A 60,679-nucleotide genomic window follows, 5' to 3' on the forward strand; every position below is an offset into this window, starting at 1 on the left:
GCTATAGCAGTACTATATTATATAATCTAATACTTATAATTATTTAAATATATATATAATATATATATAAAGCTATAGTTAGTATTTAGCTTACTTAGGGACATAAAATATAGAAAAAGAGTAGTATTATTTAGCTTTTTATATATGCAATATTTATATTAGTAATAGGTATAATTAGCTTTTAAAGTCTCTATTAAAATTAGCGGATAACTTATTTTTAAAAATATTATAAAAATAGTAAATATATAAGTAGAGAAGCTAAGGGTTAAAATATATATTCTAATTATAAGTTTTAGTAAAAAAACTTTATATAAGCTATTCTATAGCACTTATTATATTTAAGCTAGCTAATAGCCTAAACTAGCTACTTTATTAATATTATAAACTAAATATAAATTAAGAGACTAAAAATAGGGACTAATTTCTAAAACTTTTTATTATAAACAATAATAAAGCTAATTTATCTAATTATAAAAATAAATTTTAAGTATATAATAAGCTTTCTAATAAACCTTTAATAGCTTTTTTATCTTATAAAAAGGATCCCTTCCTTATAATTACTAAGTACTATCTTTATATCTATAATAAAAATATTAGCTTAAGCTAATCTATTTATAACTTTAAATCTTTTATCTATATAATCCTATTATTTTTATATAATTACTATAAAAGTTTTATATAACTTATATTATAAATACTATTAGATTATTTTAATTATTTTTAACTTTCTTTTAAAACTTTTTATTTTTAGATTATTTTTATAGCAAGTCTATATATACTTAAATAATTAGGTACATAAGTTAAAAAATAGTATATAAGTAAAGGATATAAGGGTTAAAAGAGAATAGGTATATTTAAAGGAAAAATAGACTTTATAAAAGTTTAGAAATATATTTAATATAATTTAAAAAGAGCTTAGGGATAAAGGCAATAGTATTATAAAGATATAGGATAAGGATAAACCTTTTATAATGCTAGGAAAAAAGTTAAATAAAATAAATAATAGATATAAAACTAAAATAAGTAAATAAAGAGGTAAAAAGAAAGTACTACTAGCTATAGTAAGTAATAATAGAAAATTAACTAAATAGGTTTCTTATTATAATAATATTTTTTTTAATTATAAATTATTATTATTTTTTTAAATTAACTATTAATATTATTAATCTAGGCAAAGCTAAGTCTAGTTAGCATTATAATAAGTATTTAAATACTTACCTATCTAGCTACACTAAAACCCTTAGAATCCTTAAAGATTAAAGTAACTCTAAAGTTCTTATATTTTATATATTAGCTATATTTAATATATATATTAAATTAATATAAAAAAGGAAAAAGATTATTAATAAATAACTATAAATAAAAGATATATAGTTTATAATACTATATTAAATAAGGTTTAACTATAGCAATAGACTAATATTATTAGATTTAATATTAATATTTTTTAAATAATTATTAAATTAATTAAAGTCTTACTTATTTCCGCTTATTAAAAGTTTAAAAATAAATATTTATTTTTACTTAAAATATAATTATTAAAATGCAAAGAAATATTCTTATAGGCAGCTAATTAATAGATAGTTAATATTATATATGCTAAGCTATAGAGGTTATATAGAGGCTTTATTATATAATAAACTAGTATATTAGTTTATAAGCTTAATAATAATCTAATTTATATACTTAAAGGCTTATTAGAATATGCTTAATTAAAGCTTTAAAATATATATTTAATTATATTAATTAGAGCTTTAGTTATTAAAATATAGTCTAGTCTATAACTTTTTTATAGCAGCTAATTAGCAAATAGTTAATAATATATAAGCTAAATTTTTATTATATAGAGGCCTTACTATATAATAAATTAGTATATTAGTTTATAAGCTTAATAGTAATCTAATTTATATACTTAAAAGCTTATTAGAATATACTTAATTAGGGCTTTAAAATGTATATTTAATTATATTAATTAGAGCTTTAGTAGTTAGGATATAGTGTAATTTATACTCCCCTACTAGCAGCTAATTAGGTATTAGTTAATATTATATATACTAAGCCTACCTATTTTACCTATAAAACTACTACCTAATCTTAACCCTAAGCTATATATAATAAACTATAATTATAAATTAGATTCTAGCTTTATTTAATAGTAATAAATATAATAAAGTCTCTATAATTTAATTTTTATATATTTTAAATTAAATAATATATATTAATAAAACTATAGCTAAGTAATTACTAAGAAGAAAAAGAAAATCTCTTTTAAATTATGTTTTATATAAATAATAATAATAATAAAACTAAGAATAACTTTATTAATATTATAATATTATAGAAGAAATATAATTAAAGAATAATAGGTAATAAAAAAAATAGAAATATCTTAATTATATTTACTATTTTATAATATATATATTTTACTTTATATAAATTTAAAGTATTAATATATTAATATTAAATAAAGCTTATAATTTTATTATAGTATTACCCTACCCTCTATAGCTTTTATATTATAATTATATTATTTTTAAAGTAATTTAAAAAAAAATTTTAAGTTAACTTTTTATATTTTTTTATAAAATATCTTTCTATAATAATAAACTAATATTATTACCCTTTAAACTAACTATTTATTAAATATAAAATTTATAATAATAAAACTATAAAGATAATAAATAATACTTCTTTTAAATAGAAATAAAGTATTAAAAAATACTTTTCTTTATTAATAATAGCTATAAAAAAATACTTAATAACTTAAAACTAATATTAAAAGCAAGACTATTAATAAGGGCAAAAAGCTTTAAATATAAACTATAAGCTAACCTAGATAAAAAAATAATTTTAAATAACTTAATATAATTACTATAGAAGGAAATTATAAAGTAATTAGCCTTTATTAATAGTAATTAACTTAAAAACAATATTAATAAAATACTTAGTACTTTAGAAGCTTAAAAGGTAAGTTATTTTAAGATATTTAATAAATATATAAATAACTAATAATTTAATTAAATTTTTAATAAATTTAATAAAGTCAAAACTAAGTTAATATTAAAGATTTATAATCTTATTATAAGTTATTATACTTTTTCTTTATTAAGTAATTTTATTAAAGAAGGTATAAATAAATTAATTACTAAAAAAAGCTAAATAATTATTTATAATATAATAATTATAAGCTTTTTTATATAAAATCTATTATATATTCCCCCCTTTTTTTAAAAAAAAATAAATTAATTAATTAATAATATTAATATTTAATAGCTAAGGACTAAAAAAACTAAGTATAGGTTTCTAAGCCTTATTATAGTTAAAGCCTTTAAGAATTTATATTTTATAGAATTAAGATATATCCTAGGCTTTATATCTATAATAAAATATATATTTAATTTAATTTAACTTCCTTTAATATAGTTTATTTATATAATACTATATATAATAATAAAAAATTATAAGTTAAGTACTAAGAAAGTTATTTTTTTCTAAAAGTTAAATATATCTAGTAGGCTTAAAGCTTAATACTAATTTCCTAATACTAATTAGCTTAATTTAAAGATATATAATAATATTTATTAAAGTTAAAAGAAATATAATCCTTTATAATAATTATTTATTTAAAATATTTTATAATAAAAGATTATAAACTCTATAAGTAAAAATAATAAAGTAGAATTTAATAAAAAGATTATATATAATACTTTAAATAAATTAAATATAGACTTTATAAATAATAAAAGCTTATTAAACTCTAGGCCTAAAGTAGATAACCTTAATATTTTATAACTTATATTAAATAATAAATATTATAAATAAGTAAATTATATAATTATAAAATAACTTTATTAATAATATAAAGATAGTAGAAATAAGGAAATATTAATTAATACTAAGTAAAAAATAATATAAATTATATATATAATAAGCCTTTTATAATCTTTATATAATTATACTTTTAAAGATAATAAATACTAAAATAATAATAATAGTAATATATTTTTAATTTATATATAATATATATAATAGTAGTATATAATTAATAAATATCTAACTTGAGTTAAATTCTATAGAAATAGATAAAGCTTTATAAATGCTTAGTTAAGAATCTTTAAAATATTCTATACTTAATTATATTATAAGTCTAAATATAAAGAATTATAATAAAGTTAATTTTAGAAAAGTATATAAAGTATTAGCTATAATAAAAGTAATAATAAGTAAACTAAAGTAAATAATATAATTATAAATAATTTAAATATAATATATTTTATTTATTATATTAATAATAAAAATAAATACTTAAAGCTAGACTTAATATAAATAAAGTTTAAAAAGAAGTATAATATAAAGTTAGATAAATAAATATAATACTAAAGATAAAAAGTAAAAATAATTATAAATAACTTAAATAGTTTTAAAATATTTTTAAAATAAGTATTTAAATAGTAAAAAAAACTAAATAAAACTTAAATAAATATAAATAATATTATAATAATTCTTAATAATGTAAATACTATAAGTATATAAATATAGATTAAAATTAAATTAATAATAATAAGTAAAAAGAATAGTTATAAAAGCTTATAAAAGCGCCTTTAGTAATATTATAGTAAATAGTATATAGATAAGATATAAGTAATATAGTTATATAACTTAATAATATTATTAATTTATTATTAATTTAATATAAATATATAATATATAATAGATTATATTAGTTTTTATATAAATATTATAAACTATACTTTTTATAATAAATATATAATAAAGTTTAATTACTTATAATATAATATAAAAATATAGCCTATAGTATAATATAAAATATTTAGCTATTTTTAACTCTATTATAGAAAGTATTTAAAAAGACTTAATTTTAAACTTAAAACCTTTTATAGATAAAAATATTAATTAATAAATATTTTACTTATAAAACTAGGATATAACTAACTATATTATAAAATTATTTAATAAAATTAAAAACTATTAATATTTTAGTTTAAATTTTTTAAAAATATAGTTTTTATAATTAATAATAAAGTTACTTAGCTATTTTATTAAAAAACTAGAATATAAGAATAAAATATATAATTATTAAATTTTTAATAACTATTAAAAAATTTAACTTTTTAATTAATATAAAGCTTTACTTATATTTTAGACTACTTATAACTAATATAAAAATATATTTTAATAGAAAAAAAAGATATTATTATAATTTAAATTATATTCTTTTTAGTTTTATAGAAATAATAATATTAAAGGCTTAGTAAGTATTATAAACTACTCTTATATAAAGATAAATATATATAGACTAGAAAGTTAATATATAATAATATTTATTAAGTATATAAGTAAGGTTTTTACCTAAGATAAAACTAGTTCTCTATCTTAGTTTTTCTTATTATTTCTAAGCCTTAGGAGCTAGTTTTTACCTCTAAGTAAACTCTTAACATTTTAGTAATCTTATAGCCTTTATATTAAATATCTAGGTATCTTAACTTAAGGCTATTATTAAGTAGGTTTTTCTCTACTTTAAAGCTATTAGTTTTAAAATAAAAGCTTTTAGTATATTTCTCTAGCGCGACAACCTTAAGAGCCTTATTAGCGTCTAGAAGCGCAAAGTACCTAGTGACATCGTACTTATATAAGAAAGTAATATTTTTATTGTATTAAGGCTGCTATGCACATTTAGTGGTATCGACTTTTGAGAAGGCGCTTGCTCCCACTTAAGTAGATGACGCGTCGTCGCTAGCAACGCCGAAAAACCAATGTCTAGCGTCGTTGAAGTTGGGATCTTCGATGCCGCGGTCGCAAAATCTATGTCCGTTGAAAAGAGCATAGCGTTTATTCGAATTGTCATTATATTAGATGTCTAAGTTTATGATAAAGAGTTTGCTACTCATTTGAAGGTCTGGCTTACTAGGGCGCCATTGTTTCCTATCATTAGACCAGCCTCCGCGCTGTTTCCGATAGTATAAGTATACTTTATCTATGATCTTGTCATTTAGCTTGTCGCTCAAGTCGTTCAATTGTTGCCTTTACGCCCTAATCAGAGGGGCTTTGTAACCTAGAATAATACCAAAGCTCTGGCCGTTCAAGCTCTGGCCGTTATATCAGTCGGTTGTCGCGTTGAAAAATCTTGAATACGTGAGCTTATATAAATGGTAGCGATAATCCCTCTTCATCTTCTCAAAAGCGCTGTTCCAGATCTTGAACAAATACTTCAAAAATTTATCGCTTTCAATCTCAGCCAAAGTCTCGCTTATTTGGGTTTGACAGTCTGACCTAAGGGGGCCTGCAGGTTTGACTAAGCATGCTTTGGCTAGTTTGGCAAATCCGATGTCGTTTCCAGTTGGACCGCGTAGGATTCATCATTTTGATAGAGCATTCACCATCGCCAAGCTTAGTCCACGGACCACTAGCGCCTGGATATGCTGTATCACCAGTTGGTAAGCCTCTAACGCGATGAATTCACTAACATAGACATAGAGCGATGGAGACTCCCGTAGTACAAGGCCGATATGTTACGCAGGATATCTGTACGACTTGAAAGATTGACCTTATAAACATAGACTAGGGCAGTCTCCACCTTGGAATGTCGGACAAACTAGATGTTGCCATTCTCATGTGGTACCCATACCATAATTTCAATTAATGTCAATGTCAGGCTATTAGATCCAACTATCGGCAACGAGTACGTGGCACCCCATCAATGTACAGGCGAACATAAGACCTGACTCTTCGTCCGCAAAGTTGTGCAAAGTCGAACATCAATGCTATACGACGCAATATTCTCCGCAGTCACAGATGTCAAAAGTCATCAAAGCCTATGGACGCCTCGGTTACGGTAAGGAGTAGCTGGAGGTTACATAAGGTTCCATGTGACATTTCAGCATTGGTGGTCGCTTCTTCAACAGTAGCTTGCATATAACGTGCTACAGCTCCTGTACAACATCGAAGAGTATCGCATGGACAGTGCTACTCAAAACAAAGCTTGTACCGCATTCTAAGCCATCTTGTACAACATTTACAGATGCTATAAAAGCCTCTACGTCTCTTTCGTCTTTTATCTTTCTTCACAAACAAAAATCATTTCAAGATCAACCAAGCCCTCAAAGCACGCTTGCAATCACTCAAGGTAGGTAAGCCACTATCTGCTTCAAAACACATATCTGCCAACTCTCCACCTCTGTTGTGCCTCTGTCTTTCAATTTCTTGAAGCTGAAAGTTCTGCAGAAGCCCGATTCAACACTACAAGACCTGAATCCTCACCACACACAAGCTACGGAAATTTTGCAACCAAAGTCACCATGTGTCAACCCGCAAACACTAAATATCTGAAATGCGGCTGCGAGTACTTCCACGCCAACATCTGTGCCAATCATCGAGCAAGGCAAGGTTGTCGTGGATGGCACTTCTACCGCGTCAACGAGCAAGTTCCATCCACAAGAGAACTCTGATATTAGGGCTGACTCCGTCATAGATACACTGTCAACGAGTACTGTTATCAGCACGGTGGTACCGGATGTTGAAACCTGAGAGAGAGACTGATGTGCGAGCCATGAAATGACTGATCATACTCATGGTGGTGGAATAGCGTGGTCGACAAAGATGGAGCCTAACATTCTTTTATGCAAATTTCTTATGTACAAGCATGCACGATGGCATCCATTGATTGACACCATCAAAGAGGAGCGTGTACGAAATGGAAGGAGTCTGACATTAATTTGATAGCCACATTCTGAATACAGATCTTAAGGCTAAACCTATCCCTCATATTGTTTTACCATCGCGCGTATTCAATCGAGTGTCTTAGAGCTCAAGTCCTAGGAGATGTTGGACAGCGGTGGCGGGAGCCAACGAAAGTATACCCCGGCCATGACCCCATCGTACAAGAAAGAGCACTTCCCTACTTTATGACGCTTTGAATAGCAGATACTGACCATGCTAGGCACGATGCGCTTAATGCCCTCCAAAGCCGCGTCTGCTGGTCAAAGAGGAGGGCTGTTGTTGGGAGGGTGGGGGTGGTTGTTGTGCGTTTTTGCTGGCCAGCCCGTTCTTCCCTCGCCATGCCCATTTCCACCCACATCCATCAACCTTTCGTTTCTCCCTACTCCAACCTACAGATACCCTCTCAACCCAACACCCTGCTGGCGAACTCTCAGACAGCATACGACCCCCCACACAGGACTCCCACCTAACCCACTCGCATATAACCTACATCCGTACGAGTCGGCCACATCATTACGACCAGGACAATTGATGATTTGCAGCTTTCCGCAGCATCTTGTAAAGCGGCTATACCAACAAAGATATAACAGAAGAACTCCTGCCGCCTGGAATCTCCGACATTAGCAGCCCAAGTCGATATTCTCTTCCCGCTTCTCTCGACCAACGCTCCTCATTTTCTTAGAACCGAGCAGCATCCAGAGATATTGCCATTAATATGCCCCTACGCCGGGGACGAGCTAAGTATTGGTTTCTCCACAAATCGGATCGAAAATATTCTACCTGAGCGTAAGTAACGCACCCAGGAACACTGAAAAGGAAAAAAGTACCATCAGCCCGATAGTGTTCTCCTCCTCCACTGATATGAAAGTTTGATGAGATAAAAATGGTAGACTTGGGCGGTATGAGCTCCGTTAAACAGCATTTATCGGCCATTCGAGTGTTCTTGATATTGGATCGACGGGATCCCCTGTCAATCCGCGTATACAGGATAGGTTCTCCAGCCTTGAGTATCTAAAGCCTTTAAAAGTAAGGTCTGCACCCCTCAGCCTTCGAAGTTTTCCCAATGGGGCAACGGATCCTTATGCAAATCATTCATATTCTCAACATCTAGCCTCAGCTCTCTTCTCTCGCTCGAGTGAAGGGCGCTCGAATCGAGGTCAGGCCAGCATTCTCGGCGCTTTCTACCTCTAGAATGGATGGTGAGCAGACTATTGGGGAGAATGCTCAAGTCTTGCTTTTTTGTGGATGTAAGCACATCGCTGCCTTCGCTTCATCCCATCCTCTAGGATACTAATGGAAGGATATTGGAGCTGGGGGCCTGATGTTTGCAATAGCAGTGAATGGAGTAGAGACGGGTAGCTGCATAAAGTAACTCATACCATGGTATGGGTTATTTTCTGCGCTATGTCCAGCTTTAGTATTAGGCCGTGGTCATCGGATAAGTGTTGGGGTTGCTAACCACAGCGTTCAAGGGCTATATCAAAATCGATAGACAGGATAATAGTTGGGATATTGTTAAACAAAAGTGTCAGTATCAATCGTCTCTCTACGGGACAGAGGACGATATGATCAGCCCACGGGTGACAGCACTGTATCCCTGTCACAATAAGTGTAGTGCAAACATCGATGCGAGACGGCTCCTCTCACTAACACGATGCATAGTATAGATACAAGTCCTCACCAAACAAAACTCTACTTTGCTGACCTCCAACCGCCTCAACAAGTCCTTGCCTCCTCTACTATATACTTCTTGCTTTTCTATCTCAATATATAAAAAATCACCTACACCCAGGTTATCTAATACGGAGAAATAATAATAATAAATTATAACAATCTCATTATAATATAATAGTTACTCCTCCTTCTTAACCACCCCCGCTCACATACCTAGTCAACCTCCACACTAACCTCCAAAGAATTCCAGGCCCCCTAATTATCAGCTAACACCACGCTCCACACCTGCGATCCTGCGCATTAGAGGAGATGTCCGGATAGTCAAGAGTACCGATCAGGAAGAAGAAACACCAGCCTCGAAAATTGCAACATCTTCATCAAACCTATACCCATACCTCCGCCCCTCGCGCCTTCAATTCATCTCCAGTCCCACCCCACTCGCGAGCACAGAGAAGAAAGCAGAATACCTCTCCCCGTTTCCCTGCCTACCAACACCGCGCGTGATGCAGCTATTGCATCTCGAATCCGGGCCGCCGTCCAAAGTTATCCCTTCAACCCCACTGACGGCCCAACGCTTCTGGCTTTGTCGCTCGGAACGAACGGACGCGGCCCAGACCGCTCGACATGGATCGCGTCGGCCCTTGCAATGCCTGGCTTGAGTTACCAGCTCTCTCATCGTACGCCACCAGACATTAATCTTAAATAGTTGCCAAATCCAGCCAAAATTTGAACTAAGGTAAGCGAGCCTTTCCCTGGTAGAACTAGCTGATTCTCCTTCAGGAAAGCATGAGCGCCACCATAACACCTTTCGCAAAGTCGGCAGATGTACAAAGATCCTGCCGTCATCTCCAAACAAGCTTGTTCCCATTATTGCCTCGCGCGAGACGGCAGTGTCAGGACCCTTCAGATGGACTGCTAAACAAGGCGCTGAGACTGCTTGAAGCACACTAACGCAAGTCTTTGGAGCTACTGTCCGGCCCCCCACCACTGGTATCACCCTCCACGTTTGTCTAGAAATCTACTATCAATTCTCTCAACCCTTTCGGTTCTAGCGGGTCCGAGGGTTAATTTCCCGATAGGGCGACTCGCGAGCGTCGTCAGAGTCGATCATATGTTTGCTAATCTCCCGGAGGCTATCCCATCTTGAACAGAAGTTTACCCTAGATACTTTAATCACCAGCCACATGGTAACCCATGATGATCTGTGCTATTGTTACATTCCTGAAATGGAATTGTACGGGAGCCATGGCGTTTTCTGCAACCACTATTGCTTCCAGCTTCGCATCAAGGCAAGCCTGCGTGTGGAAGTCGACTAGATTGGAAAATCTGGATGTTTTGGCCGCCCGCAAGCAATTATGATCGACTTGAACTATCATATGGCCAAACTCTAGACATTTAACATAACCAAAACGGAAATCAGCTCGCTTGAGAAATGACGAGGCGCACTTAGACTGATGATTTGGAAGCAGACCTGTTGATTGTCGGGCTTTGAACGTCGAGAGGGTTAGGCGTGTGGGCTACTATGGGATAAAAGAGGTAAACCTGTAGAGATGGCGGCAAAAACATTGTCTATTTAAACAACGAACGCCCTCGTGGGGAGTTGACGCAATTGCAGCACACAGCATTACACTCCTTTCATTGAAGTCACTATCGTTAATAGCATTCCTACTCAGGGGCTCTCTACCCCCCAACCCCCGTAAATACTTGAATAACCCAACAGCTTCCGCAAGACAATGGCCAGCTCTTCAGCATGGAAGGATCAACTGAAGTCCGTGGAAGGTACATATCATGTGTTGTACAAGCTCTTGAACCCTGGCGATATTGCTCTTCCTGCTACTGATGGACTGGATTCGACTGCTATACACCAATTCTTCAACAATTACTGCAGAGGTGACGATGACTATTACAAAATTGCCCCTAAGCAGTCTCAGCTGCTTGGGGTACCCTATCCAACGTACATTTCCAGCGTTTTCATACACCAAGCGGTTGCTGCGAACGGAAGCTACGAATGGCACAAGCACAGGAATCGACCTTACAATGATTATCGCTTGAAGGGTGAGTACAAGCACGTCACTCAGCCTGAAGTTTCGACTTTGGAATGGGGGAGACTTTAAGGAGCTATTCATACACGACATAAGATACAACGGTTCGAACAAGGGAGTGCTGAAAGGTGGTTATATCATGCCTGGCAGGGCTCTTGGCGGTGCATGTAAACTGTATGAGCTTCCAACAAATCTCACCACATTCTTGCACTCTAAAACCTGGTCGGACCTTTTCGAAGCTTCGACATCCATCTGGAAAGGCGATAACGACATTACTGCAATGCGCGCTTATTACCCTGCTCCTGGTGAGATGACTCTAATCATTCGTCCATATGGCGCTGGGCCCACTGTGAAAGAGGATGTCTCTTTGTGGACAAGGAATGGAGTACCATTTGACCGAGTTCGGGCTGCTTTTGAGCAGATTCAAGATAGCTCGGCCGTCAAGTATGTATTCGACTTCTCCGTAGAAGACACTGAATACTACCATGTATGTAAGCTTTGGAAGTTCAAGCTCTATCTTTGTTTGAAGCCTCGATATTTGCTAACTAAACGACATCAAGCTCGCTGACAATCCCTTTCATCACTATTCAACATGGATTTCCGCAGAACATCTGAAACAATATCTTGGTAAACATAGGGACTGGGACTATCCCGTTGAAGATTAGCAGACTGAAGGGCTCATTCAAGAGCTCAGCGAACAGCTACAGCCTTCAGAGAATGCTGAGCTTTATCAAGACCGACTAGTCTATAGGGAGCACGGGATGGCCGGTACTACCTTACCTAACAGTTCCAAAGGTAACTTAAATCCGTCTCAAGAAGCCAAACTCACTTACGATCAACATTGCTGTTTCATTCCACTCCAAGCCGAGAAGATGATCGCAGCTGTTGGAAAGAGAAAGGGTACCGTCAGCCAGACTTCAGTCATGAATAAGATCTCTGCCCCGAAGGTGAGCTATCTCCTTTCGATTAAATCCATTTCGTCTCAGTACTGAATGAATGATTGCAGCTTGCGAAAGAAGTATTCAAGTGGGATCCCGCGAAACGCATGGGGGCTCCACATATTGCAGAGGTACGTTCACACGCGATCCCAATTCATATGCACCAATCTTACAGGTTTCTGTCCGCGCAGTGGCTTCGTTTGTCTGCCTTCGCGTATGGTGGAGTCGTGAGCGAAGAAGAGACAGAGGCCTGGAACTCAAGCCAAATCCAATTGAACATGGTGTTTGGCTCCTCTGAAACCAATTCCGTTATGTTGAGGTAAATTAAGCGTTCCTTATATCCCCGTGTTGAAGTGGCTACATGTTACTTACTTGAGACACCTAGAGTCGAGAAAGCCTGGCAGGAGTTCTACAAATTCGAGCATGAATTGCGGGCACTCTACAGAGCTGCTGACAAAGATGCGTCATTTTCACCTGTGACAGGTGAGTTGCTTGTGCTGATAAATCGTGATCTTGAGATCTTGAGCTTTCACGAAGACAATGGAGCCTGGACCTAGAAAAGCACCCCTTTCAATGGGAACGAGCATCTCGAATGGTGTTTCGAAAAATGTCCTTGCCTCTGTTTTACCATGGGGTATATAATTGGATTATATTCGAAGTCGGGACTCTTGGGTTGGGAAAAGCCTATCTTCGACGTAGATTTCTACCCATTTACCCGCCTCTTCTTCACGAAAGGCGAGAGTCAGGTTGACCTGAAGCTTTTGAAAGACGTCTTTGAGGATAAGAAGAAAGAGCTCGAACAACATCTATCGCTGCACCAACAAGAGCCACCAAATGCCCCTGTGTCGGATGCACCTCTGTTTGTATCACAGTCCATCAGCATGGAAGTTATTGACGAGAATCCGAACATTCTTCAGAATGGTCATGATCAGTGGCAGGATGGCATTCTGGAAGAAAATGAGGCGGCTATGCAAGAAGAGCCTTCCGGACCACTCGAAGTCAACTTTGATTCCAGACTGCACACCGAGGCCATTGAAGATGCTCCCTTTGTATTGCGCTCACCAATGGTTGACTCCAAGCTTGAAGATGAACAGCCTGCTTTTCCTGAAGTCGAAGAGGTCAATGGTGATACATCAGGGCCAAAACCCTCCGCTGAGACTTCTCTTCTGGGGACTCAACCTCCACAAGCCAATGGGTCTACTTTTCTGGACCTCAACAATCTAGCGAATGCGACCCTTGAAGATCTTGAGGTCAATCTCATCAAATCAGATGAATTCAACCGTGTTCAAGCTCTCGATGACGTCTTTGACCCCAAGGCATTCGGCCTTCGTAACACATTGACCAGCTCAGGGAACACTGATAATGAAACGGACCAGGCAACGAATGAGAGCGGTCTCCCTATGATGAATAGAGAACAAAATTTGGAAGTCATGGACAATGAGGCAAAGACGATTCATGAGCCAAAGGCTCCGGGCTCGCAATCACGTCAAACCGAACCTCAGCCTGTCAGCTCAAGCGAGTTCCAGAATGAACAAAGTACAGAGCTGAATGGTACGGGACTTAATGACCCAGTCTTGATTATCGGCGGCGTGATTGTTGAAAATCCAAAATTGGTCACAGCAACGGATACTGGCACGTTCGCTGATATACCTGCCTTGATCCAATCAGTCGCTATTCCTGCAACCAGCGAAGCCTTACTACTTGCGCCTCTGACAGATACCCTGGAAGGAGCGAAGCCCTTTGAGCCACCCACGCTCTTGTTGTCAGCGGTGGAAAGATCAGACGTCCAGGTTCCTGGACATTCTTCGACCAGTCTTGATGAGATCAAAGCCTCAGCGATCCAGACTTCATCACGGGTCGGCACTGCAGCTTTGTCGACGTATGAGTTGTCCGTCGACGTCAAACAATTGTTTGGCATTAACGGGCTTTCAGCGCAGCTGTATACCCTGCAGTCCAGCGATCCCACTCTGCCCGTCTTCGAGAGAGTCAAGCCTAATATCACCCAACCACCTTTGAACCCCATCATTGCCCTCTTTCCTTACATGCAAGACAAGGTGATGACGGTAATCCCAATTCAGAACTTTGAGCTTATTTACTCCGAAGATCGACACGATTTCTTGCATGCTCCAGGTTTGAGGATACAGGCGGATATTCTGTTTGAGGGCGCTCTGCAGCCCGTTGCGGATTCTCTGCAGTATCTATTCGGTGAGAAGAATGTTGCACCTAAGAGTCTTCACGTGACTGCTCACCTAGCTTCGGAGCGCAATTGGTCGGTCATGCCAGTAGTCACCACACTTTGCCTGCAGGGCTCTTTTCAGAATATTTCCTTTAGAATTGGTGAAATCTTGAAATTCACGTCAATCGGCGTTGAGGTCTCTGCTACTAAAGTGTCAACTATTGGCTCTGAGAATCGCTGGCGATTCGGGTATGGCTTCTTTGGTTCCCTCCAGATACGCGGATTGAATGGGGGCGACTTGCCAACTCTCGTTGACTACCGTTTGAGGAAGACTGGGGATCTCTATCGAATGTCAATGCGGCTTTCCAGCGACGAATGGCAGAGTGTCTTCGGTATTGAAGCTCTGACAGTAAGCCATACTCTAGTCCATGTCGACTCCAATGACGGAATTGGAGCTGGTATGAAACTGACGTGCTGCAGGTTCGTCAAGTTCAATTTGAAACCTCTTTCTCAAGCAAAGCTTTCAAAGAATCACTGAGCATCCGGATTTCGGCTTTCATGACGCTTAGGAAGGCACAAGTGTTTCTTACCGGACAATACTCAAAAGGTAAACCTTCCATATTACTTGAAAATACGTCTGACTGATTTGTACAGCGGAGAGCTTTCTACAGGCAGAAATCGGCAATTTTTCATGGGCCGAAGTTCGTGAATTATACGCGGAACTGACAGGGCAATCTGTCCCGGCGGATACTGGGGGCAATGACCTTCATTTCGAAAACTTGTATCTGCGTATCTCTAATAAGGGAATCGGCCTTGGCGGTAGCGTTACTTTCAATGGGCATAGTAGTGCATATGCTTTCATCTCGCTCGATACCAACGGGCTCCAAATCAGTGGTGGTATCAAGGACTTCATCATCCCCGACGCAGATATACATATCAAAGAAGCTGGTCTCGATATCTTCGTTGCATCCAGCTCTCAAGGTACGCCAAGCGCAAAAGCAACGAGGTCTTCCAAATTCTCCATCCACGAATGGTCCTTTTCGGTAAGACTGCCAGCTTCGCAGCGACCTTGGGCAAAAGTGGTGTGCGCTTTCTTGGTAAGGTCAATGCCTTCAAAATTGGGCCTCTGGAAGTGAAGTCAGCAAAAGGTGCACCAGACGCTTCCATGGAAATTGTGATGACATCTGATGAGCAGAAGTTCTTTGTAGATGGCATGATCAAGCTTTTAGCATTCGAGGCGAAGATATATCTTAACATTTCACTTCAGCCATCGGTCGCCTTCGACATCGACATTGATATACGCTTTGCAGAGGTTTTCAAGTTCATTTTGAAAGCCAAGGCTCAAAATTCGGACCTTAAGGACCTGTCTAAAGCTGATCTCGATCTCCGAGCGGAATTATCGGGTGATGTTTTCGGCGCGATATGTGACGCCGTCATTGGTGTTCTTGGAAAGATCGAAGAACTTGGAGACGAAGGGTTTCAAGCTGTCGACCAGCAATTGCAATCTGAGATCGGCCAAATGAATCAGCAATTGGAAGGAATGGCGCAAGAGGTTGAGGAGGCCAGGATCAACACCAACACTGAGCGCGCTCGTCGCGATCGACTATTCAAAACCGAGGAGTTGAAGCGACAGAATGCTCAGAAGGAACTTCAAACTCTAAAGGACAACGTGACAGAAGCAAAAGACAAGCAAGCTGCGGATTTCGTAGCAGCGAAGGAGAAATTAAGGCAAGCAGAAACGCATCGAGAAACGATGGTCCAGAACAAGAGGGTTGAGTATGATGATAAGCTACGCAACGCCCAGAACGAGCAATCAAGAGTACAACGGGAGCATGGAGCGCTGGAACAGCAAATGCGGGATAAATATGGCCCTATTCGCATTATGCAAGTCAATCGAGACGGGCAAGTGAGTAAATTGACGGTTCAGCAAGGTGGGTCTTTTCGACATTTTGCCTTTTCTGTACGTCGCTAATGCCAGGTGTACTCAGTCATCGTGAATCAGATAAGACGAGAGTTCGATCAGCTTGAAAATGAATTCAACAGAGCTAATGTCTTCAAGAAAGCAGCATTGGTAAGACATGTCCTCCAATCTATGAGGGCATTATTCCTAACAGACGAATGACAGGTCTTTCCCCTCGGCATTAAGAAGACGCAACTTGAAGGAGCTAACTTCCTCCTAGAGCAGCTTGGAAACGCATGGAATTTCACCAACTCAAAGCTGAACGATGCAGGGTTCAAGTCGCTTGATGAAGCACTCGTTCGCGGAGCTGGTACTCTAGGAAATATCAACACTGGTCTCCAAAATCTGCAAACACAAGGTATCTCCGGATTCATTCGCGCAATACAACAAGACGAAGACCAGAAGGTGGCAGACAGATTAAGGGAGCTTCGTGTCCACGAGAACGGCCTGCAAAAACACATCGACGCGATCAAACAAGCGCAGAGCCTGCTCGACAGTCGACGTCCAGATCTGGAATCTATCATCGCTCGTGCTGACGAAGCCATCTTGCGCACGAAAGAAGACCAGGAGCTTTCAGCTCGCCAAGTCCAATACGATAACAAAGTAGCCAACGAAGCAAGAGTCAAGCAAGAAGTCGAGCAGCTCCGCGCCAACCTGACTCTATTGCACAAAGACTTCAAAGGCGCCATGAAAGACATGAAAGATGTGGTGGAGAAGATCAAGAATGCCGCCTTCCGCATCACTAGGATTGCTGTGCAAGTCAATGCGCGAGACCTCGCGGACGGGAAACCTATGAAGTTCGAGATTGAGGGGAAAGTTGGCGGAGGCAGTGTTGGGCCGTTCACGATTGAGTGGGCGCCTTTTGAGACGCCGGCAGATCTTTATCGGAGGATTGCTAGGAAGGCGATCTCGCTTTGAGAGTGTTTGGTTGAGGGGGGCAGGTAGCGTCTATTCTGGAAGTCGGTGCGTCCTCGTAGGTTTGTGTTCTAAGACGCTTGTTCGATATGTCTTTTGGTGGTAGATGTTTCTCCTTGAGTATAATGATTTATGCTGCGCCAAAATTGCCGTAGTCTGCCTTAATCTTTGCTCGCGGCGAAACCAGTCGCGTATTGACGAGCTGTTATTTTTTTATGACCCCAATACCTCTGAGTACTAGCAATGAAGGAGGAGTGTAATTTCGCTGCAAGCGTTAGGCGAAAATGACGACTCGATAGGAGAGGCAAAATTAATACTGCAAAAGAAATAACGTATGCCTTAGTATAGGTTTTTCTATGTAGGGACCCGTTCCTGCTTCCTTTACGAGATAGACGCTGCTCCTTCCTACGTACTCTTGTAGACAGCGCTCCCTAATTGTATTATTTCCCACCCGCTATTTACTCCTCTCCAGAAGAGGCAGAACTTGAGAACTTGGACTTTCAATATAACATTGGAAAGTGCTTTAAAGTCGACCCTAATGCTAGAAGTGTCGCGTTGGAGTTGTTGGAGTGCATTCAGAGTAAACATGCATGTGACTCGGAAAGTATAGAACTCAATGTCTGGTTCAGCAAGATGGCTTGTTCCGCAACATTGTCTTCCTTGCCCACAGCTTCGGGAGAGTTATTTTATTCAGGAGCTTAGGCTTTGAGAGTCGTATGTTAGAAGTCCTGCTGGTAGACCTGCCCTCCTGCTTGCGAGGTTCCATGCGAAATATCCTTTTATCACCATTGAAGGGTCTCCTATAAGCTCTAGACCACAACACCGTAGATCCATTACCCAACGAGGAGATTACTTTAGGATGTTCTACTACACGGGCGAAGCCGATCAGTTGGGGTTCCTAGCGGCAGAAATCACTTCGCTTGACTTTTTTGGACTGTCCACTCGCCAACTTGCGATGAATACCTCCATATAGTGGGCGCTTTGGATTGATTTTTCATTGCGGGCACAAAGGCAGAACTATCCCATCGGTCAAATGGTTGACCGGAAATGATATATACAGATCCTGGATTGAGACCCTCTGTAAAACAGTCTTATATCTGAAGTCTAGTGACAAATTTGATCAGACCATATTCCCCCAGCTTTTGGCCGACCCTTTGAAAAGAGAAAAAGGGATAGAGGTCTTTGTCGTCGCGAGTTTCTATTCTGGCAAGTAAAATGAGAGCCTGAAGGACGCATACGACATTCACATCATCCTGCTCCTTTCAAGTCTGGGTATGTACGTTAGTAGTGGCTAAATACGATTCGTGCATAAGTTTTCGTCTACTGACATGGTACCGTCGCGCTTGCTTTCTTCAAAACATTGCTCGAGAATGCTAACGAAAGTGCGGAAAATTCAGGGTGTTTCCACAGTGTGTCAACTCTTTTCCCTCCTCCAAATACTGTGAATGAGAGTTTGAGAAAATGCAGGTACGTCATGTCGAGAGCACCTAAAGCGAGTGATCACCAAGTTCGGTGTTAACCTACTCGCGCTGCCATGAACCCGACATCTGTGCTCGTACCTAGGCTCGGTGCCAACTTGGCGCCGTCCTGCGCGACTCCCAGTGCTGTTGAAAAGCCACCTGTGTGGTCAGATGCATCTTTTCAAGACCGATATGCAGGACACGCAGCGGCCATTCAAAATTCGTCCCAGAACGGGTGTTGTGGAGAAGCGATTGCGTAGCCTCTATGCACAATGATCAAGCGACGTCGCTTTTTACTCCACTCAATGAACGGATTGCGAGATCCAAGCTATGTTCCTACCGACATGCTCCTATCAATCACAGCAAAGTCATTGCGTTGTCCGAAAGTAGACATGGATGTATGCATACCCCGCCTGCAGGGTGTCCGGAATGTCAACGTTCCGGTCGGCGACGAAAACCCGACTGGACTCGAGCGCGATACAAGAAGTCGTTTGTTCCTGGCCCTTGCGTCTCATCATCTTGGCATCTTAGATCTAAAGGCTTGTTTCAACGTCAAACAAATTCATCTCCAATCTATTCACAACATCGCCCAGACCGTCATTTCCAAGTACCGCCATTTCCACCATTGCCAACCAACAATGAAATTCTCCTCAGCCTCTATTGTCCTTTGCATGCTCAGTGCCGCGATGGCTTTTCCTTGGGTATGATACCAAAGACGCCTAGAGACCTTGATACTGATGCGCTTCCTCCCAGAATCATGCCAAGCGCGAGGCCGACGCCGACCCTCAAGGGATACCAACTGCGATTCCGACCGCGATTCCGACCGCCCTGCCGACCTTCATTCCGACTGCCCTCCCGACAGGTCTTCCATTCTCGCTCCCCACAGCGCTCCCAACCTTTTCTTTCTAGATACGTCTTTGCTCTGCTAGATGTTGAGGGGCGTGTTTGCGGGCCAAGTAGGAGACGTGGCTCGGTGAATGAGTCAATGCGGTACATGCGATGTTGATCCCACCGCTGGGCTGTCAGAAGACTGCGTTAAGTCGATCTGTTGAATAGAAATTGGAAGATTTCACGATCATTCATATAGCATGGCTTGGGCCATCTCATAGATCAACTCTATGCTAGCGCTTAATCTTGGTAGTAATCGAACAAAAAGCTCTGTCACACTCGCTAGTCCAATATCTGGACTTTCTGCTGAGATTGTTGGTTGGGGCAATCCGAGACCCATCGTACTTACCTCCGAGCCGTTCAAAATTATATTTATGCTTTTCTGGATTGCTTTGGTACTTATGATGGCAATGCAGAAGCGAAGTGCTTACCTAGGACACCCAGTATGGAACTCAGATATTGCTCACGTTTTGGAAATCTGAATAGCACCGCACCCTTCACGACAACATCCGATCTTTTGGCCTACAAAAGGCTGCAACGCTAGGTTTGAGATCCAAGGCTGAGGAATAGAGGAGAAGTACGCTCAAAAGAAGGTGGTCTGGGCCAATCCTCCTAAGTAACACTGTTGCCATGACATGCCATCGCCTCAAGTGATCCCGAAGAGCAGATACGCTGCAAACAAAGAATTTCGGGAACGCAGCATCAAAGGCTGTCCTGCTAGAGAGAGAAGTAAAATACAGCTTCACCATATCATCTCGATCAGCGAGCAGGCAAGATTATCACCTTCTTACACACAGCTGACTCACTGACTAAACGTGGTCAGTAGTTTTTCTCTCCAGCCATACCGCACCCTGGCTGCTTAGCCTTTTGACCCTTTCTACTCGTCCCTGACGAGAATGCCTACCCAGCTATACCTCACTTAGCGCTCTGTCTCGCCAAAGATCTCACACTATCCACCACATCCTTAAAATTCTGCTTATTCTCCTCCGTCGGCATCACTTCACCCTCAACTCCCTCAGTTTCCTCCGCATTATCCCACTGCACCTTGAAGGTCGTTAAGGTAAGGCGCGTATCCAAGCCATACACGTCTTTGTCAGGGTTGCTAGGGAACCCGGAGAGTTGGGTTGTCAGGTCGAGGAGCTCGGTTGTGTCGTCGCTGGGGGAGGAAAATTAGCGGAGAAGGGGGGTAGCGAGAGGATGGGGAAGTGATGACGAGGCAGGGCGGGTTTACGCTTGGATTGAGCCAGTCTTAACCTCGATGTTCTGCAAGTCTTTGCCCAGGTGGCGCGTGACTTTGACGTTGGAGGGACGATTGGGCTCGCCGATAAATTCGATCTTCTGAGTCGTTGAGGTCTCGCCTGACAGAATTCAGCTATGGGCAGAAAGGATGGGGGGATGATGGGGGTACCGAAAGGCTGGGTCAGAACGATGGAGAACTCGCCAGAAGGCGGTGGGGCCATGATGCGAGGCATGGTGTAAAGGGTTGGATTGTCGTCAGGAAGATGATATGCTAATTTGGCAAGCGTCGGTGCGTGGAATTAGGTGAGTGGGTGGTCAAGAGTTGTACGAAGGGGCGGAAAGGGTTTTTACTCATGATGTCATGTAGTCGAAATGGATGACGTAGTGGACAGAAACATTGAAAATGACCTCGATTTTGCACGATATTCTGACTTTAGCCAAATAATTTATCGTGGTTCGTCAAAATCGTCAAAAGCAGTAAACCGGCCTCCTGATTGCTGATGCTCTGAAGCATCACTCGGTTTTGATATGCTATCTTCAAGCCTTCCAGGCTCCAGCTCGAATAGTCTAAGTAAGCAAAGCCATTTCCTTCTTTGTTTCAGGTAGAATGAGCGATCGTTCTTGCACGGGCCATGTGTGAACATGCTTCAAGCAAACTTGAAAATGCATTTAAAAAACGTCCGTCTATGAAATCATCCTCTTTCAATCAGCCCTCTCAGTGCCGAACTTGCCCGAAACAACCTTAGGGTTGTTACGTTCATTGTTCTCCATCACAGCTTATTATAGATAATTCCTCAAAGAATTCTCGAAGTCTTTGCGCCATTGGTCAAGGGGCGAACTGCCATGATTGACGTCGTCGATGTCTATAAGTTTGAGGGCCGCATCTTTCTGTCCCTGAGCCCTGCCTACAGCTTCAATCCAGAGGAAGGCATCACGATAGATCTAGATAAGGCACGACATATTATTAGTTCAGTTCCTGGTTGAATCTTGGGGGGGCTAAAGTGCGCCCGTCATGGAGAAGAGGGATTGTGATCACTTACACTCCTAGCTACGTCTTTTGCACTGTAGTACTTCCCATTTTCTCTTACCATACAGGAAATTCGCAGTCGTCGTAAGTTGGTCGCCTGGCTTAGGATGGTGAAGGCGGGATGATTCATTGCCTTGGTGGCAGCGCTCCAGCCCCAGCCGCAGATTTCCACCTCGGAGATGAGAGCTCGATTCTCTGCTCCGACAATGGCAAGGAAGCCATGTAAGGCCATGGTGTCTTCCACAGAAAATACGTTTCCACCATACAGTATTGCTCGGGCTTCCTCATAAGTGGCTTTGTTCAGAAGTAGCATGTTAGGTAGGATATGATTCTCTGGTGCAGCGTAACGGGCTGGTTCAGGCCTGGTTCTACCCCAAAACCAAGTCCTACCACCTTTTGCGCGTCTTATGCCGTTTCCACTCTCGTCTCGTCCAATTACGGCCCGCTTGACCGTTCGTCGATACGCCTTGTCGGTAGAAATGAGACCAATTCCGTCTGGATCGGTCAACGTCAACTGGTAGATGCGATTACGAAGCTCTGGTGGTAGTTTGGCAAACGGGAAAATCTGAGATTTCGACACTAGACGGTCCTTGACTCCTGCATGGTCCACTTTGGGCTTCTTTCGTGACGTGTAACCTTCGTCTTCCGACTCGACGAAATAATCGTTATCTCCGTGCTCTAGTTCATCGCTACTCTCGTAGTATTTGACATGCTCTCGCTTACGCTTTGATGCGCGGATGGGCTGTTGAGAAGATACCATCATGCGAGATGAGTTGATTTAAGGGTCGATGAAGATGATTGAAAGAGTGGAGAAGGAAGGATTCACAAGGCGAAAGCTCTCCAGAGCCAGATGTGTCAAGACATTATTCACGACACTAGAAGGATGGTATATCATATACTAATAGACACTGAAGATGAATGAAGTGTCGCAATCCTACACGTCGATAGTAGGATGAAGTGTCGAAAGGTGAGGCAAGAACACAGTGCCAAGATATTGCATTACGTAAGCAGCCCCCACTTCCGCCCCCTTAGAGGAAAGAACGCCACAAGGCTGCTTCTCCCTATAACTTCGCGTCCCCTATTCACCTAGTCAATCGATAGTTGCCCACAAGGACGAATTGCTCGCATTCTTCAAAGAAGTTTCTAAGTTTTAGCAACCTGGATATTCTAATTATAGTGGTTAAAGCGAAAGTGTTCAAAGTAGGTCTATCAATAATGTTGGGAGCCTTCATCCCCTAGCAGGCTTAATATAGTTGGCTTAAATATATGCATTATGGTATTTTCTTTAAGAGGTGCTCCCTAGAATTATGGATAAATCACTTCTCGCGTAGTAAAGTTATCATAATGAAGGAAATGCTAAATCTCAAAGCGTCGTTTAGCAATCCACCTGCCCTATAGATAAGCAAGATTCAAACATCATCGATGAGCCTTCTTCCAACATTAAAGTACTTTGAAAACGTGTCTACCACTGCTGGCATCATATGATTTACAAGGTATGTCGCCTTCATTCGCACTTCCTTCAAGCAATCGCGTCTATCAACTCGCGCTTATCGGTCATAGATACACCAATTCTTCTGTAATCCCCATCGCGCAGATGTTCCAACAGGAGGCACTTAAGGAAGGTCCAATGATCTCCATACGGTGCTCTAGCTAGCATGCAATACAAACTCGTAGTTTCATTTTCAACCTCGAAATCTGGCTGGTCGACATCTAGATGTACAAGGGGCCCCAGTCGGTCTTGTGGGTCCTTCCCTTCAGGTACCATATCCTTGCCATCGACCATCACGATCCATGTCTTCTTCAGAACATCATTGCGTCTGAGTCTGAGTGCTTTCAGTGACCCTTTCAGCACAATATGACCGCCAGAAACAAGCCCTGTTGTGTCAGCGGATGCGTATTGAATCGAGACATCCTCGACCGAGAAAAGGATACCTCTATCCTCGGGCGTGCCAACATTGATGACTCCATCAAACAGAGGCCCAGGAAAAGCTGGGAGCTCGATATCGCGCAGGTCGACAAGACAGTTGAAAATTGGCTTGACGGTGATGATCCAGATTCCATAGAAGCTCGCTTCACAGGAAGCGCCGCCACATTCCAACCACGTACTCATCTTGCAGTATCACTCGCATCCGCTTTGCGATTCCGGAGATTGCAACCAGTTTGTCCTTCTCCATCGTGAGCTGACAATTACTGTAGATCTCTACGATACGGGGCCAAAGTTGGTGCGCAAAGAATCTAGCCTGGCCCAAGTTCCCGTAGGCGTCGTCCTTCGGTTGCTGGGTCCAAGCACTTGAGTCCGACTTTTGCCTGTTTTTGAAGTATTGGTGGAAGACCATTGGGATATGCTTCTGCAGCGGCCAACTCGGCGCACTCCCAGATGACTTGGTCACGACAGAAATGCAGGACTCTTCGTGCCAGCAGTCGTTCTTGAACTACCCAACCTCTGTAGTGAAGGGGTGACAAAGACAGCTGGTTCTCCCAGTAATGAAAATCCCATACCGCATATGTTACGGTGGAATCTGATGAAGAATCTAGCCAGCCGAAGCACAGATCCACACAGAAATGGGTGAGAAGGTCAGGCCTATGATGGTGATAGAGGCCTTGAGAACTGTCTTCTGCGCCAGTTGCGGAGATGTTGCAGAAGGCATTCTCATAGACCTTTTCCATCTGCGCTGCCTCCCTGATCCAGTCAGATAGGTCTTCCTCATCTTGTATTTTGCAAAGCGAATCAATCCAAAGGTAGCGAACGGGGAGATGCTTCCGAATGGCGTCAATGACATTGACGAAGGTCTTTGGCAAAGCTGAGATTTCAAACCCATTTTTTAGCTGAGGAAGGTTATCATTTGTAAGTCGAAATATGTTCGCGTGCCCCCAGCGATGGCTCAATGTTACATACTCCGTGCCTGATACTTCTGATAATCCTGAAGCGGTCTCGATCAGCCTGACGGACTCTAAAGCACCTGAATTGGGTTGTAGATCCACGAGTCTTGTAGGAAGGTATCTTGATCGACGTATATTCTTGCAGTGCTCATGTTCATTGTCGCAACGAGCGAGTCACTGTTTCGCGAGGTCCCATGACTCTTCGGAATCAGTCGTAGCAGCGATTGGCCGTTTGGAGACGATTTTTCCAGCATCTGAAATCGTATATCAATGCATAGTCAGTACGATGTTGCCAGGTAATATCATTGTGCAAGCTGCACGATACCTATGTAAAGAAACAATGACTCACCCCTGAGTGGTTGGAAGATCATCCATTGGAGGAAAGATCTACCCTTATCTTTCATAGCCTGCGTCAACATATTCGAGTCAAAGTCGACGTAGAGAATATAACATTCCAACATCCCCAGGGACTCGGCCACCGACTTTGATAGTGATTCGGCTTTCTGAAATATCGCATGTGTCACGTAATCTCTGGGTGCCTGACGCCGTAGGTCGTTTCTCTCATCTTCAGTCATGTGACCCACAAGAGCGCAACAGCCTCGACATTCATCCTTCAAGGCTGAGTCCAGACTATCAATAGTCTCATGATGCATATAGAAGGCTGTAGACCCGTCATCAACAGATGTCAGCGGCTCCACTATGTGACGAAGAATATCATCGCAGCGCTTGCAGAACATCGTCACTGTTTGCTGTCTCATACATTGACGAATATGCGTCGTCATAGAAGAGTAAGATCGCAGTAGTCTAATACAAGATAATTGAAGTTGTTGATTGAGAAGGAAGGAGGGAAAACGAAGACAGAAGTAAAGGCAACAAGGCTGAAAGGCGGGCAGCATAAGTGAATTTCCCCAACTGCCTGGACCTTCCATGGGCATGCATCATTACCCATACCCGCCACCCTCAATATTGTCCAGATTCATCTTAATGCGCTGCCACGTATAGTTCTGTTACAATCCTGCGCGTAGCACACAGCCAGATTGGACAATGTCCTCCATCCGAGTTCGCACAACATTCTAAGACCTCTGTGGTGACGTCTGAAATCACGATTAGGGTAATGGCGACGAGTAGAACAGGCATTTGGCGAGGACTTTAAGCCTTCTACGAAGAAAAAGGGGGAGCCTTGCCTAGTAGAGACCAGCATTGACGATGAACTACGGCTACTTCTGAGCACAGTATTAAGAGTGTCCCGCTACAGATACGACAAGACATTGATGGAAGCCGCAGCCGTCTCGGCATTCCATCAACAAGTCGCTGCTCATAACTACAGCACATGGTAAGACTGAAACCGAGAAAATTTGCCGTCATACTACGATATCTCCTCCTCGCCATGCTTTTCCCCAATCTTCACCCTCACGCCATTAGCCCCCCTAACAGGCAGCGGAACGAAATATTCTCTGGCCATGAAAATATCCTTCTCTTCCGTCTCATACAATCTCATTACTTTACCGGCACTACTCCGGAACAGACTCGCAAGGCCGATGTATAATTCTGCATGCGCGAGAAATTGGCCCAGACAGTTCCGGGGGCCTTTGGAGAACGGTACGAGGAAGCGAGAGAGCGGTGATTGGCGGGTCTTCTCCTCCTGTTCTCCTCCTTTCTCGGCTTGAGCGGAAGAGTCCTTGGGCACTGGGACTTTGGGATCGCCCAACCAGCGGTCGGGTTGGAAATTGTTGGGGTCAGGGAAGATGCGGGGGTCGTAGTGCTGGTTGTAGATGTTCATGCCGATGGGAGTGTTCGCTGGGATGGTGTAGATGCCGTAGGTTATGGGTGTTGGTTGAACGTGGGAGAGTCGCTGTGCTACGCCTATTGAAGCGCGAAGAGCTATCATGGTGGTGTCAGCTGAGATATCATCTAAATACTAGAACGACTCGGTAATCCGAGGGACCTACTTTCTTGTATCACCGCGGTCAAATACGGAAGTCTTTCGAGTTCACTCAGAGTAGGGGCCCTTGAGTGATCTGGAAACGAATCTTGGAGTTCCTTTTCTAGTCGCGATTTGATCGTGGGGTTTCGTAAAATCTCGAAGCATGCGTGAGACAGTGAAGTGGATATAGTGCCAATGGCAGCAACGCAGATAGCGGTGGCTTCTTGCTGCATCCGCGTGATCGATTTCTCTTCTGGTGGTAGAAGATCGGATTCCAGGATATCATGGAAGACTGTGCGGTTCTCTGACTTACTGTGTTGGTCCTTAGCGTCAGCACAGTGCGCACCTGTAATGGAGTAGAGTTCTTGAAAGAGCGATGGATACTGATTCTCCAGTCGGCAGAGTTAGGTATGACGTACTTGAGAGTCTCGTTCTTGCCTTTTTTCATCCTGACAATCTGAGCGACTATCCCCTATTGAGCATCAGCAAATTTGATGAACTTTAGGAAACAGTCATCTCTTTGAATCATACGTTCTGAAAGTCGAATATTGCCTTCATACTTGGATTCAAAACTGCGACCCACGACTCCGGAATCGATTGCATGAACTTGAGGAATTGAGGATAGTGTCCGGTAACATGGACAGTTTGCGCCAACTCCCGGTTTGATTCGAGAAAGGGATTCTTCTCATCCAGCGAGTCCAAGAAGTTGTAGCTCCACGCAAACGTATAAGCGAAGATGTTCTCGGCAGCAAATGAGGCCCACATGTCCGTTAGGGACAGCACCTTGTCTTTATCTTCATAGTCCTTTCGCAAATGGTTCAATAGTGTCGTCATGCGATCTTGAATCTGTGGGACTAGCTCATTGATGGATTTCTTTGAGAAATATGGGTTGATAGCCATGCGGCGTTTGTGATGGAGCTCATGTTGGGCAGTACCGTGAGTTGACAGCGGGATTCCGAAACGATCATTCCATTTGGTAAGCTTGTTGTACGGTGCGCTTGGAGAGTAGAGGGTATCAAAGAAGAAAGGATCTGAAATATGGACCTCGGAAGGCGAGATGCGGATAATGGGGCCTGTCAAGGCACGATCGTCAGTTCAGTACATCTTCACAGTGTTTTCAAAGGCGGACCATATTCCTCGTGCCATCGCTTTATCTGTTCAGAGAATTGGCCGTCTTGGATGATGTCGTAGTAAAGCTCCACCCACGAAGTCGCGGCAGCAAGTTTCGAGCCTGGAATCTGCGCGATTGGGCTAAAGCAGAGCCTGTATATAACAAGGAGAGAACTGTATACCAACAGGCCGATAGCCCCGTAGGCTAGAGAATTGAGTATCGAGATCATGTTGTACCATCAGCTGCTATCGGATTCAGAATGAAGAGATGAATCAACGCTTTGCGAGCTATTTTACCTCTAGATGTGGGGTGACAAAGAGGCTAATGCACGCCATGAATCTTTGCTTCTTGGCCTGCAGCTCACCGCCGTTAAGCGAGAAGTCTGGCCCACGGTCCACCGAGTTTCTCCGATGTCGGCGTTTCTTCCCCGCTGACGGCGTGCTTTTCATTTCAATCTGTGCAAGACTCACAAACATTCATGATAGATCATGTTGAAGGTGATGTCTGGCCTGACAATTCTGTTTTGGAACAGCTCGCAAACTGTCACACATTGCAGCACTATGCCACAGTCTGCCGTGGTGTCTAGCCTTAGGCCCGAAAGCGCCCAGGAATAAGAAGCCTGTGAGCGCTACTAGGGTAGCCTCGAAAACCTTTCCCATGTACACAATATAATCCTGGGATACCCCTGCAGACTTGCGGCAGATACGGAGGAGGCTCGAACGGACGTCTTCGAACACTTCGTTCAAGCAGAACGATATGGATAGTCTAATCTGCGTATGGTGCGTATAGGAATGAAAGCCTCAAGGGGCAGGTCTGGGTGGCTCAAATTGTTCATAACCTGGCGGATTGTGATGAAGTCCACCATCAAAAGGCAGGACATTTCGTACTGAGTTGACGGGTACGATACACAATGCAGTTCAACATGATCCTCGCTAGCTGGTACAACGATCTCTCGGTGAGCCTACATGGAGGTCATAATCGGGCGCCATTTCTTGCATTTTCCATGAGAATAGACTCCAGGGACCTCTCGCGTCAATCGTCCATCCAGGTCGTCTGAGGCCGCGCGTTGCCAAGATCGCAAGTTGCATATATCTCGCAAGACAAAACCATTGCCACTGTAGCTCACGTTAGCACTGATACTGATGGTTCACCTTGCTAGCCTACATTTGAGACTCGGAGACCGTCGTCTTCAAGTGTAACGAGTGCAAGACGAAGAACTTCTCTGCGTGACATCTCTGCGTCTTCCCTGACCACTCTGCGCCCATAGCGCTCCCTCCCTTATCTTTACTGAAAGATCTACTCTGATTATGCAGCTACAAGACCCAGGCTCAATCTAGCGTAGTCGGTATTACGTCTAATGTATCATGCTATCCTTTGTCAAAGGTTCGTGGTACGATGCGTCGCTCTGCCTTACGGATGATGTTGACTGAAGGTTGCGTCAACTGAATATGCTGTGCCTCACCCTGTGGAGCTGTAGCAGAATCATCGACTGTGACAGACAGGTTTCATATTTCTTGGCATGTGATGCTCGCAAGCGAAGGTGAGGAAGTAGCGTCTGCTTTGCCTCACGGGTACGTCCCACCAAATTCATTGCCTCACATCTTGTACCACGCGAGCCATACCCTCAACGCGCGTTCCAACGATCATAGCACCGCCAAATGCCATTACTTAGAGTATGGCCGCCAAGACAGCCTCTGAGGCCCCTGCGTCAGAGGCAAAGATCAACTTTTAGACGGTAGCAGCCTCAGTGAGGCACACCTCAGAGAAATAGTAAGGCAGACTTGCGAGTGGCTTCGAAGGCATGGTCTCATAGTTGCTAGTATGATCTGCGTGATCACATAAAACTCATCGTGTATCTCAAACGATTTGATTCTACCAAAATTACTTGGTTTTCGTTCAACGACAAAAATGGACCAGGAATTCTCGAGCTAATATCTATTTCCTTATCCTCGAGAAACAACATGCACTTCAGTCTGAACCTTCAAGTACTGTGTATTTTGTTACCACTATTATTTCGCACAGTAACCACTGCGCCAACACAAATTGCAGAGCCGCCTCCTGCACTTGTCAAGCGCGAAAGGCTACCTGATTACGCGGAGGAACGCACACGACTTATAGACTTGCCTACCAGGAACAGCCCCTCTGAGAGAAAAGACAGCGCAGTCCACAATGACGGTGGTCATGACAGAAAAGCGATGGGTGGATCACCATGCGAAGGGAATGATTGGGTACAACTACTTCGACTTGATTTTCTGCGACAAGTTCGAGAGAACCTTCTGTGGCAGACACAGCCTAGAGAAGGGTATCAGCGGGGAAGATTTCGAGGGTACGGTCGATTTTGTGGATGGGCCGTACGAGGCGTTCCGGGACGAAGGCAGTAAGTTGTCCCAGTTGTAAAATTTCATCTCGATTTTTCGCACTTGTCTAATATGCTGTAGCTGCACTAGATGGCTGGAAAGAGAGGAAGAAGCGTTTAAGCTAGCTAGATAATGGATAAAAGTACAGACACATATGCTTTGGGTAACAGCGGCTCTATGAAGGTAATTTGCGATGAAAAATGCCGTAATCGAGGGCCGATATGTTGAAAACGCTTGAAGGAGATAGAGCTGAAATAGCTGAACCGAGTCACAAGATATATTGGAGATTTAATCCGATTTTAAAACGAACAAGGGAGTGTGGAGACTGAAATTTTCCACTCAATATTAGATTCGCGACCATTTATCGACCGCGTCTCCCCATGCATAGAACATGATACTGTACTGAGTCTCACCGAATCGGTCGTTACCGACTATCTTGGTAGGTAAGAGATCGAACAGCCCGGCAGGCAGAAATGAGGGGGTCTTGGACTACGCGTGAGGCGCAATTAGGGTGCCAAAAATATTAGATGCAAGTGGCTTGCCTTGTACTCTGTCTTTCTCGGCTGATTGCAGAAGTCCCAATGCTGTTGACCCACGGAAATCATCAACGGTTTATCAGGCTCTACTTCCCCCCAGGCTTTTTGTTGGATGCGGTATATGTATTGTCCTTCTAGTGAAGCCTCCTTTTTCCAGGTAGTGTGTTGCTAACCGGCGAAGATGAGCTTTCTGGTGGCACACGATCGGCGATGGGCTGGTTTGGACCATGTCTTATGATCGACGTACCCTGCACGATTAGTTTTCTCCGCGTAAGCCGCAAGATCAGCCCGCAGATGTTGTCTTGAAGATCTAAACGAGCTAAGGAACTCGTCTCGTTGGTTTGTCCAATGTCGCATTTGCTCTATAGAGATCAAGCTGCTTTATGACCCCCTGGAGGCTCCCAACGGGGCCACTGTAGAGTTCATACTCGATGGGAGCAGTCATGAATTCATTCTCTATACTGATCTACATTTCATCACACTGCCAAGTTGTCGATGTGATCCGCAGAAAGTCCACGACAGCCAGCGGCAAATGTACGAGTCGGTCATTGAGCCCTTCAGACTTAAGACATTCCGTCCTTCGAGTGAGGACGCCGTTATAATCAATGCACAGTGCAAAGGCGGCGAGATTTTTGCACGAGCGTGGTGCGCCGAGATTGGACTGAGTGCCGTCGTTGCCAGCGACAAGGACTGCTGTTTCGCTTGTGCCGTCAAATGCGCTTCTTCACATGGAACTGGAGTCAAGGTCTTGATTTGGAGCAATAGTTTACCGGACTGAGATTCTATATGGAATGATATGAAGGTTGGATACAAAGTTATAACCATATATGGTATCAGGATTCCTCCTACCCTAAATTTGGCCGCTCATCGTGATCACGAGCTTCACATTCACCATGGCCGATGCTTCAGGCCGAAACAAGCGCCGATTTTGCCGACGTATAAACGGGGAACAAGTCAGGCCAGGAGAGGGGGAGCAATCCTCGACATCTCCACTTGGGTGGCTTTCCTGGATGAATGGGAAGCCAGAGACAAGGAATGGGGTTTAGTTGCGATTACATGGTGGAGCAGTTGACTATGAAGTTATCGGGATAAGAATTTGGCAGTCCCTAAGCATTTGAGGTGCATCCTGAGAATGAAGTTGTCGCTTCATGACCAAGTGGAACGCTCTTCATGACCAAGCCAGGCTGGTCGTCGATATTAATGCTGGAAATTCGGCATGTTGCTATGGTGACAGTGGCAGCATAAACGCTTGGATTACTATGTCAGCCTAGTTGTCGATTTATAAGGAGTGTCCTTTCCCCAATATCCTTTCTTCTGATGTAAACATCATTCTCCAGTACTAACCCCTCCAATACTGCTGTGCCCACCGGAAATTTCAAACCCCTCAAAGATGAGGCTTCTTGCTGCCTGAGCCCGTGATCTTGCGGCTGCCTGCGGTTTCCCTCGCTGTCAGCGCGTCGAATGGGGCCTCCTCTGGTGTTTCGTTCAGGAATCGTTCGAGCATAGGAGCGGGGTTCTTGGGCTCGGCTGGGCAAGGTAAAGGCGGAGCCTTTTTTTGGTCTGATTTCTTGACCCCTTCATTCTATTTCGCTATCAGCAAAATCGACATCAGGTTTGTTACAGTGTGGACCCACTTCGCGGTTGTCGTATCCAGGCATGGCAACTACCTCTTAAAACGGTTGATGTTTTGAGGAAAGCAATTGTTCTCAGCGTGGCAGCTGGGGCGTGGACGTGAGTATTATTCCGGAATGCTGATCACTCGATAGTTGTTGTGATCTGTTGAAAGAACAGAGCCTTTGATCGGATACATATATACCCTCTGTCATCAGGCCTTTGGGACTTTCTAGCCTGCGTGATGCGAAGCTGTAGTTCATTTCCACGCCCTAGACAGGGAAAGTCGAGTAAAGCCTCGAAGCTCATGTCAATTGCTCAGTGAGTGCCTACGCGTAGAAGGAGAGTCCCCTGGCGGACAAGTAAATTTCTCCTTGTAACCCTAGTCATCTAGTACAGTAAGGTTCTCCATCTCTCTTCAAGCGCAATTCAAGGCCAGAGTAGCCTGACACTATCCTGTTGAGCATTTGCTTGATTCATTGGGACATTCTACTGTGTATGCTCAGAAGGATGCAATCTTGACAGAAAGCCTACAATTTCTAGATCAGGCTGTATATAGCCAGGCTTACGCTCGCAAACCCTAGCGTGCTAGGCATTTTGCCTGCGAAGCTATGCCTTATCGAGGCACATTGCAGGGTCTGTTTTCACTAAAGAGTTGGCAGCGAATGAGAACGTTATCCACCACACCCTCGAAGATAAGCCATTCAGCCTTACCCTAGGGAATCATTATTTCCTCCCCTCGGAAATGCCAGAATCTTCCCTAATACTCATTTGTTTCCAACGCTCACTGTTGATTCTTTCATAACACAAAGCTCGTGGAAGCGCCATCCCACGTCTTTAGATCGCAAATCCTTACCCAGCAGCCGACTCGGGTGCTGAAAGGCCAGACGCTCCAGAAAACTTTCACAACCAGTAAGCTATTATGGCAGCGACGGCATACATGCAAGACGACCAGACTCATCAACATGCCCACGGTATACCGTCGGAGCCCTTACCCTTTCACCAAGCCGGCAACAGCGCCTTGAACGACATGCTCGATTGGCCAGATCCTTTCTCAGGCGTAGAAGGCCAGGTGGACTTCTCTTTGAACAACCCTAACGCCGCACTTGGGGGGTCCACGGAAGGCGATTATTTCCCCTCAATTTCTGAACCTGTGACGACAAACGCTCGAGATGATGGAATATCTTTCAACAGGCTGGGCTCTTTGATATCAAGTCCAATGTCTTCCTTGCCAGCTTTTCATCGCAATGTGCAAGACATTGGTTCCTCTCAATTCCTCGGTGAAGACTCGCTGATCACTGGTTCTTTACCTGACATGTATTCCCAGGACTCAGACCCTAAACTATTACCGAGAGCTCCAGAGATCATAGAGACAGCTGGCCAAAAGCGAAAGTATCAGGAATCTCAGAATACAGTTGGCCGCAACATCAGCCTGAAGGCGCCCGCTCAAGGAGTCGAGCCATTGGCGAAGACTTCTTTGTCCAAGGAGCTCAATTCTACCACGATTACGGTTTCTCACCTATGGATAGCGAAGCACCCAGGGCGAAAGCCAACATATCATCAGAGTTCATGCTTGAGCTATATATTTAACGACTCCCCATATGGTCTCCAAGATTTCTTCAATCGCCAAGCAAATTTACATGCAATTGACTGCAGTCAGGTTCCGCCATCGCTTGTAAGCCAAAAGACTCCGGATTTCATCACAATGACAGCATGTATACAATGGCAACACCAAAATGGAGCCATAATTCCGGATGACTTCATTGTTGCGTGTATGAGCCACGCGTTCGACTGTCCAAAACATCTCCTGAATGATTGGTTCATACGCAATTGCTCTTCAACGAGGAGCCCTTCGCTTGAGTCAGGCAATAATCCAGATGCAAAAGCAAGACCCCTTGTAGCAACATACTTTAGACATCACTCGCGATTTTGCCTCCAGAAATCAGATTCGGATAGCCCCCCTATCAATCTGAGCCGAGATCCTACCCGACCAATTATGTGTACATGTCGCTGCGGTGAAAGGTTCTCGGTAAAAGAAAAAACGGATTGGATACGTCACGAAATCAGAAATCGTCGAAAGGATCTCTTTTTCTGTGGGCTACAAGACTGCAAATATAAAGCCCCACATCGGCGTGTGTGCCTTCGCAGAGACAATTACAGGTCGCACTTGCGCGGAATCCACAACATTACGCTGAGCAATGCTGAGATGGACGCACAAAAACTCAAGCTCGGCGATTGTTTCGAAGAGAGATGCATATTTCACAACTGTCGACAGTGGTGCTCCTCGTGGAACCTATGGCTCGAACATATTTCAAAGCATTTTGAAGACCCCTGGGAGCCCTCCGAGTGGCAAGATTCTAGCAGCATGTATCGCTCTCGCCGCGAGGGCAACAGTTATTTTGAAGCTAGAGGAGACGAATTCGATGGCAGTGGCAATGGTAATGGTAATAATAGCGGCAATCACAGTGCAAGTGGAAATGGTAGTGGTAGTGGTAACGGTACGAGCAATAATGATGCAGACACACAGCAGCAGGGAGGAAATGATGCTGGCAGCAGCTCGAACCCTTCGGAAAACAACAGGGAACGGAACTTCGCCTTTGAGAACAACGGCAGTAAGTACAACCAAATGATTATTCTCTCAGGCGAAGCATCAGCAGCCTTGACACAGTAATGCAACCTGCTGACAAGCCATGTTGTGCCAGAATATTTTCAGTCCCATCACAAAGCTGGGTCAGACGACCAGTATAGTGACCATTATTCAGCTTCCAACACCACCGAGTCTTCTTCTTGCCAACACTGTTGTAATCACAAATTCGATCTTAATTTAAGCTGGCTTACACGGCACTCGTCTCCTCAAAATGACACATTGTCTGCTACTCAGATCTCCACTCCTATGACGCCAAAAGAGACGAAAGTGCGCTGTGTTGGGATATTAGGCTCAAGTGACCACTCCACAGTATTTGAGGTAGAAGTAGCTGGCTTCGATAATACTATGGCTTGCAAGACACTGGCTGTTCCAATACCTGCCCAGCAGCCCCAGTACTTTACACAGGGGTTAGACATGATAATGGAAGACCACCCGCACGTAGCCAAGGTAATAGCCTGCCACGAAGCCTGGCAATCGATGTCAGTTGTGATGCATCCAGCAGCAAATTTCAACCTCTCACAGTATCTTTACTCATGCTGCGAGGGATCACATGCGTCACCAGAGCTGTGCTCCTGGCTCAGCTGCTTAGCAAATGCCTTGACTCACCTACACGAACATCGAGTCATACATCATAACATCAAACCAAGTAATGTTCTCCTAGAGAAGGGATCAGTCTATATCGCAGAACCAGGACTTGAGCCAACAGGGAACAATGTGACTGCCAGCTGTGGTCGAGGAGATGGACTATATGACGCACCAGAGACGCGGGTGGGAACTTATACAGAAGCTTCTGACATTTTCTCCCTGGGCTGTATATTCCTTGAAATTCTGACTGTTCTAGGAGGGATTCATCTGGAGGAGCTTCGTATACTTCAAAAAGAAGGCGTTCAGATTGGATTGAAATATTTAGAATGGCCAACAATTTGGTGTTCCCGTCTACGTTCAACGATCAATCTCAACGGAAGGACACACAACATCTTGAACATTTGTGAAGACATGTTGATGGAAGAGCCGAGATTGCGACCTTGTGCGCGAGAAGTTTTGCAAGACTTGCACGGGTGCCACGTCGATCATACCCCATATTCGAAACATTTAGATGTATCTACAGTAGAAGGTAGCTCATCAAAGCCTCTGGATATATCTCAGCTTCCATCAACGGCAGATTCACGATCCAGCATAGCCCGAATTCAACATGTACCATCCGATATCCCCCGAAAATCATCGGACGAAAACTCACTTGACGGAAGCTCACTCGACGAAAGCTCACTCGACGAAAGCTCACTCGACGATGGTGAAGGGTCCCTCCTCTCTGCCCCCCTTTCCGAGGTCCGGATAGCGGTACGTGGTACACAAACAAGACTTCGCTATCCATCAAAGAACCTTACGGATCGATCCCCGTAAAGCGAGCACGCAACACAATAGCAGCAAGGAAATCCAGACAGAAACGGTCCGAGCAGCTGGAGGATTTAGTAGGTGAAAATGAATCATTACAACTAGAGCTCGAGCTGTTGAAAGCGGAGCGCGAATACTACAAGGATCGAGTGCAAGGCAACGAACGAGGTGATATGGGATCTGATGATGACCATAACCTAACCACTAAAGGACTGCATGCACTCGCGGAACTCAAGGCATCGCTAACGAGAGCGAGAGCTTCCTCAACCCACTAAGCGAATTTACACGCAGACTGTACCAACTTCAAGTAGCTAGTGGAGTGCATACGCTCACAGCATCTGCCAATGCAGGGGACTTATCCTGCATGAACCTCATGCAAATTCGATCCGCATGGGGACTTTTGCGGCTGGAAGAAGCACATCGCTTATCTCGCACACCGGTAGTGCCATTTCTTGCAACAACTCGCTAGCGAAGAGGCCACATGAGCGACCAAGACTCGACAGCTCTGTCACACACGCCTACAAGGTCGAATGCTCTCGACTTCGGTGAAAGAGTAGCAGGACACACATACAGAAGGACGGGAAGCCGAGGATGGCCGATTCGCGCCAGGCGTCCGACTTCATGCGACCAGATTTCACCAGCGAAGCACAAGGAAAGGACGATTTCTTCCTGGGAGTACTTCAAGCCCAAAGACTGCTTGGCGTCATGTCCCATACGAGTAGATCGCTTGCGCAAAACATCCCGAACAAATCCATGCCAGTGGCCTCAGTGTAAGGTCTCCACATCTCGGGACTTTCGTCAATTGGAAGACGAATTCCTCAAGTATGACTACTGATGCATTGAGGCGCTATTGTACGCCATGGTAGCACAATCAGAAACTGGGCTCCCAGTCATAGCTTTGACATTCTGTCCGCGCGGGCTCGTGCACCGATTGTTGATACACAACACCCATATATGAAGAGACATGCCATCATGGAGTCCGAGTTACACAACCTTGACCTTGGCTCGCCTCGTTTCCTGGAGCTACAATTGTCTCTGGTGCTCAGCCAGCCAATCCATCAAGAGCTATTCGAGTCGAGAGCGGAAGTGTTAGTCAAAAAATGGCCAATACTGAATACGCGAATGAACCTTGCCGTGGGCACCCTCTCTCGGATCCGGGGATAAAATTGACACAGACTTCAACAGCGTACCAAATTCCACCCCATCAAAGACAACAACACCACCGGCCTCTGGCGCTCGACCCGCCTCTTCGGAACTCTGAACCAGAATTTCCCACTACTGAAGACCCCAGCAGCGAACCAGACAATCGACTCCTCCGTCCTCCACAAGCTCATCCCCTCAGACGAAACCCTCCACGAACAGATCTTCCCGCGTACTTTCAAGATCCGCGCCGCGCTGATGAAAGACGCATGTCTACTGCATTTCACCGTGCAGCATCCACTATGCGACGCCAGCGGCGTGCACCAAATCGTGCAGGCATACTGCGCTCTCTTAACAGACCGTGAGCCTCCTCCTGCGCTCGGCGATCGGATGCCCCTGGAGCTTTACCCATCGAAAGAGGACGACGCACTCGCCGCCCATGGGACGGGGCAAGAAGACGCTGCGTTACGACACGAGAGATATTTCACCCAGGGCTGGACGGCTCTCGGCACCGGTGTCTTCAGACAGCGTATGCAAAGACGAAAAGGGCCGGTGCGGAAAGAGATGACGCTGCTTGTTCCCAACGCTGTGATCGACGACCTGGCCAAGTCGGCGGAGCGCGCTGGAATAAGCGTTACGAAGCATGATTTGCTTATGGGGCTTATTCACGAGGTAATACCGTATTTTCTTCAGGTGAGAGGTGAGAGGTAGCTAAGCGGGGACGATGCAGGCCACCATGCCAGCTTCCTCAGAAACACCAGCGCCACCACAATTCTCACTCATCCTAAACATCTCGAAACAGCTACGGCACCAATCCCTGCTGCACAATCCCTGGCTCACGGTCCCCATCGCGCCATTCGACGCACCGCAGAACCCAGACGTCCCTCTAGCCGTGCATAACGCGAACCACATCAGAGAATCCATCATAGACGCGCGCCGAGCACGAGTCGTCCAACAAATCATTACGCAGCATGACAAAGTAAGACGTCAGCCCCTGCGACCGGTTCACTGGGGATCTCGGGAGGCTAACGTCGTTGTGGGTTCGTGGACGCATTTGCCATTGTATGGATTCGAGTTTCCTTCGAGTAGGAAGGGGGGAAGGGGGGAGTAATAAGCCCGTGTATGTTCAGTGCTGTGTCAAGGTGTGTCCGGCGCTGAGGCTGATGGGTGTGACGTTTGATGATGGGGTGGGGACTTGGAAGAGCGAGGAGGGGTTTTGGGTTCAGGGGACTTTGGATGAGGGGACTTGGCCCAGGCTGCAGAGGCTGAGGCAGTCGTATGGTAGAGGGGTGGAGTTTTGATAGGAAGTAGGGGGGAGCGAAGGAGCTCTTGTTTGACGAGAGTTTTCTTGGTCGACGAGACATGCGTACCAGAGCCCTCGTCCTATCATGGATGTTGTTTGCATGGAACTTCGTATAGAATGATCTTGCTTGAGACGCTTGCTCAGAATCATCGAGTTTTCATGGTGCCAAAGCTAGATCGAAGAACTCTGCACACCTATGTCTGCAAGGTTGTAGAGAGCACTGTGTCATAGTGATTCAGGTTTCGATCACCAAGTATGTGCTGAGGCTACTACCTGTACGGCAAACGATCGTCTTTCGTATTCTCAGTCGAGTTCCAACACCCACCTGGCACACCAATTGTAATTTCATCGCTTTATCCGTCACTCAGCCGCAATTTACACGAAGAAGTCGTCATGGAGCTTGAATTCCATCGTAATAAAGTCTGAAGGCGGTAAAAGCGCTCTGGCCCCCCTCACAAGATTGCATACCACAAGAGCAAGGATTACGGACCTAAGAGGCGACATTCACCCCAATTGATCGATATTCATAAGTCAGAGGAGCGAGGTTGAGTAAGTGGCGTCCACAAATTACCACAAATGCTCACAATGCAGCAGGATCTGCACGGTGAGCTCCACAGTGGTGAGTCCCTGCCTAGCGCCGAGCTAGTCCGTGGACATGTGCAGCATGCGCCTATGCATACTGTGGACGGAGAGGATTCGATCCGAAAGGTGAGGGATTTCACTGGAGGGGAAAGATTGGCATTCGGAGAATGTAGTCCGCCTTCACATGTACGTGAGGGCGGCAATGCCAAGGAGTTGCTTTTCTGCTTAAGAGGTGACTTAATCCTCTACCAGATCATGCGACCTCGCTGACATGGCGGACTCCACGCAAAATGACTGCAATGGCAGCGAGCTTCATTTCTTTAAGGATAAAACCGTGTTCCTTACGGGGGCGACAGGCAATCTAGGTGGCTGCTTACTATTCAAATTAACAGTCGTGCTGCAGGTTTCTAAAATATACATCCTATGTCGAGGCTCGGCGGCTGAAGCTCGATCGAAGTTGAAGAAGAATATGCCGAAACAGCTCAAAAGTATATTGGCACGCAAGAGCGTGGTCTTCGTCGTTGGCGATGTCATGAAGCCCAACTTTGGAATTTGCGGAAAAGATCTTGCGCGGATGGAGGAAGAAGTGAATATCGTCATCAACAGTGCCGCTGATATTTCGCTACGCGCTTCGCTGGAGAGCGCGATTCCCAAAAATTGCATGCCGCCGTTGGAGTTGGCGCGGATGGCGACGCGATTTAGGCGCCTGAAGCTATTTGTGCAGATCTCGACGGCTTATTGCAATGCTCATTTGCCTGATGGCATCGTGGAGGAGAGAATCTATCCTCTTGACGATCCTGAGAAGGAGCTGGAGACTTTTCAGCGGACGGGAACAAACGCGCAGGCTTCGAGGTTTCCTGGCGGTTATTATTACTCAAAGGTATGTGTGCTGTAGAACATGTGTTGTTGCGTCGAGAAGGGGTGTTGATGTGGCATCGGGGCTACAGCATCTTATGGAACGGCTCCTGACGACAAGGCACCCCGATTTGCCTGTTCTTCTTGTGCGTCCCAGTATCATCGGTAAGCATTCATGTGATGTGTGAGGGGTCTGGTCATGTTTGCTAAACCTGTGGCACAGGTGAAGCAGTTCACCAGCCATATGAATTCTATGGCCCATTGGGCTCTTGCCCTATCACCACGTTCCTCGGCTTCTACATGTATGAACCCGGGAACGCTACCTGGTACGTTCGGCGTGACAGTGGGAGGATATCAGGCACAAATATTCTTGATATTGTGCCCGTTGACTGGGTCGCGAATCTGGTTCTCTTGCACACCGTCGATAACAAACGAGGCGTCATCCACGCTAGCGCTGAGAGCTACGGGCTTCTTACTTTTGATGAGCTGATTGCCAGGGTTACTGCGGGAGTATCACCGAAAATCCGCAAGATGATACCACCCTTCGAATTCGCAAGTCTCCCAAAGTGAGCTTTCTTGACCGACAAATGGCGCTAATATGCAGACAGGTGCAAGATCCCAACCAAGAAGAATGTCGAGCTGCAAGATTTTTCAAGATAGCTACTCGCGACTGGAGATTCAGTAACAAAGCTTCCACACACCTCAAGTCTAACGAAGGACCATTAAGCATCAAAAACGACAATCATGATATCATAGAGCAACTTGTTCCCACGATGACACGTGTCACGATTCTCGTCAAAAGAGCGAAAAGAATAGCAAGATGGAGGAACCTCGTGAAAGGCAAGATTGGACAACCCTTGCGCCTGATTTCAGGGCAACGTGCAGTCTTGAAGAGTGCTGGATACTCAAGCCAGTCCTCCAGTACAGGAGCGGAGAGTGATGTCGTCGACATGGCTCAAAAAGCAGAGATGTCAGTTGTAATTGTGAAGTAGATATAGAACGAGTGTTGTGTAAGTAGTAGCGGCGTCGTTGATGGAGAGCTTAGTGGGGGTAACGCCATGTTCGGCCAAATGTAGTCAACAATGCATCACGTACCACATTTTGGACTTACGAAGCAGAAGAATTTCCATGTAACACATGCGAAGTGCGTAGTACACAAAGCGTTGCAATGTACACCTGTACTGGATTTCGTCAAGTGATAAAAATTGAGCCCCTTTGTTATACTCCATACTCCATAGTATCAAAACTTTGACACAGGTGCGGCAGTAACATCTGCTTCTTTAAGGAATGATTCAAGACCAGGAGGTCCTCCTTTCACGAAGACGCCTTTCCCAACAATAACTCTGTTATTTCGAATCAAGAAATGAGTTTGTCGCCACTGGTATGTAGGATCCAATAGGGGCAGCTTCGAAGCCAAGTCGAGAAGCGCAATGACGAGGGATTTGTAAGGCATAGGATCTGCAGGCCGACTTGTTGCGCCAACAATTAGCGAAAGGTCGGCGCGATTATTGTACACTGATATAGCGCCCAAGAGAACATCAGGGCCTTGCTCAGCTACATCTATGAGCAAACTCATGATAAGTTCTAAGAGATCTGCAGGCTTGTAGACAGGCTCCATTGCTATGTTCTTAAAGTCATCTGCAGTGATGAAGTCGTCGTTGGCCGTGGAATCGTCACTGACGTCTGTCGATGAGCTAATATTCTGCGGCCCTGGAGGTGTATAGGTCAAATGGCCTCCACCAAGGGATGGCTGGTTCGCGTAGCCACTGATAAAGGACACCTCGGCGTAACGGTGCTGGATCTCAAAGAATTGCACGAGAGAGCGAAGTGACCACATCATAGTTTTCGTCTGAAAGCCTGCGCTGGTCAGAGACTTGCTGCTTGTCATATGAACCGAGACTCGGTCAGTGCCCGGCCACTCCCATCTTGAGAAAGTCGCGTTGAAGGATTGTCTTGCAAGGAGGCCAATACTGTCGACGAGCACGATGAGCAATTTGATGCTGTAGATGTCTATGCCACTACGTTTAAAGCGCGGCTGAACCACAAAGTCCGCCGGCTGTTGCTCTGAGACGTTGTGAACGATAGTATGGCCGTCGGCTGTCAGAACAGTGACCTGGGTGTGCAGGATGCTGGAAAAGGTCAGTCGAATTTGATATCAGTATGACAATCTAAAGGCGAATCGTACTCTTGATTTTCAACTGTAGTATTCAGGATAGAGACGGCATCTGCGGTCGGCGGGTCGTAATTTTGAGCAATGGCAAACGGGCAAGCCGTCGCAAGAAGGAGGCTTGCAAAGAGCCACACTGCAAGCATCATAGTGGGATATCAGCTTCAATTTGAAGAAGAACAAGACGGCTTGCCATGGTCGCATTGTATCAAGCCCTCAGAAGTATCAAAGCATTGTGAATCTGATGTCTCACACTTCGACCACAAATATAGTCGTGGCGATAAGCGCGCATCGAACTTAATACATTTGACTTGAAATGTTCCAAGAGCAGAGTGGATCAATGAAATAGCGGCTGCATCATCATCCAGATGATTTCGGAACGCTTCTCAGTCCCTCGGCCGCAGTGCTACCACAGCGCGCGTGGCATCCATAAGCCTCTCGACAACGATTGTGCGTGTATCATACGAAGAGAGACTCTTGCGCTCGCAACATGTCAGAAGACAAAGCAGGCTGGCATGTCCATGTGAGCCTTCTTACGCCGTCTAACGAGCACGTCCAGGCACCGTGAGAACGGCCTGAAGAACTCTCATTTCTCATGAGCATAGAACCTTTTTTATAGCTTCTTTAGACTCGGCGTCTTGAGTCGCAACGACCAAAGTTGAGAGCCCTAAGCCTCATTATACCAACAACCTTCGTGTAGCTCCTCTTCTCATACGATGCCGGCCTGTGCCATTGCCTCTCATCCGTTTGACGACTCGTAAGAAGTATAGCTCATCGACGTGTATTTTTCCATTGTCCCATCAGGCATCGTAGCTCGCGACTCAGGAACCTAGCAGCTCTTAACACTTGACCGATGGTACTAAATGTTCCCCACTTCTCTGCGGCGCTTTGACCTTTCCATGTATATGAACCATCCTAGCATTTTTAACCTTGAAGAAGAGGCCGACGTGCCCATTGAGTGTTCGATAGAGATATTTTTACTCTCTCGCTGGTAGGATATATATTCAGAGCCGATCACGGCCGTCGCTGTTGACTGCCACTCAACGCTTCCAACTCAACACCATTGCCATTGCAGGGCACTGCGCCTATATTGTCGACGGGAGGACATTTTGCAAGGCTAGAGGGTATCGAAGACGTGAGGGATCCAGGTGAACACATTGCAAGATTGCTCCACCGCGAGATCAGGGTAAGGTCAACTGTAAGGATTTGAATTGTTTCTAGAAGTATCCCTAGGGGTCAGGTCTTCGCAGTCGCCCATGGCAGCGAGGGCGGAGCTGATGTCGGAAACAGAAGCTACTTGTCCGTTTACGGGAGATGGAGCCGATTCTCGACGGGCATCACGGTTTGATGGTTGTGATGTACGAGAATAACAATATGAGCATGTTGGTGGCTGCCAAGCTGACAGACTACGGCAGACGACTACTCTCAAGTGGCTATCCTGGTTTAGAGGAAAGTATACTCCCAGACTGCCGTAGAGGTCCTTTCACCAGAGATGGCTTTGTCCACTAATCTCCCACCCCATCCCTCTCCCAACACCTCACGCTGCCAAAAAGCCTCCGTCGACTGGTAGCGCGGCTCCTGTGATCCACGCAGCTCCATCGCTAGCTAGGAACAACGCAGCTTTAGCAATATCCTGCGCCTCGCCCCACGTTCGCCATGGCGTCCTGGCCATCAATCGATCGCTCAGCGCCTGGTCCTCGTAATTCATCTTTGTCATGGCTGTTCGAGAGACTACATAGGCACGCCATTAGTCGGTAATCTTATCCAACATGTCGATATATGATACGGACACATACATCCTGGCAAAATGGCATTGCAGTGAATCTTGTCCATAGCGTAATCGATAGCAACTTGCTTCGTCAGGTTAATAACACCACCTTTGGAACCGCAATACCCCGCTGTACAGCAATTCTTTATCAGACAGAGATTTGACATAGGTCTCATTTGAAAATGATGACCCAATTGCTAGATCGGCATACCTGCTCCGTCAATGATACCAACGGCACCGAGAATGCTTGCAGTGTTGACAATCCATCCTCGATCGCCCGAGGGCCAGGGCTTCTGCTTGAGGAATTGTGCACAGGCATACTTGCAGCCAAGAAACACACTGCGAAGATTGACCGCGCTGAGGGTCTCATGGAAATCAGTTGCTGGCAGAGCTTATAAGCATCAAGAAGCATCACGACTGACATCATCTTGTCCCAAACCTCCTCTGGCAATTCATGAATTTTGATCTTCTCTACACCAAGACCAGCGTTATTCACCATTCTATGAATTGTCATCAATGAGTGTCTTCTTCGCCATGGCCCTGGATCATGACACAAGCAGCCAGACAGGACTTACACATCCAGTCTCCCTCCAAGCCTGACAGCTTCCTCCACACACCTCGAGACATCTTCACCGATTGCCACATTTGTTTCCACGTACAGAGCTCTCCCGTCTCCATGTCTACTATTAATCAATTCATCTGTCCGCTTCCCGGGTTCCTGGTCCACACCGCCGGCCTGGGCTTCTGGTTTGAGATCTGCGCAGACGACGAGCCGCGTTCCATGCGCAGCAAAAAGAACAGCAATGGCCCGACCTAAGCCAGAAGAGGCGCCTGTGACAACGGCCACCTTGTCTTTAAGGGTATATGCGGACGGCTCCATGTGTGAAGTCGCCATGCTTACAGCCAATGACGTGTCGTTATCTGGCGGAGAATGATCGAAGACTGTTGAGGCTGTCACACTTCACGGAGATTAATTTTGGACTATTGAGTCTCAGGCGTGACTCCAGGGTCCAGTCGTTGCGACTTCCTTTCTAGTGGCTGCCCGATTGAATACCCCGATGACGCAGCTGTTGAGTACTGCTGTATGCTACCATGTGAAACGGCCAAGGTCCTCCAAACAACCCTTTTCGCATGCAGGATACAGTTGGGTATGCCTAAATATAGCGCGATCTCCGTCTACAGCACCTCAAAATGCGCTGTTCCAAGTTCATGCACGACTTTGTGGGGGACTGGGGCGTGGCGCAGTGCTTGCAGATGATCTGTGCCATTTACGGAGGAACGCCGGGCGCCTTTGCTGCATGGCCCACCAATTGGCGCATTTTCTGCCCCTCCAGCATTCCATTTGTTCATGCACGCCATCACGGCGTGTTTTTCATCGTCGAAAGCTTCTTCCGTGCGTCTTGTGGATACGGGCGAATGAGCAATAGATCTGGTATTCTGAACGGCCTGTTTATCGATGTTTTATCGAACAGAGCTCCCGCAAGACCCTCTCACACAGCCATAGAGCCCCTTCTCAAACAGATGCATAAGGCGCATCACTAGGGTTAGTTGATTCATCATCCGATGATATATGTTTGGACTTGTATAATGGCTTTGGCGTCCGGACAGGCTGCAGATGAACCTGTTCTGTAAGCCTCGTGTCTTCCTGGCTGAATTTCTCCCCGGTGATCTTGTGTCGGAGCCATTTGTATCCAGGGCGGAGTGCTGGTGTGCAGGCAGCGATGATCCCGATCTGTACCTCGAAACTACACAACATTAGTAGAGCAGGGCACTAGAACAGGATCACCTACGTTCTCCAGAACCAATTCGTTGTACCACCGTCTATATACATGTCAGCATTATGTAAACTTTGTTGGCGGAGGCCGTACATGTGAAATCTGTTGGGATAGACTGATAGTTCAGTACCGTTCGCACGATGCAGCAGGCTCCAGTACTGCGCCTACAGTGAGCATAATTCTCATAGAAGTGTGTCGGAAGTTCATCGTCACAACTCACAATATACCAACTCCCATCAAACAACACAGAGCAATTTTCGTCTGCACTTTCATTTGTATAGTCCACAGAATTAAGACCGGATAGCAAGCAAAAGCGAAGTCCGAAACAATAGAGATGACTACGCATTCTTCAGCACCATGCCCAAAGTCTTCGACTCAAGACTTGCGACTCACTGGCCTGTGCCATAATGACTCTTTGCAGCTCTCCCTTACTCAAGCACGACCCTTTCTTATGTTCATTCCACGCTCTATCCACGGGTTTGCACTGAGCGATCCAAATGATAGTCAAGACAACATTCGACACCAACAAGAACACAACCGATGCTTGCAACGGGCGAATGAGTCGTTTAGTGACCGGGATTCGAAGGAGGAAGAGACATATGGAGACCTTCGTCCACATCAAAGTAAAAAACGTCTGGATCCACTCTCCATACGTATATTTCTTGAACTCGATGAGTTGCCATTCCGTAAGGTAGTACTGCGGCCTTCCGAATCCGTAGTGAATTTCCACAAAATCGAGGCCGGCGCCGATAATGTTGCCCAGCTTCAACCTCGAATTAGACACCATCTATCGAATATCCGAAGCTGTGCGGGGCGTACAATAGCAAACAAAATCGTCCAATCATCCCACCAGAAAATCTTCGTGATCCATATCCTCACCGCCAACCTGAGCGCCACAACAATAGTCGTAAGCCCGACGATCACCGCCGTCGTGGCCAGCATAGCCGGCCCTAGATTCACATTGCCCTCTGCGGGCGGTGGGTATGGTTTCTCCATGACGAAGCCCCCGCTGTCTTCCCCTCATAGGATGAAAAGCAAGCTGGGTCCGGGCCGTGAAGGTTGAGGAGGGAGATTCGACTCAAATGGGGTGTTTCAGACGTTCAAAGCATTGCCGCGAGAGGTCAGCTTGCCATCAAATGCGAGGGCCTGAGGCGGAACCAACGGGCCTTGGCGATCAACGATGAGCTGGGCTGCACCTATTGCTGCATGACAAAGCTGCACAAGCGTGGCAGAGCGAGCTGCTAGCCATGCAGCATCTACCCAACCAATGGCCGCCCCCCCCAAATCCCCCCTCATCTCTCCCTTGCCAAGTAAGACATGCATCCCGATCGTATCTCATGCAGCCAATACTGCTGCAAATTGACGTCAGCAAAAGATTTCTCATGGCTTATTAAGGTCCTATCGGTGATTTCGTGCGCTGCATGTGTGATGGGTTTGTGGGATAGGATGCTGGGTTTGATTAGTTCCCATCGGGCTGTCTGAGCGGCTCGTGGCCCGGTCCCTGGCGATTAAAGGGATGGTACTCCGGGTAGAGCTCTATGTTTCTATCTCAGCCGGACGTGGAGACGAGAAGCTATAGAGGGGGCATGATATGTAGGTGGGTTGCATGGAATTGGCTACTGCTTTACAGAGAACGACCAGCCACCCTCGCGTTTCTGCAGGGTCTCACCAGTTGAGCTCTGCATCTGGCTGAGCTGAATCATTGATGCTGGCTGGCACACACAGTGTCGCAGCCATGAATGAATATCCCTATCACGCGGTATATGAGAACGGGAGATTGCTGCGCAGACTCAGCACCTCCCTTGTCTGGGATCGAGCTTTGTCATCTCTTCGATTCTCGATCATTATCCCCGTTGCTCTTGCATATCTATCCAGTGTCAATATGTACACCAAGCATTACCCCGGTCGCCGACCCATTACCACACTATTTTCCCGCCCATTACCCATCAACAATTTCCGTGTCGAAACCCGCTCGAACACCCCTCCTACATCCAAGACCATCTCCTCACAGTACCACCACCAATACACACCCCATTCCCAAGCCCAACCCCACACCCACCGCGGCCAAGCTGACGACCACGTGATCAGCAACTGAAGCAACCGCGCCCCCGCCCTTCGACGGACTCGGGCTGATCACCGTTGAATTACCCCCCACCGTACTCGTCCCCACCAAACTCGTGATACCAGAGGCACCAACCGCCGCACCAACCACCGACGACGTCGTCGTCACCCCCACCACCCCCACCACCCCCGTATTTCCTCGCATAGCAGCAACCCCGCCGACCTCGCTGCTCGAAAGCGTCGGACCCGCCCCACCAATCGAAGTGGTTCCTACACGATAAGCCGCGACGACAGACATAGTAACCGTATGACCCCGCAGCGTGCTCGTCACCACCCCCACCCCCATCCCCGCTACAGACGCGTCGACGCCTTCGAATGGGTATTCGGTCGCGGAGAGAGTGAGGCCTGCGAATTTCTGGTTGGGGATGGGCGACTCAGAGACGGTTGGGACGGTGGGGGTGGATGGGGTGGGGAGTGCCAGTCTTGGTGAGAGGTCTGAGATGAGCGTATCAACCAACCTGCCCGTCTCTGAACTTTCGAACAGGGGCGGTGGGGGAGTCGCGCTAGGGGTTGGGGTTGGGGGAGGGCTGGTGCGAGGACTTTTTCGGCTACGATCACGGACTGAGTGCTCGGCGGGCTGGTTGAAGGGGATTGAGCTTGTGCGGTTGGAGCTTGGGTGTGAGATGCTTTTGGTGAATAAGTTGAGCTAAAGTTCGCTGTTGGGGTGGTGGGGGCGGCCAGAGCAATTGATAGGGGCTCAGGCAGTAGTGTAACTGTGGCAATGGTTGTTCCTTTGGCGAATCTGGTCAGGTTGGAGTTGTGGCTGGTAGAAGACGTGACTGTTGACATCCGTAGGGTGGGGAAGGCTTTGTTGCTGGTTTTGGTGGAGCAAGGTGCTCGATGTGTATCGTTTGTGACTGTGGAAACCTTGCTGGGCACAGTGTCACCCTTCAGCGGAACAGGGTTTTGTGTGGACTTTTCGCTAGCGGCTGTTGACATTCGGAGGGTGGGCAAGGGTTTGTCAATGATGCCGGTGGAGTCAGGCGCTCGACGTGTACCGTTTGCGATCGTGGACATAGTGCTGGGCACAAAGTTGCTCTTTAGAAGAGCGGGGCTCTCTGTGGACTTTTGGCTGGTAGAAGCTGTGGTTGTTGACATTTCGTGGGGTGGGGACGGTTTCGTCACTGATATTGGTGGAGCCAGCTTTTTGATATGAGCCGTCTCCGATCACGGAAGTATTGCTGGGCACAGTGTCACTCTTCAGAAGAACAGGACTCTGTGTCGTGGGGCTCACAGGCTGCGCAATCGCTACAGCTGGTCGTTGCTGTGTCGTTGATGCTCGCGTAATGGCTTGATTTGTCTGAGGCTCTGAAGTGGGTGCTTTTATGGATGCAGATTGCCAATCGCTTTGCTCTGTTTGCGGGCTCTGGGCTGTTTGTGATTGGGGTTTCAGCTGAGGTACAGGCGTGACTTTTAAATGCGTAAGGCTTGAGAATTGGGCCACAGAAGGTTCCATTTGGGTATGGACAGTCAATGGTTCTCTGTTTTGGTCAGGCAACCTGGTCATTGCCAAGCTTTGTTGAGTGATCTCCTGTGAGATAGTCTTCATCACAGGTTCAGGTTCTGGCCGTGTTGATGACGTGGGTGCGATGTCTAACACTGCTGATGGACCCCCGTTTGGGGTCACCAACACCGACTCAGGCGGTCTTGTCATTGTCAAACTCTGTTGAGTGGTCTCCTGCGACATAATCATCGTCGCAGGTTCGGGATGTGGCCGTGCTGATGATGTGGTTGCAACCTCTGACATCGCTGTGGGATCATTGGTTGGAGGTACCAGACTCGACTCGGGCATGAGCGGGCGAGGGGCTTGGGGGCCTTTACAAGCTCTCGACCTATACAAAGATCGCTGGTCATTGCAGGACGATGGAAGAACCGAACCAAAGTCGAGGCTATCGTTTGACTGTGGAACAGAGCTTGCCTCGAGAGTTTGCAGAGCTGCAGACTTCGCCTGCTCATCAGTCTCGTCATTGTTCCGTGCAGACAAACTAGGACCTACGGTAGTAGACGGTGTCGTGGAATTAATAGACTTGGGCGTAGTCAGCAGCACTGGCTCAGGCAGAAGAGGCCGCGGAGCCCTACAGGCTCTTGCCTTGATTGAAGGGGGCATCCCTGCTCGACGGACTACGCAGTGTTGTGAGGACGGTGGGCCGAAAGCGAGGCTGCCGTTTGACTGGTTGCTGTTCTGCACGCTCGGCGCGGGGCTTGATTTTGGGTCTTGTAGAAAGTCGGACTGCATCTACTCATTAGCCCCATTTGTCGTTTTCATTGGATTGATCAAGTCTTACGGTGTTCCATGCTGTTGAGGAATTACTGAGCACCTTTCGCGCATTCAGAGCTACGAAATCGCGCTGTTCTCTATCACACTGGACGCCTTTATGCCTTTTGGTCAGTGTCTCTGCAATCGCGATACTGTTTCCACGTGATCGATGCTTACCCCCAAAGAATAAGAATCCAAAGATCGCCAAAGATACCATATCTTTGCTCTCCGAACGCATCTTGACCTTTGAGTTGCAAGGAAGGAAGAATTCAGGCCGGAAAGCTCTTGTACTACTTTGAGTTTCATAATCGCCATGGAAGTGAATGAAATTATGAAAGGAAGGTACACGCGACTACGTCAAGAGTAAAGAGTGAATGATATTGCAGATTTCGCGGCTAGATTTTGTCAAGAACGAGGACAAGGGATGGTATACGATGGAGAATCGCGAGCATTTTCAGAAGTAGAGGATTCAGTAACTATGATGCAACCCAAGATGGGTATTGATCAAGTACATCAATCCCTACCAAGGCTTTCATTTCTCGAAACCTCGCTCTCCCTCTTCCTCAGAGCAACTTGATCCAACGCAATCGCATGCATCAAATCCGGCGTCAGCGACAAGCATCTCCCCTTCGGCAACTCCGGCAATTTCGGAAAGATCGGGTCCAAGGGCACATACTGAGGCAAGGACTTAGGAGCGATACACCGACAGCCTTTTTCAAAAGACCCGCAGTCGCTCTGATCATTGCACTCCGTACCACACTGGCTCAATTGCACCAGATCTTCATCAGGAGGAGGTGGCACCGGCGCCGTCGGCTTCAAGGGTCCCAGAATATCCTCCGGCCAGTCCTCCACGGGACAGAATCGTTTCGCATCGTCCTCGCATGCTCCAACCGCGACCTTGGACCCTCCATCTGCGGGTTGCATGAGGGAATACTTGAGCGTAGCACCATTCGGATTCTTCACGAAGATGTCAACGTTGCCTTTGCCTCCAATACCGATTGCTCTATCCCTCACGAATTCAAATACACCTGGGATTGTGATCTTGTCGTCGAGATCTTCGTCGGAGTCTTCGTCGTCTGGACCGCAATGGCACATTGAGAAGCAGTGTGCCCGCAGGGTATGCGATTGGGCCCAGTTCTGCCAAGTCATGCCGATGTTGGGTGTGATGTCGTCGCTAAAGAAGACTTTTCTTTCGTGGCCAACGCGATGGCAATATGCACCCACATTCAACGTGCTATTGGATAGTGTCAGCGTCTGAAAGAAGAATGTCACAGGTGGAATCAAATGCCTCCTGGTGGGACATTTGTAACTCACTATGTACCGCCGTCAAGCGCATTCGCGCACAGTTTATGAATCGCTTGACCTGGCTGCCACCTCCAGTTCAATGTCCCGTACGATGGACCGCGCGGGTCGTACAGTGTCAAGGCCATCGGAGGTACGTTGCCATCACACTCTATCGTGTTTGCCGGATTGATGCTTACCCCAACATACGATATCATGTTGTAGGGTTCCATGTTGTGGTTGGCCTGCCACTGCTGGGCCTCTAACTGTGAGGCTCCCGGTAGCTCATACGTCACGACGTCCCAAAATCTATCCCCAAGCTCCATGCCGCCCAAGGAATCTTCGTCAGGGGTGAGGATCCTGTTGCCGAATTCCATGTCTCTGACTGGTTTTATCTGATGATAAGCATCCTCTCTCGTTATGCCATAAGTACAGAAACACCGGAGCAAGCAGTACGCGAGCATTCTTGCGTTCTGCAGCACTGGTGAGGCCTGGGCGATTGGTGAGCTATCGAATACCACACGAGGAGCTTCGTTAGGTGTATCGTAATGGTAACAGTAAGCTCCTCCATGCTGATGGATTCCTCTGCCACCGTACTGTGGCTTTGCGCAAAGCTCTTGCAAAGTCCACGTATTGGGGTCGCTTTGCAAACCGAAAGTTCGCGGTATTCTGAAGGAAGGTGGTGGCCCTTGGCATGTTATTTTGCCTTTTGGGTCGGCTTCTCCAGGATAGAAATTCTCCTCCACCCCAGGCTGGTCCGGGTCGAAGACTGCTGCGACCTCGCGAATGGTGGCAATAAGATAGGAAAGCCTGACAAGCCGTCGTATGCTCAAGTTCATGACGATGAACTGCCTCTGTACTGGCCGAACCCCAAGAATGATCGCTTTAACATCGGAGCCAGTCTAATATAGAACGCGCTCTCATCTCATGCATGGCGATCGACTCCCCCACACCACACGGTTCGATCGCGTTATACTCTCAACATTGCGGCCCGGGAAGGCTCTGCGGAGACGCACGTCAATCTTCACGATGACAGGCCAACATGTTTCGGATTATGCGGGTGGTCGAAAGCTTCACAAAATTACTTGCTCGGGTCGCCTATGACCGACCATCCCACTCCCAAATCCCGCTTTCAAATGCAGATTCTTCTGATGTGCGAGATTGTAGGACTTGGATCCAACGCACCGCATATTCCTGTGAAATCCGCTTGGCTGTTGTGCGTTTGAGGTATGCTCTTGAACCTACACCAGTATGTCCCGCTCCCCACGTTTTGCATAGCCACGGAAAGTGATGTTGTTTGCTAAATATAAGGGTATGAAAGAGCGGTGAAAAGCTCATTCAGGCAGTTTAGTGCCCCGTGTAGTCCAATTATGTAGCTCGCTCGTCGGCGCATGCAATTCTCATACAATGCCAAGAAGTCAAGTAACCACCAAGTTGTTCTCATCTGGAGTAAATCAGTGGATGATATGAGTAAAAACATCGCATTTGCAAATAGGATGAATGCACGCGAAGATCGCCAAAGCATCGTGACAAACCGAATCGGGACGTATACGCGATGATGCCAACATGTTGTACCCCGTAGAAGTCGCTTACTTCCCCCATCAAAACAACTCATATCACTTAAACGACATCCAGCTTTTTGAATTTCTCTCACTTTTTGAAGGAGAGAGAGCCCCGTGATCCGCCCTGAAAGTGTCTCACCGTGCCATCAACGATCATGCTCACTTCTCTCATACTCCTCTGCATCTTGCCGATCATTTGTGCCAGTGAACCAGCAGGTAGCAGAGCATACCTTCGTAGTCGCTCGTCGCCAGCAGGTCTATCAGTCCTTCACGATCAGCACGCACGTCTTGCAAGAAGAGCCAGCACCAACACCACCTCCACCTCCAACGACGACTTAGACGACTTCGCGGACATCGACGCCGACACCCTCTCCGACGCCCCCGAACCCCTCGCTTCCGCTCCCTCCAACCTCACAAACCTCAACACAACCTCACCCATCTGGTCCATCAACGGCAGCAACCTCGACATCGCCGCCGCCGCCGCCAACAACACTTCCACCCCCGCCGTCGCGAACTTCACCGAAGCGCCCTTCAACGGCTCCATCTGGTTCAACAACGAGACCATCTACGCCAAAGATCTGGCCCCGGATCTATCGTCGTATTTCTTCTGCGCATGCAATTGCTCGTACGTCTCCTGGGCGTGCTGTGCGGCCAAAAATGGCATCGTGCATGAGCCGGCCGGGAGTAATCGTGGGGTGTTGAGGGATTGTACGCCTGCTATTGCGGCGGGGGCGTATAGTGGTAGTGATAGTGCCACGAGTATGACGATTGCTGGTACGTCGACTTCGTCGGCGGCTGCAGGGGTGGCAACGTCGAGTACGACCGGCGCTCAGAGTCCGGTGCAAACGTTTGATTTCAATCCTATTGGGAGCTGTGATGGTAATTGTGGGTATGGGAATTGTAGGCCGGGGATTGGGGATGGGCAGTGTGCTTGTACGCTGCCGTCCGGAGTGACGGATATTAATAGTGGGGCGATGTGTGTCTCTGTGGGGAGCTTGAGTCTTGGTGGAGGCTCGAAGGCTAGGAAGAGGGGTGGGGTAGCTCAGGGGAGTCGCAAGAGATTCGCTGACGGCGTTGAAGAGTTGGAGGATAGAGGCATTGAGGAGGTGGGTGAGGCTTTGTTAGCAGAAGATGTCTTGGATGCTTTTCTTGCAAGAACGGGCTTACAGCTTGGGCATCTATCGAAGACTGTACTCCGAGATGAAGACGGGAGGTTTTGGAACGCAACGTCTCGTCGAGAGCAGGTGACGATAGATGCTGGTGGAAGATGAGGGGCTCGCTCAGACTCAATTCTCTAGCCAATACTGTAGTCTTGAGCTTCAGCTGTCTCCTGGTCTTTCTGAGACATGTCCAGCCTTACACCATCAGGACGCGAGTGTTGAAAGCTTCTTTACATTTCCGATGACTTTTTGGATGATGAAAATCCTGCTTCCTGAGACGCGATAGGTCGTATAACAACCTCCTCAGATCAAATGACTTTTCCACCGAGCCCTAAATGGTTACTGCTGATTCGTGATCATTCGTGAGGCCTGCAGCCAAGCCTCGCTCGTGGGGGACGTTGTGGCTGAGGAGGCCTTTCGAGATGAGTTGGCGCTCGGAGGCCACCCCCAACTAATGAGGCCCGGTCTTTCTTACTGCCTGCAGTCTCAAGCCAATGAGTGCAATGACTAAAGAGCTTGGCTCGAGCCTGGTGAATGGTTTAATACTTGTAAACCCCAAGTTCTTCTTCAGCTGTGACTTGTTCAGGCCTCACTCAGTGACAATGACTATCAAGGAGCGTTTTGACCTCGAAACCCCTCTGAGCCTTCCGGACTTTCTTAATGGATGGCCTCGGCAACCTGTCGTTGACGGCATACAAATGCGGCATGTTGCCAGAGTCACAATGCTTGAAACGTCCACTATGCCTCATGAATTGATATTCGTCAGAGAAGATTTTCTGTCTCGCTTGCACTCCACCATAGCGAAAAGTCTTCATGTCAAACCTGAGGCAATCAATCAACAGAGAGATTTTGGTCATTCCAGTAGCATATTCTGGACTCCAGCGGTTTCTGGGCGAGAGTATGTCGACTTTTTCGCACCTGGGTACGCTTGGTTCCACCCATTGTATACCTTTGGCAATGAAGATTCCCGACACCTTGACATGGCCACCTACATTGCTAACGCAATGCCTCACATGGAGATCCCGGAGCTCATAGCGGCCGTCAAAAGGAAGTTTAGTCGAGCATTATGCGATTATGATCACCTAGGATATTTTCCAGATGGTTCACATCGTTCGTCGTGGTCGTGGTGTTTGAGATTATCCTTTCCTATAGTTCAAGCTCAGTCGAAAAGCAACAACCTCAGTGGACCAACATCAAATGATCGGCGATGGACTCATGACATTCCACCGGACCTTCCAGATTCACTCTTCGAGTCGGATTTTTGCACCTCAACAGTAGCCGTCATCCGGACAACCCTCGTGAGAAAATACAATCGGTGTCGGCAGGGCGTCCAACACACAAAGCAGTGTTCAACCTCAGCGATATCCCATTCGATTCTGCTGCTTTCGACGAAGCATTGAAGCTCGCTCGAGAGTCTAACGAGCCCGCCTCAGCGACGTTTGAGTCCGCATCTTCAGGAGCACCAATTCAAGCTGCGAATTTTGATCAGCATACAGCAACTGCATCTAGCTTGGCGCATGACCCCTTTTGTTCTTCGCATTCAGCGCAACCTTTCACCTTGTCCAATCAATCTCTTCCAACCCCAGTACTACCTTTGAATCCACTGGCCTCAAATGACGATAACACTTTCGACATGGTTCCTCAAAACACATCAGTAACCTCAGACCCACAGGCTCAATCAAACGTAGATAAATCCGACGATATAGATGAAATTCTGAGAAGAGTAGGACCTACAACTGAGGCCTCTCAAGACTCTTTGCAACCCCTGTGGCAGCCTACATCCCAAGACAGTAGCTGTTCATTCCGCGAACTAGACCTACCATCGAATGACATGGTGGAACATCCTACGCCGACTGCACTGACAAAGGACGGACTTCTATTCCCATTCAGCGACTCCGCCAAATCAACATCCACAGAAGCAAGCCCACGGCCAAGAACCTCGAATCGCGCTCCTTCAATTCTCCCTCCACACACCAAACGAAGCCATCCAGCCACCACACCTTCGACAATCCCATCACCACCCCCCTCCATATCACCGCCTACCTCAAGTCCCTCATGCTCCACCACCAGCACCAGCACCACCAACAACAGCCCCTCTGAACCTCCCCACCAAACCCCAAGCATTTCCCAAACCCCACCCCCAGCAAGACAGAGCTCATTCCAATGCCCAACATGCTCGAAGCTGTACCCACGAAAAAGACTGCTTGAGTGAGTCCCCCCCTCCCCCTTCCCCCCTTTTCCCCACCCCCTCCCCATCCTCTCCACTCATCAAAGCATCATACCAACCCACGCAGCAAACACACCCAAATCCACTCCCGCGCCTACAAATGCCCCTTCCCAGCCTGCGCATCTCAGGGCTTCTACCGGCAGCGAGACCTCGATCGGCACACGGCCGGCTCACATCGCGGAAGCAAGCCATATACCTGTCCGCGCTTAGATTGCGAGTACGCCAGAAGGGGGAGGGGATTCTCGAGGGCGGACAATTTGAAAAGGCATTTGAGGGAGAGGCATGGGTGTGGATGAGGGAAATTTCATCGATAAATATATACTAGAAAATCGCCACGCTATATAAAGCGTAAAAGCCTTTCATTTTCAAAAGAGATATCGTGAAAGCCAGGCAGCGAATGGAAAAGAAGCTTGAAAAAAGATCCCAAGCAAAAACAATTTAAGAAAAGTGGTGAAACAACGGGGGATCGGGGGAACGCGGTATGCAACCATACAGGACTACAAAGCTGTTTCCCCAGGCCAATCAGGCTCAAACCAGGCTTCAAAACGGTGGGGAGGGAGCCGTGCAGCCAGATGGCCATGCAAGTTGTTTGCAAAACAGTCTCTCAAACCAATCAGCCTCAGATCGGGCCCAAAAACCACTGGAAAAAGGCGCATTTTGCAGCCCTCCTGCAAGCCGTTTGCAGGGCCATTTTCTCTATATCCAAGCTCTTTTCTGATTGGCTAGAGGGCTATTTGAACCTGTCAGTAGCTGTATTTGATTTGGTAGGCTTACTTGCGTAGGAGTAAAAGTAGGAGTAATCATTAACAGCGGCGTTAATTCGGCCCTCTGCTGCAGGCCACTAAAAAAATGTCCCCTTTATTGCTCTGCAATGAACAGTCGCATTGATATGCGAGTCGACCTGCAAGCTTAATAAATAGATCTTTACAATCAAGTGTCGAGAGTTTCAAGCCAATGCGAGCAATATTGACGGTGTTGTAAAACTGTTGGAGTTTGGTGGACGAGGGGGAGTTTTAAAGAGGTGCAGCCTGGAGGACAGCCTATTAGCCAAGTCATAGGCGGCCTTTAAGCCTCGGAACCCCTAGAAAATCGATTTAACGCGGCAATGTTCAGACTCACCATGACCCTTGGACGTCTTATCAGCACAGTTGTTTTTTGATTTGTTTGATGGATACTTTCACTCTCGCTACATCATTGTCTGTTTATGGAGGAACGCCATGCTCTGCAGGACATATTGACAAAAAGATGACAAATGACCTCACGTGTGTCTCACCGACGGTAGTTCAAAATACTTTCGCCCGGTCCGCAGCACATAAACCAACTCCTGACCTCTCGAAGGAAACCGGGACGCCTCTCACCACCCAAGGGTACAATCTGATCAAAGCCGCGGGCGATTTCAGCAGGGGAAGCTGCAATCCATATTATTCACCTGCATCACAAAGTCAGTCGAGCTCTGATCATTCAATTTGCATGGTAGGACTTACAGCATTCTGCTGCGGACCCCTTATGAGATGACAGACAGGGCCGTCCCTAGGATCCCAGCCCCCAACGGTGCAAGAAGCGCCTCCGTTTGGCGTCTTGCTCTGCCAGCTCAGGGTCCCGATGGTGAATTGCACATAATCGTTTTCGTGCTCGCCAGTGATGACCAGGGGATCTTTGAGCTTGCTTGTAAAGCTATACGAGCTCCCGTCATTCATGGAGTAGCCGATGGGGTGATCGTTGTCCTGAACTGTCTCGCCAATGACGTTCTTGTCGTTGTCGTACATTTTCACGTGGCCGTATAGGGTCTTTCCGTAGTCGGGGTCGCAGTCTTCGGTTTCCGTCAGGTGGAAGGAGCAGGTCCCTGTGGCATAGGGTGCGGGGACTGGTCCCGGCCCGGTACTGGTTAACTTCGTGGTGTCGACGCCGTTCCAGATTACTTTGCCTGGTTGCTTTCCACGGGCGTATGAGAGGCTGTAGGCTTGAGAGCGCGCGTCAGAGCCGGATTTTCCTGTGCCCATGAAGTACGCCACTAGACCTGCTGTCAGGGCGGCAGCTGCAGTGTAGCTATTAGCACAACTATACCAGGCAAAAGGGATGATCGTGGTTCGGCTTACAAGCGGACGTGCCATCTTCGTTTTGTGTCCCTCCGCCTACCTTGGCGCACTCGACGTCCTCGCCTGGAGCATACAAACTCATCCAGGATGATCTCTGGGTGTAGTCCAGGTAAGCGCCAGAATAATCGACAGCTCCAATGACCATGAGATCCGTCACATCCGACTTTCCCAAGATAGCTGGTATTACGTTGACCTCTTGACTGAACTGAGCGTTATTGCCTGCCGAAGCAACTGTCACCGCACCAAGGCCATTGATGGCCTTGAGTAATGTGACAAACGTATCGTGAGCGGGGTCGGCGTAGGCCGCGTCTCCCGGAGGGTCGAACCCCCAGGACATGCTGACCACGGATTTCTCATTGCCAGCATTTTTGATCAGGTCATAGCTTTGCGATAGAGCGTCAATCCATCGCTCGATCTCGACTTGCACGCCGTTGTATTGATCTCTAGGAGCCCTGACGATGGTCAATTTGGCCTTTTTGGCAACGCCGTCCACCACCCCAAGGGCTGCCGAGCACATGGCCGTTCCGTGACCGTCGTCTGAACCATTATCATCTTCGGTGGTAGGTCCAAAGGGGCCTGTATACTTGTATGTGATGTCCACACCTTTGAAATCCTACAGCCTACGGTCAGCCGTTACTCATGAGTGTGGTCTGGGGAAACGTACGCTATGAGTCTTGTCCAGTCCACTGTCGATAATGTATATCCTAGTGTTTGCACCTGCCGTATCATCATAATAGTACCCGTCCGGAAAGTCGGTCTGTCCTTTCGCTTGCGTGATCATTCTCAGTGAGGAGGGTGCAGGCTTTTGCGATGTCGTACTTCGTTTGATGCGACTCGATCTGGTTCTAGTTCTTCTCACTTTCGTGGGAGCGTCGTAAGAGCCGGTTTTTCCAATTGATCGGACCTATAGTCGATGAGCAAGTTGTATTGAAGACTTATTCGGGACAGCAATACATACGCCAGCGGCAGTTTTGAAGTGAGCAAGATCATCATCGCTCAAGGGGGCAAACCAGTACCACGTCCCTAAGGTTTCACTCTTAGAATGAAAGCATTTGTTCTTGTCGACCCTTCCGTAAAGATCGTTAGTGATTGCCAGGTTTGTGTTTGCGTCACCATTGTCCTTGGGGAATATGGTATAGTAAGTATCGCCCAGAACGCTGACAGCACAGAGCGTAGATATCAGAAAGGTATATATGGATAGCTTCATAATTGGTACTGAAGACGCAGAGAAAGTTCTTTGTGATTGCAGCAGGGTTTTTGGTTTCGTGTTGTGAGAATCCGCACTTCCTACACCCTTTATACACTTTCATGATTGCAGATAATGAAGTACAAGAGCACCGTGCCTCATGAGCCCTCCTTGCTTATCTTGTGATCTCGTGATTATAGATTATCATATCATGAAGGACAGGAGTATTCTGCCTCATTGACGTGTTGGATACTGTTACGTCAATCCGAGCGGCTAGGCGTCCAATGCACTGCCTGGACGCCTTGTCAATCTGTATAGTGTAGGAAATTGGTTTTCTTACTTGGGTTGTAGCCTTAGGACGCAGTCATCGGGCACGGCTGTCTGCAGACCCCTAGTTTTCTACCCTTAATTTTAATCCGCAAACACACCTTGAAGCTGCCCCCTAAGAGGCCCCGGATATTGTCCGAGTGTTCTCGAGCCGCCTTTTCATTTTAGAGCGAAGTCGCTAAGATCTGCAAAAGAAAGATGCTTGCATCAAAAACGTAAAGTCAAGATTGTCCTACAGACCCTCCCATACACTTTCCTAGAGGAACGTCCATGAAGACTTGCAAAAGAGCGCCTGAATCTTCAGCAGCTCTGATTGAAACATCACAGGGCCCTGCTGACGTTGAGCGGGTTGGTCTTA

The 60,679-nt window shown here is 46.1% G+C and overlaps 13 protein-coding genes across 13 annotated transcripts; 4 read left to right on the forward strand and 9 right to left on the reverse strand.

Moving 5' to 3' along the window:
* Positions 1 to 11,144: 11,144 nt before the first annotated feature.
* On the forward strand, positions 11,145 to 17,445 carry KY384_005100 (uncharacterized protein; the record flags this gene model as incomplete). Its single annotated transcript, XM_044813602.1, has 12 exons — positions 11,145 to 11,466; positions 11,582 to 11,940; positions 12,122 to 12,400; positions 12,460 to 12,522; positions 12,583 to 12,710; positions 12,777 to 12,874; positions 13,091 to 14,976; positions 15,048 to 15,174; positions 15,222 to 15,610; positions 15,670 to 16,498; positions 16,556 to 16,638; positions 16,693 to 17,445. 12 exons carry the CDS (start codon positions 11,145 to 11,147, stop codon positions 17,443 to 17,445), a joined length of 5,316 nt encoding a protein of 1,771 aa, XP_044668903.1.
* A 4,364-nt stretch (positions 17,446 to 21,809) lies between these two features.
* KY384_005101 (uncharacterized protein) lies at positions 21,810 to 22,819 on the reverse strand (the record flags this gene model as incomplete). Its single annotated transcript, XM_044813603.1, has 2 exons — positions 21,810 to 21,971; positions 22,070 to 22,819. The coding sequence occupies 2 exons, from the start codon at positions 22,817 to 22,819 to the stop codon at positions 21,810 to 21,812; spliced, it is 912 nt and encodes a 303-aa protein (XP_044668904.1).
* A 756-nt stretch (positions 22,820 to 23,575) lies between these two features.
* Positions 23,576 to 25,511, reverse strand: KY384_005102 (uncharacterized protein; the record flags this gene model as incomplete). The annotated part of the gene is made up of 4 exons (XM_044813604.1): positions 23,576 to 24,091; positions 24,156 to 24,404; positions 24,556 to 24,977; positions 25,328 to 25,511. 4 exons carry the CDS (start codon positions 25,509 to 25,511, stop codon positions 23,576 to 23,578), a joined length of 1,371 nt encoding a protein of 456 aa, XP_044668905.1.
* A 791-nt stretch (positions 25,512 to 26,302) lies between these two features.
* KY384_005103 (uncharacterized protein) lies at positions 26,303 to 28,200 on the reverse strand (the record flags this gene model as incomplete). Its single annotated transcript, XM_044813605.1, has 5 exons — positions 26,303 to 26,835; positions 26,886 to 27,172; positions 27,280 to 27,332; positions 27,392 to 27,857; positions 28,067 to 28,200. 5 exons carry the CDS (start codon positions 28,198 to 28,200, stop codon positions 26,303 to 26,305), a joined length of 1,473 nt encoding a protein of 490 aa, XP_044668906.1.
* Positions 28,201 to 33,397: 5,197 nt separating this feature from the next.
* KY384_005104 (uncharacterized protein) lies at positions 33,398 to 35,146 on the forward strand (the record flags this gene model as incomplete). Its single annotated transcript, XM_044813606.1, has 1 exon — positions 33,398 to 35,146. One exon carries the CDS (start codon positions 33,398 to 33,400, stop codon positions 35,144 to 35,146), a length of 1,749 nt encoding a protein of 582 aa, XP_044668907.1.
* Positions 35,147 to 37,486: 2,340 nt separating this feature from the next.
* KY384_005105 (uncharacterized protein) lies at positions 37,487 to 38,365 on the forward strand (the record flags this gene model as incomplete). Its single annotated transcript, XM_044813607.1, has 2 exons — positions 37,487 to 37,602; positions 37,690 to 38,365. The coding sequence occupies 2 exons, from the start codon at positions 37,487 to 37,489 to the stop codon at positions 38,363 to 38,365; spliced, it is 792 nt and encodes a 263-aa protein (XP_044668908.1).
* A 1,177-nt stretch (positions 38,366 to 39,542) lies between these two features.
* On the forward strand, positions 39,543 to 41,386 carry KY384_005106 (uncharacterized protein; the record flags this gene model as incomplete). Its single annotated transcript, XM_044813608.1, has 6 exons — positions 39,543 to 39,561; positions 39,692 to 39,725; positions 39,792 to 40,419; positions 40,487 to 40,559; positions 40,618 to 40,892; positions 41,003 to 41,386. The coding sequence occupies 6 exons, from the start codon at positions 39,543 to 39,545 to the stop codon at positions 41,384 to 41,386; spliced, it is 1,413 nt and encodes a 470-aa protein (XP_044668909.1).
* A 248-nt stretch (positions 41,387 to 41,634) lies between these two features.
* KY384_005107 (uncharacterized protein) lies at positions 41,635 to 42,710 on the reverse strand (the record flags this gene model as incomplete). The annotated part of the gene is made up of 2 exons (XM_044813609.1): positions 41,635 to 42,523; positions 42,580 to 42,710. The coding sequence occupies 2 exons, from the start codon at positions 42,708 to 42,710 to the stop codon at positions 41,635 to 41,637; spliced, it is 1,020 nt and encodes a 339-aa protein (XP_044668910.1).
* A 1,388-nt stretch (positions 42,711 to 44,098) lies between these two features.
* On the reverse strand, positions 44,099 to 45,224 carry KY384_005108 (uncharacterized protein; the record flags this gene model as incomplete). Its single annotated transcript, XM_044813610.1, has 4 exons — positions 44,099 to 44,292; positions 44,541 to 44,694; positions 44,745 to 44,829; positions 44,905 to 45,224. 4 exons carry the CDS (start codon positions 45,222 to 45,224, stop codon positions 44,099 to 44,101), a joined length of 753 nt encoding a protein of 250 aa, XP_044668911.1.
* Positions 45,225 to 45,842: 618 nt separating this feature from the next.
* KY384_005109 (uncharacterized protein) lies at positions 45,843 to 47,100 on the reverse strand (the record flags this gene model as incomplete). Its single annotated transcript, XM_044813611.1, has 4 exons — positions 45,843 to 46,074; positions 46,120 to 46,150; positions 46,498 to 46,867; positions 46,924 to 47,100. The coding sequence occupies 4 exons, from the start codon at positions 47,098 to 47,100 to the stop codon at positions 45,843 to 45,845; spliced, it is 810 nt and encodes a 269-aa protein (XP_044668912.1).
* Positions 47,101 to 49,204: 2,104 nt separating this feature from the next.
* On the reverse strand, positions 49,205 to 50,720 carry KY384_005110 (uncharacterized protein; the record flags this gene model as incomplete). Its single annotated transcript, XM_044813612.1, has 4 exons — positions 49,205 to 50,251; positions 50,305 to 50,314; positions 50,367 to 50,455; positions 50,511 to 50,720. 4 exons carry the CDS (start codon positions 50,718 to 50,720, stop codon positions 49,205 to 49,207), a joined length of 1,356 nt encoding a protein of 451 aa, XP_044668913.1.
* A 275-nt stretch (positions 50,721 to 50,995) lies between these two features.
* KY384_005111 (uncharacterized protein) lies at positions 50,996 to 52,602 on the reverse strand (the record flags this gene model as incomplete). Its single annotated transcript, XM_044813613.1, has 2 exons — positions 50,996 to 51,656; positions 51,899 to 52,602. The coding sequence occupies 2 exons, from the start codon at positions 52,600 to 52,602 to the stop codon at positions 50,996 to 50,998; spliced, it is 1,365 nt and encodes a 454-aa protein (XP_044668914.1).
* A 5,567-nt stretch (positions 52,603 to 58,169) lies between these two features.
* KY384_005112 (uncharacterized protein) lies at positions 58,170 to 60,015 on the reverse strand (the record flags this gene model as incomplete). The annotated part of the gene is made up of 4 exons (XM_044813614.1): positions 58,170 to 58,747; positions 58,809 to 59,421; positions 59,473 to 59,712; positions 59,767 to 60,015. 4 exons carry the CDS (start codon positions 60,013 to 60,015, stop codon positions 58,170 to 58,172), a joined length of 1,680 nt encoding a protein of 559 aa, XP_044668915.1.
* Positions 60,016 to 60,679: the final 664 nt, after the last annotated feature.

The sequence above is a fragment of the Bacidia gigantensis genome (assembly GCF_019456465.1).
Source record: "Bacidia gigantensis strain McMullin 20006 chromosome Unknown contig_245, whole genome shotgun sequence".
Classification (NCBI taxonomy): Eukaryota; Fungi; Ascomycota; class Lecanoromycetes; order Lecanorales; family Ramalinaceae; genus Bacidia; species Bacidia gigantensis.